The sequence below is a fragment of the Anopheles moucheti genome, chromosome 3 (assembly GCF_943734755.1).
Source record: "Anopheles moucheti chromosome 3, idAnoMoucSN_F20_07, whole genome shotgun sequence".
Classification (NCBI taxonomy): Eukaryota; Metazoa; Arthropoda; class Insecta; order Diptera; family Culicidae; genus Anopheles; species Anopheles moucheti.
This window is the reverse complement of record NC_069141.1, coordinates 37132186-37204274: the sequence shown is the minus strand read 5'-3', so window position 1 is coordinate 37204274 and position 72089 is coordinate 37132186. Positions and strand designations below refer to the sequence as shown.

Sequence of the window (72089 nt, the reverse complement as noted above, 5' to 3'; positions counted from 1 at the left end):
AAATATATGATACACTGATAAAAGACAAGCGGAAGAATATATCTCTTATCAATATTTTGAAGAAAAAATTGAAGTAGCAAACATTTTGTACCGAAAAAATAATTTATAATCTTCAGATATAAAGAGCTTCGAGGATGGACAAATGGAACTATTGTCCTAGCCCCTCGCTTTAAGTCATCTCTAAAAGTTTTATATCATAGTTTTATATCATTTTAATTAAGTTTAAGTTAAGTTAAGTTAAGTTAATAAGTTATGGGGTTTCTAAGTGCCATCTTGCAGTAATTCTAGACCAAATTGTATTTGATTACAACAATAAATGTGTTAACAAAATATCATATTAATTATTTTATCTGCTTATATTATACTATATTAAAATATATGAATCTGTGATTTTTAGACTGAAATATATGTTTACCATTAAAACCAGAATGCATGTGATGAACGTATGCTCGCTGTGTTTCGCTGTTCGTATACTAACTTGACACCCACTGACCATCTGCCGCACAGCATGTGTCGCAAACGTTTACCAAAAAAGACCGATTTTATCTTCAAACTCACTAAGAAAGCATTTCAAACATTTTAAATATTTCGGGGAGTGCCTTAATAGAGATTGTAAACTCATCTTCTCTCATTATCATCGGAATTGCGGTTTCTCAATGAATGTCGTGTCTAACATTTTGCCTTCTTCTTTTTAGAAAGCATCTACACCAACTGTAAAACCATTCCCCGTTGCAAACGGACCGATTCATTCATCCGAAAAACGTAAGCTTCCATTTATGGCCATCAATGGGCGATTGGAAGCGTAAAGCACCACGGCGCATTTCGCCTTTCGCTCATCCGTGATTCCCATTTGTCGAAGTGTGAATCTAATCGTTTGTCGATGCCCGTTATCGGAAGGAATGTGTTTCGCGCCGTGGTCAAGAAATTTAGTCATTTTTCGATCCCCTCGAAAATCCGTCCCAACAAAGCCGTACAGGTTCCGCTGTTGCTGTTCGGCCCCAAGCCTTCGGGCTTATACCGTAATGTGCGTGATTTTGTTTTCGTTTCTTTTAGGGACAATTTTCATGAATGGATCTGGCTGCTGGAACCGGTTGGGTGTGCGTTATTATTTATGAATGGATTAAAATATCCAAACAGAAAATGATCTCAACGATTTCTGGAGAATGATCAAGAATTCATAAACCGATCGACCCAAAACGGCCCCCAAAAGGCACGTTTGGACAACGGGAGTGTTTGCCCACCCCGAAGAGAAAGACCTCCTTTTACCGGCCGAAGGCTCCTACAACGCCCGATACAGCTCTGCTTCCTGCCACGCCGAAGATTTGCATGTTTCGTGCGTTCCTCTTCACTCGGCCCGCTTCGTGGCGTAGTGTTGATATTTTATTTTAATGTCATATTTTATAACAATTTTCATAATTTGGGGCTATTCGTTCGGGTAAAATATGTCTTCCGTTTTTGTCACGATTTGGGACCCCTGGGGTTTTGTGTTTGGCAAGGGGAAAACACGGCCAGAAGTAAAAGACTACAGCTTTGTCAAAAGGCAAACGGGTACAATGTTTCTCCCTTTTGGAAAAGAATTCACTTTTTTGCTATTTTATTTTTCTCACTCACGCTTACTGAAACAAAACAAAAACTGAAATAAAGCTGCAGTTTTGCTGTTTACCACCAAAACACCTTTAGCAGCGACTGTATTATGTACTAAATTCGTTGACTTCCATCCGAAACTTCCAACCGAGAGACAACTGCAGTTAAGTTATATTCTCGCACTATTTTTGGCACCTTCGCGCGCTCGGGTATGGAATCCATGTGAGGCCTCTTCTGACCTGGCCGGAATATCGTATTACGGCTCGATTATGATTATTAAATTATAATTCATGCACGTATCGTTCGCGGGTGTCGGGTTGAATTTCTTGCCTGCCTGATTCTTCAACTTGGTATCGTTTTGGTTGGCCGTTGGATTTGGAGGTTTGAAAAGGGGCACGCCAGGGTGTTGAATGAGACACCCCACCGGGTGGCAAATGTGAGTCGTTTGATTCATTTCTTCGTGCCTTAAACACGAATGTTTTTCATCCGGCAGATAAATCTTGTGCCCGGTGTTGTAAAACGGGGTTAGAGAAATTTTACCACCGAACAGCAAATTCCAGCATTGTCGAGTGTAGCAAGTAACGAGCGTATGTGAAATGAGCCAGGGAAGGTGATGTACTTCCATAAAAATGTGCCTCCATTGCTGGCCCATAAACATGCATGCTTTTATTTCGAGAAAATATTGTTGAGCTTGGAATAAATATACTACCGCACACAGACCGTTCGTTAATTCTTTACAGAATATCCTCCATCTCGGTTGGAAGCTAAATTAAACATCCACTCAAATCAAACCAAGCGGTAAGATTCATAATTCATGTGTCTGTTCAGCATCAACACCGGCTGGATGAGATTATTATGACCGTACCATTTCTTAACGCTTCGATTCGTCCCCAGATCGTCCAACTGTGCTTTCATACTTTAATTACTCATTCATCTTAATCTTCAAATAACATAACATTTCTCATCCCTCCGAAACAAACAGGTTCCATTTGGAATGCAATGGAAATGTATTGTGGATCTTCGTGTGCTCCGACGCATGCACTGGTCCATGTTCTAATTTGGCACAACTACCACTTGCATGCGGCAGAAGGACCCTCCAAGGTTCTCCATTAGCTTCATCTTAATCTGTCGTCTTTCACGAGTGTTGAATGAGAAATCTTCACCCCGAAAAAGGAGAAAATTGTCAAAACGAAAACATTTAGATAGGAATCTTACTCTGCCATTCTGAGGCAAACAAAGTCCTGCTCTACAGTCCTTTTCGACTCAACCTGTCTGCAGTGTGCTTGAAATATCGTTCCTTAGACAATCGAGCAACAGAGCCGCTGCTAGGGACGGAAAGCAATCGAAACAGGGGGAAAATCCTTCATCAGTTCCTTTGACGCTGACTTACGAATTTCCCGGTTGTTAATCTTCACTAATCTGTATAATTTATCTTTTGACTTTTATAACCGGAAAACTCGAGCACGAAGTGGTTACCTCAAAGTTACACCCGCACGGAGCGGACTCGAGCGGTGGGCAGGGACAATGGCAGGAAGTTTCGCCCGAAACAAAAGGACCACCTCGGACCAAGCACCATCCTCGCCACCAGTTCGCACTGAACTGGAACGGCAGATTGGCTTTCCACGGTAAACTTTTCGGCACATAAAATGTGCCCAACGATGAAAACATCGAACCGGAAAACACCAAGGGTGACTATCCGTTGCCAAAATGGACGACTATCCCTCGGAGCTCCATTCGAGCGACTTCTGGCTGTTAGGCGATACCCAGGAATACCACCATCTCCGCAGATACTTACACACACACATATATACTCGTGAAAGCCCGTTGGCCAAGAATTGTTGGTATACTCCACCATCTTCTAGCAGGAGGTCTGCTCTCCATTCCGCTTGGCTTCCCTGCATAGGTCACGATTCTTCCCTTTGCGCTACATCACGGGCGAGAAAAGTTTCGCAAACAATCCAAACGAACGAAACTTCTTCTCCCAAAAACGACCCCAAAGGCGAAGAATGACCGAGTGCCATGAGTAGGGAAGATTTCTCAAAATTAGATCCAGATAGCAACCGTCCGCCTGTTCCACCATTCGCCACAACGCATCTGCCCCTTACCGGTTGGTGCGGGTTTAGCATAAGTATGTGTTGGCGTGACGATAGTGTGCTAGTGGTGGCTTTCGATGAGAAGGTGTAAAGTTTTGTGTCTCCGCTATTTATCGGAAGGGCTGCCAAAAAATCCCCTCACCGCTCCCCCCCCCCCCCCCCCCACCTCTCCGGAACACTCACTACACATTACTCTTTTTCTAATAGACCGAGCTTCGGTACGAGTACGGTTTGGTAGGTGCCGGATAGAACGGTCTCCTACCGTAGCCGGCAATCAACGGCCCGATACCCGGAGTAACAAACTGCTCTGTGAAAGTGTTAACAATTATGAGAAACAGTGCCTTCTAAGCTGTTGATGGGAGTTGAGAAACTATGCTCGAGATCGAACGTTTTAAGCTTTTGCCACACCTGAGGTAGATAGGGAGTTTGTTAAATTTTGTAAATGCAGCCGTATCACATGTTAGTCAAATGTTTCCGCACTCATGCATAACGGGAGAGCATATTACATATAATTATAGCAAAATATTTATATTTATATATAGCAAAATTAGGCATTTTTAGCTAAATTAACAACTACATAATTCAATTAGATTTTATTCATAAAATAATTTGTTATTTCCATTAATGGAAATATTCAATCGTTTCGCCATCCCTATTTTAGATTGCCATGATTTTACAAATGGTGTGATGAAAAAAAAACATCGCAATTGTGGGCTCGTCCGGGATTTGAACCCGGGACCTCTCGCACCCTAAGCGAAAATCATACCCCTAGACCAACGAGCCCGTTGTAAATCCAACAGTATAGTAAGCGTTTTATCTCCATCTTCACGGCCTTGATTCTGCATGTACTTACAAATTTTATAAGATCAATTTTGATCAGAATTCTCTAATTCTTTAATTCTTTAATTAATTCTGAATTTTTGAAATTTTTTAAAACTGATCACCTGGGGACCACCCTAGGTGGTTTGTACAAAAGAACCACCGTGTAATTGTACAAATAATTGTGTTAATCATATTTTTTGCTAAATTTACGAATCAATTTTAGTAGACTATTCATATTTTGTTCCAGATCAATGCATCCGCACTTTTCACATGAATAATCTTGGTAAGCTTGATATAAATTAAGCACTCCCGTGTAAATGGTCCATTTTCTTCCTTCTGACCTACATAACCACCTGTTAAAAATGCTTTTCTGTTCGATTAACCATAGCTGTTTTCTTTAGTTAACAATACTACTATAATTAAACTATTGTATCACCTGCACTCACACAAAAGACGTGGCTTGCATTTACAACGCCAGATAATAGAACCTATGTCCTAGTTTTAATTATTTCTTTACTACGCATTTACAACTAACCCTTCGATCGTAAAATATTCCGTAACTAGGCCACCGATTGACTTAAACCCGTTCCAAAAAGATCAATCACCCAACATACACCCAATGGTTTTAACCAAAAACGAGTTCGGCATCAGCCCCATGCAGCTGAAGTTTAAAATAGCCATTTGGCGTCTGATGTTGCGGATGCTATCCCACAGAAGGTCCCTGAATGAAATCAAGATCCTTACGGCCAGAAAAGGGTCGCTCGGCTCACTTGGTCCCGAACGGAATGGCACCATAAATGTAATAATGATTTTATTTGTTTAGCTACCATTCTAATTAAAATTAGACGTTACCCGCCATGGTTCGGTTCGGTAAGTCATAAAATGTGTCCCGTTCCTACCGGCTAGGCATTCCTTTTCGCTGAACGACTTTCGATAGTTGCAAATGGGACAATCGCAAGGACAACCGTCCTGTCGCCACCGTGACGCATATGGACGCACACACACGCACACCGGCGGCATAAAATGTAAATGTGAATCCCAAATTTATGATGCTGCTCTCGTATGAGTTTGCATTGGAAAATTTATTATTCCGAAATCGTAAAATTGTTCACCACCGCCCGGCACTTGAGCTTCGGTAGGTTCTCATGACAGCTCGAAAGCCCCCGCTTTGAAGTCCGCTGCGCCGGTTTATCGGTTTATCCCGTGTCCAAATCTGCTCTCGACACGCCACGAGAACGATGGATGAAGCCCGCGACTAGACAAATGTCCGTGGCAAATTGAGCCAGCGTTATGCGCCCCGTACATCATGACGAAACGGCATCGACCACACTGTTGGTGGTATTATGGCGGGAATTTGTTTCCTTATTTCGTCGGTTTCAACGCATCGGGAGCGGGAAAAGTAGCCCAGTTAACACAAAGCCACCGTTCAGTTCTCAAACAGCATAAAACGTGCTAGTCGTCAAGTAGGCCAGAAGCCACATAGCTTGGAAATTTAATTAATTGGCTCACATTAAGAGCATTGCATGCGTTCGTTGGTTTGTTTTTTTTTCAGGGTGCCTCACGTTTCATTACGCCTCCAACAGGCTGTGGGATATAAAAAAGTAGAAAAAGGGTCGTAAGTCAATAACGATCACAAATGGTCGAATATTTATTCTACCCTGCTTGGGTGCCCTTAATCAGGTATCGTCCATGCGCATCTGCGTAATAGGCGATCATACTAGTCTAGTTTTCGAATCAACATGGCATGTATGATGGTGGACGTTCTGCTGAGTCGTTACGAAACCCGGGCTGACTAATGGTATTAATATTTCCAACTGTCAAAATATCTTTCAACCTTCTTGCACCCGCACGACGTCGAATTAAAGTTTTTAAACTCTCACCGCTGGAAGATTTCAATTAAAACTTGCCTGTTGTGGCGGACAATGTGGAGAAACGCTGAAAGCATCTGTAAAGTACATTAAACATTTTGTTTTGAAAAGCACCACAATTCAATTGCATAAACCAAATTCCATTCTGCTAATGAGATATCTAATAGTCGGCTAAATGTTATGTCCACGGACGCACCACACAATGTCAATGACCACCGAAAAAAAAATCATATTTACTTTATAGCTTTTCTCTTGCAAAAACAATGCATAGCACCATAACAAAAACCAAAGTAAGAGGAGATAACAGTTATAAAAAGTTTCCCTTCAAACAAATCACCAACCCACCCCTTTTTCCCAGTCCCGTCGCACCAACTCGGATAATTGGAAACAAATTTGTCGGTTACGTTCCGTCCTCCGGTTTGAACCCAACGGTGGCCACATGCGTCACCATATAAAAATGGACCATCATAATCGCCGGTGGGTGGAATCTGCTCCCTTTGCTACCATTAAGCCACACCCTCTCACACCGTTGGACACCCTTCCCAACAAGGGCCGGTGGGCGATCCAGACCGCAAAACAGTGACAGCGCAATGCAAACAGTGTCCCGCTCGCCTTTATGATGATCCTGTTAAAGTGATTATCATAAAAGTTATCATAATTCTATTATCTACGGAAGATTTGACTTTCCTTTTGCTTCCCCCTTATGGTATCCCTCTTTTCCCGAAGTCTTTTCCAGCATCCCCGCTGGCAGGAACACGGTTTTGCGCAATCTCAGCACATCGAGCCAATCGAACAACCTGACCGCGTCGAGGGGTGACTAGGATGAGGATGAAAAAAAAACAAGCTGTAAGATAGAAACGTGTCATCCGAGGGGACAACAATGTGATGAGAAATTACACCACCCTCTCGTTAAAAGAGATAATAAAAGCGACTGCCACGGCTTAAACCGAAGGATTCGTTCTGCGCTACCCTTCATTAGTCATATCGTTGGGAATTGTTTTACGGTTACTTCTGGGGCAGTGATTTTTATGGGAATATGGACAAATAGAAGTTTCTGCACTCACAGGAACACCACACACATACACACCGCAAAGTTTATCCACTGTCCGCACCGAATGGAGGGATGGTTGAGACCATTTGTTCGTCATTTCATAAATTTGGATTAGAAACATCATGCTGATGGACCATTACGGAAAGGTACGATCCGAAATCCATAGCGCATCCAGCCTAATCCTGTTAGAGTGTGTAATCGCTGGATGAGAATGTGATTTAAAAATTGATAAACCCTAATCTGTAATTTGAAACTGTCCGAACTTAGCTATTTATCATTAAAAACAAAACCCTGCGGCATATGTTCGTTTTCCATCAAACGTTTACAATGCACTTAATACAGCAAGTGACTACACAATATAACGCTTAAGGGAAATGATTTACTGTAACAATATCGATCGTACTGTTAATTATTTAAAAAAAAACAGAAAAAAAATGTATGAGAAGTTCAACATCCTAGCAGATTTGTGCGTTGATGTTTGTTGCATCCCTGCGCAAACTATTTATACCTATTAACCGTAAACAACCCCATTTTCTTTGAAGCTAGATGCTGAAGATGTATGGAAGAATCGTAAACTGCAGTTTATGAGTTCGTTTTCATCAAACAAGAACGCTTCACAACCACCCATGAGCTTCATTGAATGCGCAATTGGACGCGCCCTCCCCTGCGTTTGTGTTACCGTCGGTAAGCAAGTCGTTGAGCAGATCAAAGGCGGTATGCAAATAAATCTGGGCTATTTCATGGCAAAGAAAATAAACGAAGAATGATATAAAACCGATACTGTAAACTGGTGACGTTTGGTTTGCCGTTTATTTGTCGTGTTTTTTTCAGAATACTTGTTGCAGACAGAATATCTTTTCATTTGCTAAGTCAGATAAGGGAATAATAATTTTACTGATCAAAATATTCAGTTTGAGAGACTTACATTGCATAGTTTGGAGTGAGAGCAGTGATAGTAATAAATTCATATTAGAAATATATTTGAATATTACAGAGAAAGTTAAAATGGATTTGAACAGGTTCACGTTAAGGAAATGAAAAATAACTCAGATAAATGCTGTTATAATTCTTACATTTTTATTTATTTCACACATTGTCAGTCAAATGCATTTCTCCTTTTATTTAATTTTGCCATTCAATTTCTGTCTACTTGCTGTAAATTAGTGAGAACACACGATGTAAATGAGCCACCCTTTTGCTCACCTCGTTTATCCGTCAACGACAACCGGAATGGATCATTTTAACGATTCTGATGCTTTCGATGTTCATAAAAGTTTATTTGACGTACGGTCATTTTCGTTCAGCCACTTTTTTACCCTTTTGGCCATTTTTTATCATAATATATGACGTGGATGCAATTTTCCATTTTCTACGAATGCCATTAAACACATTATTACATTGATTTTTCCTGATTGTTAATATCAGTGTTAAAATCAATAAAATTTCATTAATAATTAGTAGTAACGGACAAGCGATAATGCAATTTTTTAAATTAAAAGTACTTAATAAATTTATCAGAATTTTTGTAAACCATGCGTTTTAAAACGATAAGCTTTTTTGTATTTCCAGTGATTTACGTCAGGAGGTAAATATTTTAAAACAACCCCAGAACTCAGCAGTTCTCTAAAACCAGAATATGAGATAGTCATAATGTTTTGAACAGACAAAAAGTTTTTGAGTATTTTAAAATCAATATCAGATACATTTCTCCTTCCATAACCTCTTTTAGGTCTAGCTATACATCAATACGAAGCCTACGAAAATATTCGAATCTATCAACAGCTCCAAAGTCGTATGTTAAGAAACCACATGGTGTGAACGATTTTTCCTCCCAAGCAGGAATTTGAGGTCGGTTCAAGTTTGACGAATGCATGAATTACATACTAACAGATACAAGGACTTAACCAATCACCGTGTATGAGAAGCGTGTCGAATTGAATAACGAACCAAATATGCTAAGAAATAAATAATTCGTGTAGTTTCGTTTGATCTTACGCTACTTCCAAAAAGTTGTACACCTTCTGCAGTTTCTTTCGTTGGACAAAAGATAGATAAAAGACAAAAGAAAGTAAGTTTCTTATTTTTTTTTTGTTTGAAAATACTATTTGAAACTCAATATAACATCTATACCATCTTGGAAAAAAACGTTACAAATGTGTAAGCTAATTTCAGCCAACAACATGCGTATCGAATCTATCGTTGCTGTTTTGCAAAAACTCTGTTTGAACTTGTTTGCTACTGGGACCCTCTCGTCACCATGTTTAATCCATCCTTAAAAAGGTCGTCTTACAAAGACAGATTTGTTAAAATTTAATAACATGCCTTCAAGATTATCGTTGACCTTTGATGGAAAACGTTCAAGAAATTCATAAACTATATTATTAATAAATTAAAACAATTATTGCCATTTGTACTTTTAAAACAATTTCAACATATCATACGTTTAAATTAAGTCACACGTGTACATGTACGTGTTGTAGAATAGAAATGTAAAAGTCGTGTTTAATCTAAAAAATGTATGTGATCAATCAAAATGAGTCGTATGTTAGATCTAATGTTGAATTATACACACAAGTATCTGTCTTACATGAGCAACCAATCCCAACACAGAATTCCAGTGGGCTGCAATGCACAGAGGAATTTTATTTCTTCTACAATCAATCAATTTCTCATAAAACACTATATTCTTATCCACTAGGCAAGCTAGGTCTTATCCATGGGCAAGCAGTTGTAAACTTTGTCAAAAGTTAAACAACCAAAAACATGCGAAGCTATTGCCAGCATTTTGAGAACACACACGAGGTAAGGGTTTTCGAGTCGGATTGTCCAGTGATGGAGTGTAAATCCGTTTCCACGAATTTCACCTTGCCCAACAAAGAAATCTCAGCGACAATTTGTCTACGCTAGGCCGATGCACCATTTGAATCTGAACAACCATCTTACCAAACAGGGTAGACAAACCGTCGCCTTGGCAACATCGGCTGGGACACCTACCCCCATCGTTGCAGTCTCACGCATCCCATGCACACCTTTTCGTTAGATGCATTCATGCGATAAAGACATCAGAGGCCCAGCGAGCCTATAGCTAGGGAATCTGCTGGGACCGTTGGAAGATCGATCAGTTTTGATTCGATTGCTTTCAATATATCGAGTGCAAAGTCATTCCGTCTCGGCGTCGAGTGTCGAGTATAAATGCGTTGAGAAATAAAACTATTATTGAATCACCGGACAAACCGCCAAGGGAGTTGGAAATAATCAACCCTGCTTTAGCTGCTGACTCTGACACATTCTCCAAAAAAAAATATGGTTGCCCACTTCGGCCTCCTCCTTCTGGGCCGGCACGCTGTCTTGCCGTATCAGTATCTATTTTCGAACATCCAAAAAAGAGAAAAAAAAACTGAATCTAACGCTTGTGGTTGGTGTGAAAATTAAAATTTAAATATATGCATTAAGATTAGTGCCCAACGCATGTCAATCATGTGTTGGCCGCGCGGGGCGTACCAAAAACGCAACCAGCAACGTTCCATCCATGGGAAGTTTCGGCTAAGGGGAAAAAAAATCTTACGTTGGAGAGGCACCATGTTTCGGGATTTTGCATTGGCCCGGTCCGGCCTGCAACACCTAGTAGATGATGTTCATGATGATGTGGCTAATTTTGTTTCCTTTTTGCCGTTGTTTGAGCGGGTTATGAATGAATTCGCGTTTTGCTGGTCGGGTAAGTGGAAATTCATTGATCAAATCAAAATCAGGTCAGGTGGTGTTAAATGTAACGATTAAACAATCGAGTCATCAAGCGATTGGTCAATGCTGACCGCACAAGAAGGGCAACATTTTCGAACACATTTGCAGCAAATTGATCCTATTTGATTTATGCCAAAAAGTTTTTAATTATTTTCAAGTAACATTTATAGAACTATCTGGAAAATTATTTATTACAATAAAACTTCAATTATCGACACTTATTTCGACAGCAATTTTAGAGATGAATTTGTTACAGCACGCACAACTTGTACATCAATTAATTTAATTATAAATTGTAATAATTCTTCGGTGTATAACGCTTCAAGCATTAAAATTTTATTTTTATATCACAATCAACAATTCTGACCACAACACACATTTTTTTTACAAATACTTTTAATACAGCCATCCAAAAGAAAAGCCTTTTTTGACACAGTTATAACGACCGACAAATGATAACCCATGCGATACTTACATCCTCTCGCACATACAAACGCGATGCCATAATGAGTGGTTCGAGTCACTCAAATAAGCTTAAATTACGAAACAAACCACTGCTGGTCTCGGCTTGCCTCTGACGCCGAAAACATTTGTGACAAGCAAGGTGATCTTGTAAACTGCGATTATTCCATTCCTGCCCCGTCCGATGGATTGCAAATTATGCACATTGGGATCTCGGCTCTCGTTGCTCTCTGCTCGCTATCATTATCTCCCGAACCTGATCCACAATCCGAAACGGTGCGATGAAAACATCATTAAGCCGGTAGCTAACTAACTACTGTGTTCGGTCAGAAGTTGTGGATTTGTTTTGGGCTCTTCACTTCCTGTACGAGACGGAGGAAGCTCCGCTGCTTCTCCACAGCACTGCGTAAGAAGCGGAGCTTCAGAGACCCTGTGGAAATGTCATGTCGCTCAAATCACCACCAAACCGCAACGGAAACCGTCTCCGTCTCTCCGTCCAGGTTGCTTCGTCCATTCCCTCTGAGTCAGCGGAATTGCGCTCATTTACATGATTTGGCCAACCCATTTGATTAATCCTCGCCGTTCTACTGAGTGAACCACTTGCCTCGACGAGCTGTTGGTTTGTTTCCCTGCCGAAGGATTCCTCCCAACCCTCGCCCAACCAACGATGGTTGATTAAAAATTTAAATTCTTGTCAAGAATCTTTTCAACTGTCAAGCAACAGCACCAGTGACTCGGGTGTACGGGCATCATTCGTTTTCGAATATTATCAAACCAACGGAACGTGCATGTGAATGGCAATGTGGCTGAGAGCAGGAATGAATCATTTCACGGTAGTCATACCCACATCAGCGACAGGATTCGATCCAGCAGCCGATCGAGAACCTGATCTTGATCGTTGAGCTAACGGCAGCTTCTGCGGAAATCGTTTCAAAACATCAACCACGAGCCCCCTCCTGCGACTGCGGATCGGAGATAGATTAGTGATAGATACAACCCGAAAAAAAGTGACTTAAACCCCCACTAAGATGAAACGAAATTCTCCCCCCGTTCCGAGACGATGCGGAGCTGCTCGTCGAAGTGGGGTCGAACTATTCAAGCGCTGACCGCACTGGTAGATTGTGATTAAGGCTCGCGCACGTCCACTACGAATTGATGGGTGATGTGTTGAAAATATTAAAAATATTCCTATCTTAGCTGTCCCCTTCGTCTCATACCCGTTCATCAAACCATCCCACCCGGGTTCACGCTAGCGCTGCATGTTTTGTATTTTCTTTACAGATCCCAAATATAACCCTCCCGTACGATCGTTTCAACACGTACGGGCAGACAAAAATTTGATGTGTGCGTCCTAAATGGACACGAACGCAGCCAAAAACTCAGTAGGGTTATGTCAATCTTTGCCGGTGCTCGTTGACGGACGGATGCTTGAAAGAAGGAGCGTTTTAACTTTTATCACTGTCAGTTAGCGACGGCAAAGGAATGCGATCGGGAACGCGAGTAGCAGAACTGTTTTCTAGGAATAAATCGACCTTCCCGGTGGTTGGGGTTGCAAATCGCTTTAAACCGCTTAAATATTCAACCATGAACGCATTCTTTTCGATGGATTGCTGTGGTTGGCATCGGCGATGGGTTTAATAACACTGTGGTAAAAATTTATCCCATTACATTCGAGTGCATGAAATATCATATGCAAAAGTACACTTTTTTAAATAGCTATATTTATTAAGTTAAAGTACCCAGCCTGTGTAAATTGGTTTTAGATGATAATTTAAGAGTGCTTTCAGTTGTCGGGCACATATCAGGATCCGATTTTGGCCGAGTATGTAGTGTTTTGTGAAGTGAAAAGTTTAGGTAAAACTGGTTTGTAAAATGGAGAATTAAAATCGGTTCGATATCGATTTAATTTGTGATAACATTATTTAAGACAACTTAACGAGTCATTAACCTCCATAGTAAAATGAAATTTGTAGAAAATAATGATAAAGTAAACTTTTTGTGCAAGAAAAATAGAATTTTTGTCGTTCACATGTCTAGAATTCTGAAAATGGTCAAATGAAAATATTGTCCGGATCTCCCCGTTTCGAGTTATTTCTAAAAGTACTACAAAGTTCAATCATATTCGGATTAAGTTATGCTACCCCCGGGATGGTAAGAGATGATAAGTACGGTACGCGCTAGGTTGTTGTAGATGTTACTTATCAGGATCTTCTAAGGTTCTTTAAAAAATATAAAGTAAAACTAAGATAATTTAGACACTGAATCGTTTAGATGTATTAATTATTAATCGTTTAGATGTATTAGTTTTTTTTGACGTCGCTCGCTTAGCAATATTCTTTTGTTTTAAAAATGCATACGTGTTTTAAAAGTGCATTTCAAAATGATACGTACTAAAACATAACGTACTTATACGGCCAGGCCGTTCTAACGAATAAAAAAAAAACATAACGTACTTCAAAAAGTCGTTACAATGGAATAAGCAAACAAAACTGAAAATAAAGCAGCAATATAGTCCATACAATAAACTGACAGACAACTTACATTTAAAATGATAATTCAAATTAATGAATACGTTTTATCAGTTAGAAACAATTTCATTTTCGAGAAAACTATTACATTATCCAAATCAATTAAAAACAACAAATTTACCTTCTTTTTAACTATTTTCAAACAATACTACAAGTGATATATAATTTATATTCATGCATTTACATTCATCGCATGTTATTCAAACTTTGATAAACTCACATCAAATAAACTTTTTGCTTCACAGTTTCTTTGCTACTGTTCAAAACGAAAGCTACCATTTTCTTTCCTCTCAAGACAGAAAGCTAAAGCTTTTTCCTACTCACACCTTCTGTGTATAATTAGCAGCATTCAACAATGATGCCGTTTGCTTCAGCCACGATCAAACGAATTCTCACGCCATCAAACGCACCTTACGCAAGGATCCCTGCACCATTCTATCACCCTTTCTTCTGCATGGTCGTCCCAAGTGATTCGAATTTGTTTGCATTCCCAGCTCTTGTAAAGCGGGCCGAAACGTTCGAAAGGTGCCAAACGCTTTCGATTAACTGTTCAGCTAAACCATTGACTCCGTTTCAAACATGACACGGGAGTCGAATCACGTCCCGCTACGGTTTCGGTAAGGTATCCGCAGAAAAGCTTACACCATTGGCTTTGGCTTTTGGCGAGAAAAAATAATTTCCCACAGTCATCAAACCTCTTTACGTGTGACCGACACGCCGGCCAATAAGCGCCATGCAGGTCAAACCATTGACTGGGCCGGGGGATCTGGCGATCCAAACATGCCTTCCCTAAAATTAAACAACAATAGATGGAAGGTTTTGGTAGGAGGAGATTTGGAGATGGCCTGAAACTGGATCAGCAATTATGATGCTTACGGGACACTAAGCCGTTCTACTGCTGAGTTTGTTTCATTTTGCTGTAGTTGGAAAGAAAGCAATACTTTATTAAAAGCTGCTTTAAAATAGCAAAATTGTGAAACGGATCCAGTACCCAGTATCAACCACATCTAGAGAAAGATGCATCGATGGCCCCAAGCTCATGTTTAATCTATTTCTGATTTCTTAATTAGCTGCCCTGTATGATTATCTATTACAATGAACCTCCCTCCTTCATTAAACCGTGGCAAACGTTTAACTTTCATGGTTCGTCGATAGACAGAGTACAAGCTGACGGAGAAGACGCAGAACGAAGATAAATCGTCTGCTTCATTTGCGCATGTTGCGAAAGGAAGCGCCAAATAGGCAAACCAAACAGCCATCAGCCCGAGCTCATCAGGGAGCAGCTGTCGACATTCGCGAGCTTGATAGTCAGCTTCCTTTTGGCAGTCAATCCAACACCGTCATAAAAAAAACGGAATCGTTCACCATATGGATTCAGCAAACGGCCACAATCCATTGTGAAACAACGTTTGGATTAAAACACTTTTTGGTTGATGCTTCCTTGGTGATGAAGAATGCTTTAATATCTGGCTAGGAGAATATTCAAATATAATGGGCTCAGTACAACTTGCACGAATGATGAGGAAAAGATGTTGCTAGAAACAACTCATTTTTCGCGATCATTTCACATCTTGCCGATCTTGCGTGTTCGTAAGCGCTTATTCTATCAAGTCTCCAGCGTTGAGGTTGGGAAAGGGCTAAACACAAGATAGTTTGAAATAAAAAAGACTTTGAAACAAAAAAAATAGCTTTGATAAAAAATGAAATAAAATATTCTAGTAGTTCTAATATGTTTTTACTTTATATTATTGTTTAATAAATAGAGTTAAAACATTCATTCAACATTAAAACAATAAACACTTATTAGAATTAAAAAAAATTGTGCTGCCCAGTGGCTTGATGGCAGCGGTCTTCACTTGTCTTCACACGAACGGACCGGCCCAAAATCTCATCCGAACCATTCTCCCGTAGCATGGACATGACTATTCAAGTACGTGGTAAAAAAAGTTGATATACGGGCCAGAGGCCATTTTAACCAAAAAAGTGTTAAAACATTCGCAATATCATGAAACATTTCAGCTTTCAATCTAATAAAACGTAACGTAACGTAACGACGAGACGTAACGTTGTAGTATTTAGAAATTTTACTGCCTTAAGTTTGTGTATTGTTTTAAATAATGATATATTTTTTAATTTAATTCTTATCTCTCATAAACCAAGAACATTTTCGGGTAAGATACAAATTCAACGTATGAAAAGGAATGTCCCGATATTTTGATTCTACCCAAAATAGCAAACATATCATAATATTTGGGCTCATCTCGCGGTCATCAATACGTCGCTTAAATACATGAAAGTGTAGCTACACGTTATGCAACACCCTGGCCGAGACACACATTTACCATATTTTCACACCCCTATTCATGTAGAGAAAAAATAACCCTTCAAGCTTCCGTGACCGATCGGATATCGGATTGGTGTGATGATTTTCGCACTTTCTCACTCCAATTGACACGTTGCCCGGTCAACAACGGGTAGCCTCGGGTGCGTGCCAAGCGTGCGTGTGTCACACCTTCCAAGCAGAATGGCTTCAACTCGCCCGTAAAGCTTCAACCACCCTCCCCCTCCCCAAAAAAAAAAGGGTTGCCCGAGTCGGGCTGATCCGCGTAGAATAGGATTTTCCCCCGCGGCTAGTGTGTTAAAGCGCAAAACAGCAACACACGCAACGCAACGCGATATACCGTGCGTGGAGATCCGCCGGAACCGTAAAATGCGTTTGCAGTCGGGTGTGGAATCCGGCGCTCGTAAAATCCGCTCTTGAGCAAAAAAAAAACGACCCTGCCCCGGGGGTTTAGATCGAGACCGGAAAAAAGGATTTTCCTCCTGATTTCCCTGCCGAACGGTTGCAGGAAGGCGTTTGCCAACAATTCGGTAGCTATTTAACGGGCGCGACAACGATTGTTATCACGAACGGGCACGATTGGACACGGAGAAGTGTTGGCGGCGAAATGGAAGGGTTAAACAGCAGCGAAACCTTCTCCTTCGACCGAGGGTGTCAAGTTGGCCCTGCGGATGCGACCTGATTTATCTAGCGGAACATCTTATTTTCAACCCCTTTGCTACCCATCTACCCAAGCGAATCTCATGGGATACGAAAGAAATCCTGATGTAGCTCAAGTCATATTATTCTTCAAACGCTTGGCGTTTATAAAGGATAGAATACAAAAAAGCGCTCTACTTTATGACAAAGTCAAAACAATCCAATCTCAACGCGGCTCGGCGTATAATAAATTCTACTCATTTTAAAACAACAAAACTCTTCTACCATGCTGTGTTTTATTTACAAAAACTTTTCTCGATCACTTTCTAGCCTTTTTTATATGTTCGGATGGCATACCTAATCTGCGTGACACATTTCTTCTTCACACAAATGAAATCACCCTATTTAGCAATTGCATGTCCCACGAACGAGTTGAACTCTGTTTTGATTTGTTTGGTTCCGGTTAATGTGATTTTGAAGTTAAATCGTTCCCAAGTGAAATAGAGACCCCCTTGCAGTAATCAGTCGTGTCGAAAGATATTTTTAATATGATAAACAATCTTTATCCTGTTCTTGGAAGGGATTTTTAAATGGTTACTCTCTGCACTCTGAAAGAATAAAAAAATTGTGGATAAAATTTGGAAACTGTTGTTTTTATCAAACAAAATATATCTTAAAATGCATTTTTCAACAAATACTTCATAGCAAATCCGACCAAAATATTTGATATCTAGTGAACTTTACGGGCTAGGTCGTTCGGTGTCATTCTCATGACATGACCAGTCCACATGAAATTGGCGTCATTGTGGCAGATCCTTCATTGACCTTCCACAAATCCGGTGCAAAATGTCCTTCCAGACATCTCGATCGCGACTTAGAGGAATTTATCAATTTTGAAACAAGTCCATAATTCAGACCTTTATGTGCTCACTACATAGCAATAAGTATTCAGCAAAACATATATTAATTAAAGGATGGCCTCAAATATTGGCGTTTGATATACCGACCAGAAAATATAATCTGATCTGTCCTGATCAATCAACCTTAAAACAGCGATAAGTGGTTGTTTCTCTTTCCTAAAAAATCTCGTAAAGGATTTTGCTGAAAACATTTAAACAAACAATAATCCTTGTCCTCTTCAACAACAAATTCCTGGAACACCGAGCATACCAACATGGGTTTTGATCCTTGCGTTTTCTTTAATGTACACATTCCTGCAAAGGCCACCGAGGTCACGTCAATGGCATCCTAATCGTGACAGGTCCGGTTTCAAAGCAAAGCAAATCATTTATCCCTTCCACTTTGGGCCCCTCCCTGCGCCATACCTGCCAAAGTCCTGCCAAAGGATGATCTCGGGATCCATTAAAACTGTCACATTATTTGGATAATGAAGCTGACAAAAAATGGCACCTGAAACTGGACAAAACGTTTGCTCCGACACTTGACAACTACACCGGTGCCGGGTGCACGGGACGGGAACAAACCACTCCTAAAGTGTCTATCGCTCCGGTTCGGGATCGGGGCCTTTTAATCTATATCAATTAATCCTAACGGACATGGATCGTTTTGTACCGTTGCTCAGTGCTCTTCCACTCGCCCACAGCTCCTTCTTCCGTACCTTCCAGTCCGAGAAAGCCAGCAGCAAACAGCGTTTTTGGTTCGGTTTAATCGAAACAACTCAAATCTCCACACCTGTCTGTCTCGTTGGCGGTCGACCTAAACAGGTCCCGCACTTGGCCGCTCGCACCACACCAAAGCACCCCCCCCCCCCCCCCCACCCCCCTATGGTCTGAATGTGAAGTTGAGCTTTGACGATGCACCGACCCAAACTTGACACTTGTGCAGCTTGTGTCTCCGTATCCGTTTCCACCATCCATAACCGGCCATCAAAAAAACAGAAACACTCAATATTTCGGGAGGGCCATTCTGTCAAACAAACTAGCCACTATTTAGTGCTGTATTTTTTATTTTGTTTCGAATTATAAAGCACTTTTTCCTCTTGCCCATGCATCAATGCGTGGTGGCATTTTGTCTTTTGTCTTTGATGTACATTTTTTAGCTAATACCTCCCACATGATGCCCGGTGAGAAAAAGACAGCAAAAACATTGTACAAGCAGCAACTCACAAAAAAAAAAAAACACACACATGATGTACCCTCAATTAACAGCCTCCATCAGCTTTGGCTGCGGCGTGATTGTTTGCGCGGAGTGGCAAAAATGCATCCCCAAAATAGCCACTTAAGCCCGACGTGTGCACTGTGTTCGCTCACGCTTACTCATTTCGCTCGTCGGACGTGTCAATTCGTTAAAAGCAGACGGGATGAAATGTCAATCGAATTAGGTTTGAATTTTGGGCGCAATGAAATGGAAACCCATTCTTCACCGCGCCCGCTGCGCCGTCGGAAGCGGGTATGGTGGATTAGTGGAGGTCAATGTTTGACTTTGATAGTTTATGAGTGCCGTAAAGGGAATCGGTATGCCGGAGCGTGATGGAAGCGTAGTCGAAAACGCTGCACCAACTTTGACGATTGCCATTTTGTCAAGAATTATTGACGGCGACAGAACTGGAAGCCGGAAGTCCAGCCAAGTGGATGGGTTTGATTGGTTTTGAAATAATTCCGACTTCGTGTTTCGGGCCGGATTCATTGCGTGTGTGCCGAACTAAGTTCGATGAGGGCTTTGTGAAATGTACGGTCCTGACATACCCACAATCTTGCAGTCATGTAAATTTGTATGGCAAAATTGCAGTCAGATACGAATAACAAATTATCGAGCAAATTAAAATTTACAGGATATAAAATTAAAATGATGAGCATGCAAGATTCGTGCTCGTGAAGAGCGAAATTTGAAGCTTTAAATCATGTAATTTCAGGAGAAAATTAAGGACAAGTTGTTTAATTGGCTGTGAGAAGAAATATAAAGAAATTATCTTTTTTTTTTATTTGTCATTGAATTATTCAATTCAAATCATTATTATTCTGATTTATAAAATACAAAACAATATTAATTAAGAATTTTATTTGGGAAAAAAATTATCTGTTTATCAGGACTAATAATCAAAATTTGGGGAGAAAATTTTGGACAAGCTCACGAATTGGCTGTAGAAAGAAATATACAGAAATGATCTATTTTATTTGTATTTTATATCATTAAATTGTTATCAAAACTGGTTTAAAAATTAAAGAAAAATGTCTATCAAAAATTATTATTTAGAAATAAAATAATTATGTATCAATAAATGAATATTTTTTTTTAAATTACTGCTTGATCCTCGTTGATCAAGCCTAATTACAAGCTGAAATTAAGTTATTCGCAATGTGCTCTTGGAGTAATGAGTGCCACAAAAAAGACAATTTAATTAGAGTTCTCAGAGGAGATCATACTACACACCTCATTTAGTACAATTAAATGGATATTCTGCATCTTTAAAATCCTGTATCTTTATCGGAAGACGTCCCATTCCTTCATGAAAGCTTCATCAACCACGCGGTTACGCTACCACCAATTTTAATTGAGTTCTCAAGTGAGTGAAAATGCATGCTATTTGCACAATTTCGCCCCACACAAAGCCAATTCCACACACAAAGTATTGTGCGGTCAATTGCGGCTGTTAAATGGTGGAGAAAAAATGATAAATTGACTCGCGGGCCCCACACCGGTCGCATTCCGTGCGAGTGCAATTGCATCGTTATTTGTTGGGGGTTTTATTTTTTTGTTGTTTGTACATTCTCTCACCATTTTACCGCGTGTCCATTTACGCGTCATCTTCATCAGTGCTGCAACGCGGTGCTAATGGCTCATCCGGGTCGCGTTTTCGTGTTGCGATTCGTGATTGCTGCAGGACATTACTCCGGGGTCCCGTCGCTTGGCGAAGGTGACAATTAACAATGCCCAATCCCATTTCGTGCTGGGTACGCATCGCGGTTGCCGGATGAAAGTGAATTTGTTCGTTGATTGCACCGTGACCATTCGCACCAGGCCGAGCACTTTTGCTGTGCCATGGTTTTTGGCGTTCTAAAAGAAAGCATTACCTTGCGTACGTGGGCCAGCACGTGCGGGTATGCAATAATGATGCGCCAACGCGCTGCAGCACTTGCAGCGACCGATGAGGTGGATGCAATTTCACGCCACCACCAGTAGTGACACAGTGTTAGTTTATTTTTTCGGTAAATTTAGTGTCTCATCAACTGTTACTCGTGCACGTGACACCTCAGTCACGACTAATCATCGGGGAAGATGTTCACTCCCATCGGGCCGTATAATCCCTTAAGACTGTTAAATTGAATTTCAACAAAACGTATCAGATACTCGCTGCCCGATCGAACGCGTATCGAATGATATTTATTGGACACGGCACAAGCCACATCAGCCCACAGCCGACGGAGAGTCGCCCCTTACGATTAATTTGCGAAAGGGCACATCTCCTCGCTCTGTATGTGTATGCAAGGGAAAACCCTTCGGGGATGCGCACTGATGCACCAGCTTTGGGTCGCGTGGCCAAGATGATACGCGTCATTTGATGCTCGTTTGCCGGTTCTATCTAGTGTGAGATACTCCGGGTGCGGTATATGCAATCCTGTCAGAAAACAAAACTGTACATCATCCTTGAAGAGTGAGAGCTGCGGAATACCTTAGAGGCTCGCAAAGAAAGACAGAATTCGGAAAAGGAATAGGAATCGCACAGAGAGTGCAGTAAAAAAAACCCTCACGAAGCACAACGTAAAAGCATGACGTACATTTTGGTCAAAGTTATGATTTATGGACGCTAGTAACAGACGTAGTAAATTATTCACTCAATCGATGATGAGGTTTCTTCATGCTATGCCTGATTTGTTTGACTTACGTTGTGGCATTCTGAGCAGAATTCCCCCCAGTAATCATTGTATCAATGTAGCCAAAGAACAAAGAGCTGAATGTTGTAAGTTAATAAACAAATTGATGCTGAGCTTGATAAATCAACTTACCCGTACTCAATGCTATTTGTTTCTTATACTTTACGTGTTACTTTTCACAGACTATTGCGCGTTTCGGTTACATCCCTTCGATTGGATTTTTTCTTCGTAATAATAGACAGGCCATATTAACTTGTTTTAACACTATTCCGGATAGTCAGTCCTTGCTACGAGTTTTGGCACAGTCCTGTCGTGTGGAACCGACACTGCTACCAGTCAAACCACTGAGTCGCATTTAATAAAATCAATATTATATTATATATTAAATATTAAAATATGTAATATATAATATAGGATATTAAAACAAAAAAATAACTAATTTATTCTTTATCTAACGGTTATTTTCACTAAATTATAACACAAAACGAAACTTGGTGTAATGAATGTCGTTATGTTTTTATTTACTCACTCAATTATTAAATCACAAATGCATCACCTTCTACAATACATGTTGCTTCAAATCAAACTGTGTCGATTTAGTTAACAAAATACAGAATTAAAAATAATTGCAGCATAATGAAACAAAAAGCTATTTTCTGGAATAATTTGCATTTGCTAAATACTCATACATTTATTAAAATGAATCGTCCGCACAGCTTCTGATGAAGCTATTCTTAAGGATTCAACGAAATGCTAACCGGTGGTTAAAATAAATAACAATACGTGAGACAGTTGTTTTTGTTTAACAGCTTAACAACACTGTGACATTACACGAACAACTATTTACAACTGCGTCTATTTACAGGGTGTGCTTTGCGCTTTCGCAAACAGTTGAGCTCTTTACGTCGAAGGCTAGTTTGGTGGTGTTCTGGAGGCTGTCGGTGGATGCTGAACATGCTGTGGGGGTATCTGATAGGGACTAAACCGATTCCCCAGCTGTCTCGATCGCATTTCGCCGGGCGTCGGTGATCCAGGGTTTGGCGAGGGGCTTGAAACTGGCGGTGCCGGAGGTGGAGTGTGAGGGCTCTGTCCTGCGGCAGCCGCCACGGCAAGGGACGCTTGTTGCTGCAGAAATCCGGGTGGAATTTGTGGTGGCCACTGGCCACCGGTTGCCTGCCACAGTCCGAGATTGAGTGCGCCAAGACTTGCCGGAGGTCGCTGGTACATCTGGGGCAGCAGTAACTCACTGTAAGGTGACCGGCCCCAGAGCTGCAGGTGCTGACGAGCTTTCTCAAAAAGTGCTGCCTGTGCGGAACCGTCCGGATCCTGACTGGACGCAAACTGTGCCATCGCCATCGGGTCTGGGAAGAGGCGCATCGGTGAGCGGAGATGTTGTTCTAGCAAGAGGGCATCCATTGGGTCCCTGAGAAATAAACGAAGTTATACGACATTCAGGATTAAGGATTATTTCGTAGGAAACTCTTTTGAATTAATTGGTTTTGTATTTCCCAATCCCTGTGCCAGCTAGCATGAGTTTGCTTTCCAATTCCACTCCAAAAGAAATTCGTCCATGCAACGATGTAACAAATTCTTCGCAAGTAATTTCAAGCTCTGACACACCCACAGCATACCAAGAATTGTACTCCTCATCATAATCATCATCATCATCATCATCATCATCTTTTTCCAGCTAATATCCTCTGGACCAGAGGTAGAGCAACATAGGCCTGCCACTGCAACCAACAAAGGACTTGTCCCGGCAACGATCAGTTATTAAATAACTATAAACTTCGCTTCATTTTCAATTTCACACGACCATAAACCAATTCACGTGATCGGTTTGACTACGACGATGAGGTGCTTTCGGAGCGATCAATTTCGTTCGTTCTTTGAGGCTCGCAAAAAAGGAGGCTTGAAGAAAGGGAACCTGCACTCACAATTCCGTCTGCCACCAGATATCAGGTGGGAAAAAATAGGTTGAATATCAGCGAAGGTACCAAGCGTTGCACCCAACCATCGTTTACTGACTATTTTTCTGGGCAAAGCCTTGGTAGATTGGCTTCTTGCAAGAGGAGAAGCATACCTCTTTCTTCCGGCAGCTCTCTTGGTTCTGATGCCAGCCGAAGATGAAACAGCACTGCCTCCGACCAGCGGCTCCATGAAGGCTCGCAACGATCGGCCGCAAGACCAAATCACTCCCGAATGCTTCCCACCTCGGTCCAAAACCGCGGTGGAACTTTGGCAGTCACGAAACAGGATCGTTTCCCTTCCGAGCAGCCTCACAGCGAGCGAGACGGTCCCCAAATCAATGGGAGCCGTTGAAAAGAGCGGCGAGAAAGGAAGGCGAACATGAAACGACACTCGAGCCGCGATCGCACGATCTGCCGCCCTGTAATTTTCGAATGCCGCTCTGGTGATGATATTAGCCTGAAGGGCTGTTCGCTCCTTTTTTGTTCGCCGGTCATCCACGCGGACCGTCCGTTCGCGCAGGGCCAATGTTTATGCTTGCTTCGCTCGCTTGCGGATAAGCACCCACGGCGAAGGACTTGCGAAAAGGAAGAGCGCAAGCACGCAAACGGAACCGACCGAGATCTGGTCCATCCGTCGGAGATTCCTTCACACCTCGCGTACAACAAATTAGAGCCTTCAATTATTAGCTGCTATCATCGGGTGTAATTATGAAAAATCTGACCAATTGTACCATTCTCGGGGGTTTTCCATTTTTTTTTGTTTCTCACCACATTGTCCCTCTCGTTTGCACTTGTTGCCTTCCATGGCTATACGTTAGGTTCTTAAATGTATACTGAAGAAGCTTTCAGTTTCGCAACAAACAGAACCAGCGCCAAATCGCCGCGTTCCAGATTGACAGGTCTTCAAAAATGAGTGGCCAAAAATCATAAAAATTCTTTAATTTCTCGCTTTATTGTACGAGATGCGCATCCAAAACGTCGATCGTTGCTCATTCTTTTCCAATCACTGACCCAACGTTGCAACCCCCTCATAATTTGCTTTCGGTGTCCATATCGAGATGCACTTTAACCGCTAATCATCTTCCGGTTTCACGCCTCACATTCTTCGCGACGATGCATTACAGCAAAAAAAAAGCACGGTGGCTGTTGCGGCATCCCACTGCAACTCCCGATCGGTGGATGGCCCTTTAATTAAGCCAAAAGGGTTTTGCCGATACCGCACCCAAACACCTCGAGCTTATTGTCCAAGTAAAGGTTCAATTTTTGACCAAACGAAGCTGAAGCATTCTTTTTGGGAAGTACTCTTAAACGGTATGGATATTTTGCTTTATTTTTTTCTGTCAGCTGTAGTAGCGTGATCTTATGCAACAGATCATTTGCTACGGAAAAGGTAGCGTAATGGGTAACCTACAACCAACCTACAAAAAGATATCAAGAACCTGCGAGATATTAATTTTTGAACTCATTTAATATCAAAGTAGTCATTCTCCATTTTCATCACCTTTTTTCGTAAAAGGCTATCACCGTAGCCAGTTGCACCCTATTTAATATTTATTATTTCTATATTTAATATTCTTTTCTTTCTGTATTCAATAATTCTAAATATGAATTCCAGCGACAACCCAAAAATCACGGTCGATGTGGTTTTTCACTATGTTTGACGAATGGCAGGTGAATAAAGCAAACCCCCCTTTATGACGACTGGACGAACACCATGGCACAGGATCAAACAACTGAAACATCAATCTTCCTGTCCAAAGCATGTGCTAACGGTTCCGGAGGCAATTTATTTTGATTCTCTCTTTTACAAAATTTCTCCAAACTGCAACACTCTAGCAGCCAACATTGCGTCTCACTGTCTGTCATTTTCAAATGCATCAACTGCACCCGATCCAAACCCTTCGAATGGGCTTGAAGATAGCCTCATCTGCCTGGGACGCTCCTTGTCACAGGCGGCTCAGACTTACGGGGCCTCCCTTTGGCACAAATGCGCTCTCCAACACATCGGTCGGCAGTCATAAATTATTATCGCCCGGCATGTTACGCTTTACGGCTCGAAGTTCATCAATTTCGTGTAAATTACTACGCAGCCCGCAGAACGCACTCGAGGTGGTTAATGCGAATGCCGTACGCCGGGAAGATCTTTCTTTGTGCCATTCTCGCGGTGTACCGCCATCGGCAACTACCTTTCGGTTTACTTTTTCGTCCGTTCTCCTCTGTACACCTCTCGAAAGGTGTTGTAAGGATTTTATCAATCATTACGCGCATCGAAGGGTTTTCCAAACGTTCGCCTTTAATTTTTGCCGCGTCCTTTGACGCAACAACAATCGGACGCCAGTATCCGTTCGCGGCTGCAAAGAGGCGGCAATCAACGCCCCAAAAATCCAACCAATGGAAGCGTCCTCCTTCTCCCAGAAAAGCTCCGCAAACGTTTAGTCCGGGGTACGGTGCGGGATGCGGGCACACCGGGAGGGGAAACGCCAAGCTTCGCGACGTCTTGCCCGGGGGCCAGCGCAGCACAGTTGTCAGAATAATTACGACCACTTTTAACAGTCATTTAGCCCCGTTTTGCCTTCCTTTGGTCGTTTTTTTTGTTTTTTTGTTTTTGCGCAACGCCTTCATGCAACGCGCGATTTGTGCTGCTCGAACGCTTTTACGAAGGTGCCGAATGTGCCGCTCTGTAATCAACACTTTAGTGAAACGAAAACGAAACCGTGCTGCAGGGCCTGGCGAGCGGCACACGGTGCGAAAACGGGCTGAGAAAAACGTCGTCATTTTATTTCTCATCTCAATCGCGCGAACGCACCGGGACCTTCCAGGGAGATTCCCCCAAGGCAAACTGGACGCGGACTGTAGCCAACTTGTCACACAGGGCACAGAAACAAAACCAAACCATCAACGAGCAAGTACAATTGAGCCAGCGGTAAAGAAGTGCATAATCGACTGAAAGGTTACGTAGAGAAAAGTTCAGCTTACGACGCGATATTTCTCAAAACCATTTCAACAATGTCACCATTACTGGAGCGATTGCTAAATAAACTTATTTATAAAAGGGATGTATCTTCCGCTGCATCAATACTTACATGCCACCGTAACTGAAATTATACAAGGGACAAGTGTTAAGAGATTTTCGTTTCTTGTTTTATGCGAACTTCTCCAGTACAGTAAATAATATGGTTTTGAAGGTGCCACATGAACAGGTTGTACAGGTGTGTCTTATTTGCATGACCGGAAGAGCCTTAGCATAGATCAGAAAAACTCAACTAAATCAAACAAACTTTAAATCAGCAACTCACAAGGTAAACATTAATTTAGCTGTATTAGACGGAGCCAACGCTTCTACTTACCTATCAAAGTCGGTCAGCCGCGAGGAGTCCCGAAATCCCTTGGCGAATGGATTGGAATCGATTTTTAGCTTCGTTATCAGCTGATTCTGATAGGCGGTTACTGCTGTGAATACAGTTTCGGGAAAGACGTACGTTTTGTGGTCCACCTCCTGTAGCTCCTTTGGTGTGTTGGGGATATTTTGTCCTGGTCCAAGACGCACAAGATGAACCCTTGGCTGATAACGGTGCATCGAGTTGAGTACAATCTGGAAAAGCATCATTCGTTGAAATTGAAAACAAATGCTAATTAAACTATTTATAAAATACATTTTAAAAAATATTGAAATATTTGTAATAGTCTATAGAATCTAAATTATTTTGTAGAAATAAAAGTCTATAAATAAATATTTTACTAATCCAATTCCGATTTCATATCCTTAAGAATGTTTTACGTTATGTGCTGACCTAATTTTTTCAATTAAAAATTAAAGCAATATGCTAAATGATCTCTCCTCTCTTCTTCCATTTCACCAACGCACTTTAAACAAACTTTAAGTAAACAATAATTTATAAATTCCTCGTGTACTAACGTTTTTTCCCCTTTTTAGTACCAGTTGAATCCTGAAAGTTTAATGCGTAGTAAACAACTCAACACAAGCACTAAGCTGATAAAAAAACAGCAACTTCACATTGAAGATACAACCGGGAAAATGATGGCTGCAGCAGTAGTGGAAATTATTTTGCAAGGCAGATAACTGCTCCGCTCGGATATTCCGCTCATCCAAACCTCCGTAAAATGGGTGTTTGCGCACTTGCGTGAAGAATGTGTTGTTGCCATTTCCTCGAAAGGAAATAAGGGTGAAATACAAAAAAAAAAGAAATACCTCCCCAACAGGCTAAAACGAGCTAGCACCGAATATCGTCATCGAGCACGTACTGCGCCAAAGAAGGAGAAACACGATCGACTACAGCATCCTTCCATCAGCCAGGGGCTACACCCACACAATCACCATAAGTGGACGGGCGCTAACACCATGAAAGGAAATATGATATTCCAGAGACGAAAGGGCCATGAATTTGACAACCGACAACTACCACCACCATCATCACGGCCTCACGCTCAAGAAAACGCTGGTTCTCCCCAGCAACGTCCACAGCGACGAGCGACGAGAATAAACCATTTATAAGGGGGAATGGCAATCCATAAATTATGATTTGATGAAATTGATATCGCCCCCACGAGATACGAGCGAGAGAAAATCGAGCTCCACCGCACCGCTCCACATCGCAACCAACCCATAATGGCCACCAATGGTGGTGGACATCGGGCAAAAATGGCGCTCAATGCTGGGCGAGTCCGTCGGTCGGTTTATGTTTCCCCTCGAGGGCACCCGGACAAACTGTTCCGATGGGTTAGCGGAATCGTTAAAGCAAATATCAATAATAAAGAGATAAACACAAAAAATCGATATTTTCCAACGACCTGTCGGGCGGAGAGTGGAATGCACCGGGAAGGAATCCTATTCCTGCTCACTTACAAGCATTCCAACTGGGAAAGGTGTTGAGGGAACATCATCACCTTGAAGTTGCAATACATACACGTGATAGTTAGCGAATTTTGTTTCCTGGTATATAATCGTACATCGTTCACGTAGTAAATAAGTTCTTTGGTGCAAACCATTCGGGAGGATTGTATATTGAGGCAAAGAAGTTATGGTAGCAAAAAACCCTCTTGAGGACACGAAAAATTCTTTATACTGTTTTACTTCTTCGCTAGTAAAAAGTCTCACTTCTACCTAGTCCGACTCCCAGAACCGAAGACACTTTAGACAATAAACCCAAACAGTACGACAGAACACTACGTGGAAATCCTTGGAGTATTTGTCTGGTACAGGCATTAAAGCTAAACCTCACACCATTTGGTCTCTTGCTCCAACCCGGTGGTTTGCGATGTTGGCAGCAGGGTATGTCGACTTCGGACCACCACGACAGCAGATAACCCACATAATTTATGAACGATGTTTTATAGAGACATTTCCCCGGTAATTAGTGTTACGAAGGCGCAACGTTACAGCGTTCCCACTCCCGCGAAACAGCTTCGATCTCGCCACATTGCGACAGACATCCCGAGTACACACGTGCAATCGACAAATCGACTGTAAACAATGCTCGGACTGTATGCGAGCTGCAAAATCTGCCCGTTTCGCCGGTGACAGTACTAATCAACATAATTTATCGACACGTTCTAGGCGCGTTCGGACGGGTGAATGGAAAGGTTTACATCGCTATTAAAACCAGCTGTGGCTCCAGAACACAACTCCGGGGCCGTATATACCAGTTGTGGATTTGTAATGCACCGTCCGCAAGCTTATTATGATCGAGAAGTTATCCATTCTGTGACTAATAGCTTGGGAAGCGATCAATCAATACACTGTGCCACGTTTGGTGAGCTATTCTATCGAACTTAGAACCAAGCAACGTACATTCAACGCATCTCGAGCCATCCCCAGGAAGAGCTCATCAGCTAAATTCCTGCTGGAAAATGGATTCACTTTTCCGAAGCACCCACACAAACGCACAGACCCACAGACACGCGCGCGCATTTTCCAGCTCTGCTGCAGAAAGCAGAAAAACTGCTCACCGAACGGGAAACCCATCACACTTCAACAGTTTCCAGCGTTGGACCAGCCTGGACCAGCCCGGGCAGGAAAGCGGGCTGAGCCCGGGCAGCGGGTCTGATGTTTCGTACCTAATTTATCAAGCTAACACCTCGCCACCATTGGAACACCGAGAGGTTGGCTCTTTCATGGTGTTGGCGTACACTTCACCACCGCCACTGCTGGATGGAGCCATTTTTATGCTAAGCACCATCAGATAGACTGAACGCCTCACCGGGACTGAAACAAGCACCTGGGAGGAGGAAAGCCGCACGAAGGGTAGAAGGAGTGAAGCACCACTACCGTATACTACCGTGTTGCCAGTGTTTGCTCGCTGGTTTGGTTGCTTTACACAACCGTACCGAAGACATGCGCGCTTTATCAGCTTTCCTAAATTTGCGTCCCCTCATCGCATTCCCCTATTCGCTACGTCACACCCCCGCCAGGACGGGTAAAAGGACGACGGTCCAGCACCAACACAAATCAACGGTGCGTGCTGTTAGTGGGAGCTTACTTACACCATCGCACACTACACCGGGCGCTTGTGTGAGTAGCATTTCCTTGCACGGGCCTGCAAGGCTCTGCTTTCAAAGACAGAGCGTGTGGTGGTTTCAGCAGCGCATGTTACCATGGCGACCGCTCCACCATCACAGAAAACTGGGGAGCGCAGGCGAACACGATGGGATTAACTGTCCACCAAAGCGACAACCTCTTGCAAGAGTGTTAGCGTTGGCTGTAGTGGTAGTAGTCGCTGCTTTGCCCACTTTAACACCCTGGAATTTGTGGGCCGCATCGGTACGGGAATGCACCCGGAGGACGACCGAGCACGGTGGAACTGCTAAACTCGACGACAAATCGATTCTTCTAACAGCTTTTCACAGATCGTCTCCTTGTTCGGTGGCCGGGTGCGCTTCGGTTCAGTGGCTTGGAACACCATGGCCGGGCAAGGAAAACGACGCTCCTGTCGCACCCTAGCTGTACTAGTCTGTATGCCATGATTAAGAAGACTAAATTTGGAGGTAAGGTAGTACATCAGCATGCCGGGGTAAAGAGCAAAACGAGAACTAGCAGATGCTTCTGATTAGGATCGGTACCCGCATCCTTTCCAGATAACACTTAACTCCATTCTTCGCTTGGCTCCAATTTGTGCCCTTTTTCCACCACTAACACGTATGCGAAACGTATGCGTACACGAGCAGCACACACTTACACCACCACGTCAGACCACAGGCCACAAGTCCGGGGATAGTGTTGGCGTGAAAAACTTGTCCGCATATAGAACGGTTCATTTTCAACATTCTTAATTACAAGTTTTATCTTATCGTCACGCCGGATGTTGCGAACGGTTGGAAGGGATGCTTCGCTCTTTTTTGAAATTCTGAGCACATCGATCGAACGCATACACGATATTTTACCCCTTTTTCGGATTCTAGCCAATGTTTCTATCCGTTTAAGTATGACCTCTCCTTCAGACTATAAAAAAGCGATAGAGCAAACGAGATGGCTTATTGAAATTAGATTATAGATCATATGTCTTTCGTATTGTCTTCTTGAACTAATCAATCGCGAATTTCAAATAACTTTAAAACATTGAATTTATGGAATTTATTTACAAAATTTAGCAGACAGATTAACCCTGCTAGTAGTGTCTTTAAATGTCTTCTGTCGATCAAGGTTGGTCGTGAAAGCCAAAATAATTGTATTGACTTTGTCCTTCTGGAATCATTCTTATCACATCTTATCCTGCAACTCAAAGAGCTAGTTATTCCAGCATTTTTACCTTCATTATCCTTCAAATCGTATTGGGAAAAAAAAGACCGGTGTTTTAGCCAGCTTTAGGATTTAGGAGTGCGGAGGCCCTGAGCAACAATAATTTTTGGGCCCCTAATAAAAAAGCTTTTATTATTAAATATATTTTACGTTTTATTTGAAAACGATGGAAAATACCTATAGTTCATTTTTTTACTTTATTTAATTCAAATATTCTATTTTGTTTAATGTTATTGATTTTATTTATTTTAGTTTAAATTTTTCTTCAAGTAAATAGAATAAAATTAGATTCTAGTATTTTTGGAGTTCATTTGCAACTGTATTTAATGTTTCAAATATTATACTTTTCTATAAGTATAAGCTAAATATTTTTGCAACTGACTTTGCTAATGGCGAATTTAATATATCTTGCTCTACAGTAGACTTTGTTTTATAAAATTATCTTGGATTGTACCCGAAGCTTGCTAACTTTTTGTTTAGCCCGCTTCCTGGATAAGGTAAATCCTCAACTCTCGGCCTGTCTCAGCTCGAGGTCCCTCGCAATTGCTTAATTTGCTTACCGTTAAATCCGCCACTGCCGAAGCGGTATATGAGTATTGAAATGAGATACAGAAACTAATGCATCTTCGAAAGTCCTGTCATGTATTTTGGGTGTAGAGTCACTTGTCGCCTCCACAATACTTTGTTTATTGTCTGCCTCTTTGAAGAACCATAAAGCAATAATTTTTATATCCAAGCCTCTGATTTCTAGTACTATTATGAGCGATTGACGATGCTGTGGTTGACCTGAGCATATTAGGAATTTCCTTCAGAGATTTTCATCCAATATACCGTGGTATGTGACGATGATCATTGTCATTTTTACAAGACATTGCAGTTCAGATTGATGATTAATTTGATAAAATCAATAATTATTGTGGCTTTTGGGAACACCAACAGGATTAATTTTCCTATATGAAATTCCAAGCTCATTATCGCCAAAAGAAACAACAAGATACCGAGTACTTACTCTTGCTATTACATAGAACTCAATGCAAACAAGCATTGTAATCTTTGTTGCCGTATTTTAAACACTTTAGTCCACAGCGATAAACAAAACCAAACCAGCTACAGCACGCGCACACCCATGGTGTGGTTTTTGGTTACGTGTGACAAACACATTCCAGTCGCCTTTCATTCTACCCACCCTTTGCACATATTGGGGTTCGCTTCAGCTCGTACAAGACGGAAAGTATGTCGATCCACTGGAATCGAAATTTTTAAAACACCAACACCAGAAACGCACCCAGCGCGGTGACCCACCACCACGCGCTCCGAAGCGCTACGGGCGGTCTCTTCGATTCCAAGCTCTCCACGGTGGCTCAACGGCACTACGATCAGCTCCTGTCCATCGGTCACCACAAGCACCCTTCTAACGGTTTCGCGCTAACACGCCAAACCGAAAACTGCACCGCGGGACCGCGGGAGCTTCGTATTTAAAAAGCGGATTGGATCGCTTAGCCACTACGGCTCTGGTCTGGGCATGGTCTCATATCGGATGACGAACGTTCTTGGGGTTTATCATGACATCGGAAAAGGTGGAAGAATTTCGATTTATTGCCTGATAAAATACGACCCACACATGGATTGACCCGTCCAGACACAGCTTGTACACAACTTCGAGGGATAAAATCTAGACCATGGCAGTGCGACTAGCTTATGAAATCATCGTTATAATGAAATATATATTCCAGGTATTTCAATTAGCAAAATTTAGGTAATTTTTTGAAGCATCAATTTCTTAATTCCTCAACTTCGCTAATCTTTAAGCTCTTTCTATCTGCATAACAGAAGGACCACATTCTGTTTACGTTAATAATCACGATACTTTATCGTTGAATAATTGAATAAGTAAATAGCGCTGTTGAGATATTTCCAGCGTTCATCAGCCGCCGTGGACGTCCCCAAAGAAGCGGGAGCACTGTTACGTACCAGTGTGTTTTCTTCATCGACACCCTACCCAATGACACACCAAAACCGGTCGATCTTTTACCGCAGTACGGGCCTGCCCTGGATCGCAAACCTGAGATTAATTAAGTGTTTCCGATAACGATCTGCAAATTATGCAACCGCTCGTGAACTGAGCCGCCCTCGAGTCGCCAACTCGACGCCTTTGCGAATTGTACAAGTTTATGTAGACACCGACGCTTACGCCCCCCACACCGCTTCCGGCATCTTCCCATCCAGGACACTCCGGTATCGCAGCGACAAACAAACCAGTCGATCAATTGCAGCGTTGCGGATGTACGCCTGTCAACGGGCTCAGGACCGGCTCCCAAATGGAGTCATAATTTTTGCCATCGATTGCAAAAGCACGATGGCGACGGAATTAGTTATGCTCTCGCGACTTCGCTGCAGCCCAGTACGGGACGGGTTGCCGTTAGAGGCTAATTTAAGACCCACCCGGCGGTAATCAGTGGTGCTGGTAATTAATGAGCCACAGCACGGCAGCCTCTTGGCCGTTGAAGGGTCTCCAAAGGGACGCGTGGCACCGCGAGGCGCCTCGATTCGATGCTCCCCGAAAGCCGAAGTGTCTCCCGAATGTTTTGCCATTAAGTATTCCAATCCCATTACGGGGCACGAAACGCCACTGGCGAAATTATTCAAATCAGCGCTATATTCGCCGGGGCGGTGTATGTACTTTTTTCTATCAAATCGAATCCCAACACCCATGAGGCTAACCTTTCAGCTTCGGTTATCGTTCTTTCGCGTCGATACACCAACCCGTCGCGCTGTTGCCGCTTCCGTCGACAAGCTCGCACGTGATAAGGTGTCAAAATATCACACTCAACTCTAGCCAAAACTCGCTGAAAGTCCAGTTACGTGACGGTATGGGAGCGCAAACGGCCCCCAAAATCTCCAATATGGCCACCGGGCCCTGTCAGGCCCGTTTGGCGGGCCTTGCGGGCATTAATAATTCATCCACCCATCGAAATAATAGTAAATTATGTAGATGGAGAACGAGCCCGAGTAGTGGTCGTAAAAATAACAGTGAGAAAATAACCAACCACGATACGCAAAAGGTGGCTTCGGGATGGATTTCTGGGCCAGTGCTTCCTCGTTTGCGTTTTTTTTTCTTGCTACCACCAGCCAAGGTGTAAAGGGAACGTGACCGCGACCAGACGGGCCGTGGTGGTGGAGAGGAGCAAAAAGGTGCGAATGTGTTAGGTCGACGAAATAATCACGAAATTAGGATTATGCAAATCGTATCCCGAACACCATTCAGCTTTTCCATCGCTTTCCCGCGTGTGTTTTGGACGGAAAAACGCTCCGAAACGAACGTTCACATTACATCGAAGGATTATTACCACCACCACCACCTTTGGCCGCTGTGCGGTGTGGAAGGAAGTGGCAAAAGAAAACCCACGCACTCACACCACGGACGGAAGGAAAGGTGTCAAATGGAAAAGTGTCATAAAGTGTGCGAGTTACGATCATTGACACTTTCTTTGCGATCCCATTTCTTTGCAGGACCCGGCGCAGAACGGTTCTCGAACACGGACCAACCAAAGAAAAGCCACCCCCGTACCCCCCGTAGTGGGCAAGCTGTCTCCGGATAAATGTGTGCTGGAAATGTATTAATTAAGTATAACTTATAGCCACCGAGCTTAATTGTCTCCATAATTTCCCACCACCACCACCACCATAAGGCTGCGAAGTAAAAAGTGAAGAAAAAAAACACGACGCTAAGCAGCCCGTGCTGGTGGGGTCACCCAATTGGTTGGCTGATGGCCACCAATGGCTTTTCTGTGGGGCCCTTTTTTCCTTTCATTCCACGTGCCATGGCGAGAGCAACACACTCCATCACACACACACTCACTCACACTACTTTGTGCGTGGTGAGGAGTGGGAAAAGTTATGATTATTGGAAAATTATGGAAATAAGATACGTCGAACCACACACACACGCACACACATAATCACACATCACGCTGGTGTTCCAAGTTGCTGCTGAAAAAGTGTTTTTTTTTGTTTCTACTGTGGTTGCCTTCTTCATATGGTTTTCCTCCGGAGAACGCCACGCACACAGCGAAGACGAGGTGTACTTTGGTATGGTGCTAAATGCAAGGTTTGTCATCTCGTCTTTTGCACATTGTTTTTGGACAATTGTTTAACAGTGTTTATAGTGAGATTAGGAAGTAAAAGGGATTATACTTTTTAAGTATTCTTCTGTTCCATTTCACAACACTTTGTGTTATGCTTTGCATGAGAGATTATTAGGAAGAGAGTTTAGAACAAAGATTTTGAGAACTTTATATCAAATTCTATCCCTCTTCTATCCCTTCCATGACCTTATTAAAACAACTCTTCTAACATTAACGTTTCTCTTCTCTTCTCTTCTCTACTCTTTTATTTGTTTCCTTTCCTTGTTAACTTTTTGTCTTTCCGGTTTAGTTGTACTCGTTTGTTCCTGCAGTTTTCTTAATTTCTTCTTTTCGTTGAAGGGTTTTATTTTAGGGCCACTTTAGATTTAGGTTTTTTTTATACCATTGTGCAGCACGCGAGGCAAACAATTTGATTAAATAAATAATAATAAAAAAATACTTAGTTAGGTTATTTTAGGTTATATTGTTTAGCACTGAGCAGACAAATACAAAAAAACAAATCTTCCAATTAGTTCCTACTCAATTGTTAGCCATCTGTGCCACTATTTCTTCAGACCACCTGGATCCCTCCATCTCTCAGCCATAACAAATAGGAACCATAATATATTGTTTTCTGTTATCGAACATCATCACAGCGCCATCGTGAAGCTAGTGGATCGAATTTCTTCCCCAAAAATATCCCAAATTTCCCCAAAAGTGTAGACGGTTTGAAAGCGGTGACCCTTCAGGGCGGGTTTGGTCGTGTAAGATTAACGCAAGCCTTACCAACCCCGCGTCACCGAATGGGTCGTTAGCGCAGCAGGCGCCAGATTGAGTTTTATATGCTACACGGAAAACCAAAAAACACGCTGGTTACATTTTTCCCTCCCCAAATCCGTAACGTAATACGATCGTAGGCACACGACAAACGACCAACCGGGGGTATCGATAGCTCTCGAATTACACTTACCTGACCATTCTTGTCCATCTCGTTGTTGGTGAGCTTGACTTTCTCGAACGAAATGACCTGTTTGCGGAGCGCGTCCGGCCCGACCGGTGTGTCCGGGTGTGCGTACAGCCGGGCGGGCGGTGGTGGGTCTGCTTTGCCGGCCACCAGCCAGGACGAACGGTGGTAGGCGTACCGGTAACGCCGGCTGTCCATTGGAATGATATCGAGCAGAACCACGTACCGATCGGAAGGAGTCGTCTGGCGCAATGGTCCTGAGAATGAAACGCGAACTGTTGGAAACATTCGGCTGAAAAGATAATGTTGAAAAATTGAGCTATGTTGGGCAAATATTCACAAAATCTCAAAACGAGACGTAATAGACGAGATCTCAACCTCTTTAAAAATGTTGCTTATGTTCTACAATATTTAATATCATTTTTCAAATGGGATTACATACATATCTGATGACATGATAATTGCCTAGACCCTTTTTATTATGCTTCAGACAATCTTTAGATGCAACTATCCCATTAGCTTAATGCGGTACGTTTTAAACGCTCTTACAAACCATGTTGCTCATAACTGGATAATATCTCACATCACGAGCACGAGAAGAGAAGCATTGACTGGAGCGAATGTATTCACCACCCAAAACCAGTAATAATCTTTCCCCACTTCTGCCACAAACCTTACCTTTGTTGAATTGAATAAAAGCGATCATTAAAGTGGCATCGTTAGCATAACTAATTACGTTTGCTAATGAAAAAAAGGCCGCTGGGCTGGGCCTTTCAAGTTTGGTTTTGTTTACTATTGCAGCCAATTTAATCGGAAACAATTTCAATTTCCACAAACTGCAGCATGCACACCGAAAGCAAACAAAATGGACCGCGTATTTTGGGAATAACCAGTTGGGAACTCTTGCACTGATGGAGCTATTGTGCAGCAGCGCAATATAACTGGCATTTCGTGCCCTTCACGAAATGTATGGGTGCGTGAAAACGATCCCCAGCATTGTATTGTGCATCACCCCGTTCCGGCTAAAGAGCGTCCATCTTTGACATCTGTCATTAGCACGAATGATCGATCTTGGAAAGGATCGCTCGCAACTGTCTGCTTATGATGGATTCTAAACGATGATGGTACCCTCATCAGTTAGCCGTAATTGTAACACACTTTTGTTGCTGGTTCTAATTTGATGTGAATGATCATCTTCCTCAACCCCGAGCGGTATTGAGGAAAACTTTTTGGTTTATGCTTTAAAATCAATTTAAAATGCATCTTACCTTCGTCATCTTTTCCGCATTTTAGTTATTTATTTTTTTTTTAAATTTAAATTGTTTAAATTATAAAAATTACACAATTTTATTTTGAAGAATTTAGCAATATTTCCGGACGGATCAAGACATATGAAGAAATTAATAAAAAGAATATGAATAAATGGAATTCCATTAAAAGATCTCACAAATTATGTAACTAAGCATAATATAAGCTAAATTGTCACGTAACATGCATCAATTTGAAATAATTCTTGTAGGGATAATACGTAACGAATGAAATGAATAAACTGAAACAGCGAAACGGTATTAGTCATCAAAAGAACAAAAACTAAAAAGCATGAATGGTCTATTGCACACTCGCGAAGGAAATTGAGCTATATCATAATATTTAAGTACAGCCTGATGGTGGTTCCACTCATCACCAGCCACAACAACCAGCCCGATCTAAAGCGCCACCGTAATGAGGCAAAAAAAAAGGTGGGAACAGAAATTAATAACATCTGTCATTACTTTGTATTGCGCTGGCCGTTGCAAACTGATGCAATAGTGCGGGAGAGTGTACACGGTGTCGGAGCAAAACAAAAAAAAAACTCCCATTGCGCCAGCAAAAACATCAACGACTCCCAAAGGTGACCAAAGAGGAATCATTCACTTTTTGCAGCTACCGATGACTTCTGCCGTAGAGGAACCATTTCACCTCGTGCCGGTGGGAAATGGACGACCGAAACAGCACAGGAAGTGCATTCGCGCGCGATTAATGTTGCACAGCTCGATCGGATCGCTCCACATCTCCACTGGTGGCAATGGACAAGAAGGAAAAAAAACCACGACACCAAGCGTTCGAAATTGAAACAGGCTCACTTTCCTTTCCCGTATGGATGAATGTTTTTTTTTCTCTCTGTTCTTCATTTCCTGCCACACTTCACCTGCCTTTTTCTTGAGACACTCGCACACAACGGGCCCCATTAGTCGTTTCATTGAGGAAAAGCATATGAATTAATGGTCACTACCTACCTAATGGAGTGTATGAAATGAGGTGGAAAATTGAAATCCCTTTATTTCGTTCGCCTTTCCCGCTGGCCCAATGCACCTCCACCCCCCCCCCCCCCCCTCCCTCCCCCCCTCTCCACCAATCTCGTTCTCTATTTAGACAGAACTATTTCCATTTTTCATACGCCTTTCTTTACACGGAGTCTGGTCGATTTAACGCCTTTTGGCTCGCTCTATCGAGCCATTCGGTGCGCCTGGTGCCTGGTCGTCGTCGTGCATTGTTAGGTTTCGGGTGCAGTGGAAAAGTGGTCCGGTTTCCCGCCAGCCGTACGACTATACGCCGGCACTGTAATCGATTCCGATTCACCTTTAAGTGAGTTTGTTTGTACGAAAGCTTAGCGTGAAGTTTTACTCGCTTACGGGTGAGTAATTTGTTAATAATTACCAAGCTTGTTTCCACCGGCTGGCTGGGGGCCCAGTGTACCGTCTATAAGCGGCAGATGAATTATGGTTTGCCATTTATTTTCTTTCGTTTTACGTCAAGCGCTACACTGCACGGAACAATTGGATTCTCTTGCGCACAGTTTCCCAAATAGACAATTCTGCTCGCAGCTACTGCTTCGGTAAGCCTGCTGCCAGTAGCGAAAGCTTCCAACGGTGGTCAGGTGTGTTGAGTTGCAAAAATAAAAAGATGGAAGCGATTAAAAATAGTTCAAACACTTGAGGACTTTTCAAACTTATCGATAGCTGAGTAACATTTAAACAAAATACGAAAAAACATCCAGAACAGGATAAAATTCAATGAAAAAAGCTAACGCAGCCCATGGAACCATTCATGAATTATGATGTGCAAAGAAAATTTATTTTGATGGCTTTTTATTTGACTTGTGTGCATCAATTTCGCCCGTAACGCCCACCCATGTGCGGCACCATCCTTTGGACCTCGTTCCCGCAACAGGGCAACCGCAAACGAGCGCAGCAATCAACACAAAGTCACATGCGATGCGAGAATAAACGCCATTCGGTCTGGATGGGTCACCCAGATCCATGCGGATTCCTGTTCACTGCCAGGGCCCTTAGCCTTGCTGTGGTTGCTGGAGTGGCTCAAAAGAACTCCTTGCCCGGTGCCGATGCGTTACCTTCTGTGTCAAAGCGTTTATAGTTTGCCACTCGGATGTTTACCTTTTCGCTAGTTTGTTCTCTTATCATTCTTTAATGCGTTCGGTCCTTTACACGTCCACTGAATGCACCATTTATTTTTGCACACACACACTCACCACCATTACCCGGTTTGATTGATGCCTCCAGATTAATCACGAACAGTGAAACGCATAAACAGATACTTTTGCCATTTGTTTGTGATGTTTTTATGTGTTGATGCAAGTATAAATCGTACACAGCCGCAGTGTGCGATTTCTGTTTGCTCTTCTCTTTCCCTGTATTTTTTCGCGTTTCCAGCCCATCTCTGTATGGGTATGTTCTGTTTTTTTTTCTCCACACCAATATTTGCTGAAAATCGTTCACATTTTCCCGAATGCAGCTTGCGGTTCGTGTACGGAATAACCAGCAAACCATCAAGCCACATTTTCCACACAGCGTGCGATGTGTGCGCGGCAGACCTCATGTTCGACGTCAGTTCCGCAGGTTCGCTGCAGTGTTGCAAAACATTTGCAGGCGCGAAAAATGATTGATGAGCGTTTGATACTGCCCTGCGGTAGAGAATCATCGGGCAAAGCATCATTTATTGGTTCTGCCGGGTGGTTGCTTTCGGGTGCTGCCCTTTTCTTGTTGTTGTTCGATTCGCTTGCGTTTCCATAACAATGTCTACACTCTGCTTTCCTCCCCCTGCTCAATGTCTAATGGGTAACGCCCGGTTTACAGAAGTAATCTAACCAAATGCCACTTGACAGTACAATGTGTTCGAATATCCTTGTGCAAACATGACAATTAAACATTTTTCTGCAAGCAAGATTTAAATTTTTGATTAGCACCACCATGAGCAACCCGTCAACAAGCTAAGAAAACGACCATCCTTAGCCATTTTCATGTAATCAACAATATCAGCGATGTTGTATCAGCTGTTACTGTTTCCAAAGCCCGATCGGACCAGCCACAAGTTGATTAAATTAATGCGATAATTTATGGCGCACATTGACCAGCTCGCTCACTGTTAACAAAAGGACCGCCTTTAAAATGAACTGTGCTGAGCTAATAAATTACAATGTCTCATAGAGCTAACCAAACTTCTCGGACTTTGTCGCCACTCATTTACGTTCAGGTTTATTTTTAGTAACGTGAATTTTAAGCGCCAGCTCTGAAGCAAACAATTTTTGGCTTAATTTATTTTAAAATATTCTTAAAAGAGATTCAATTATTTAAAAAACTGTAGATATTGAGTATGAAATTCTTATATAGATTTCAGTTAATTTTTGTTAATAAATATTTGTAAATATATTTGTAAAATAAATAAGTTAATAAAAATTTTCCATTTCAATTTGAAGGAAACTTCGAATATTTAAACCTAATCAAATCATTAAAAATAACAATTTTGTAGCAGTTCGATGCTAAACTATACTTTAGTTGTTTGAACTTGTCTACCATTCAAGCTCCATTAAATAAATGAACTATTTATTACAGTTGGTTTTTGAAAACAATTCCGCTAGCAAATGTCACTTCACAAGCAATCTTCTACAGCTAATCGAAACACAAAACAGAACATTCACACTGACCGATAAACGTAAAATTCATTCATTTGTTAATGAAACAGGTGTGTGCGCTCCGGTCCGCTTCTGCCCAAAAGAACCGCGCTGGGTCCTCGCATCGACGAAGGTTCCCGGAAAGGAAAAGCTCAACGCGCACCCAAACGCAATGCAAACAACAATGCGACCTGCTGCGCTGAAAGCGAAAATGAATTATGTTAAGGTCATGTCGGACAAGCAGTTTTTCAGCTGATTTTACGATCGTAGCCGGGCGGGTGTGTATATATATTTTTCTTTTACGATCCGTATTATGCTAATTAAGCTTAAAGCCCAGCCCGGTACGCCAAGAATGGATGTGGTAAAGGTGTCCGGCGTTCATAACTTTCTGCGGCTACTCGATGGTTCAACATAGTTCCTGTTTACTGGTCTTGTTTCCGGATCCATGTGAGAAATTCATCCAGCTTGGATCGGTTTTCCTCAGTGCGGCGAAACTGCCTGCCACTAAACTTGCGAGCAGGGTTCGTTGCACAGGAGCCGTGGAATGAATTGAAACATTTGGTATGCGTAAAAATGTGTAAATCATTCCCCGGCAGCACTTAAATCGCCCTTTTTTTAAGCCCTCGCGATTGGCCGGTCCGATAGGTTCCGCCTTTCCCGTGTGCGAACTGTCGTAAAGCTTTGGCCATGATCATCATGTGAACCAAATACACGGCGCTTAATTCATTGCATTCATATAAACTCTTAAGATATTCCTGATGAAACGTTGCCCTGGAATGAGGTGAAAAGTATGGCAAGAACCATTGATTAAAGCAAAATGACGAGAATATTGTTTCTGTTTTTAAATCCTTCATAACCGACCAGATCCTTCACGATGATCGTTGCGATCAGCAAGCACAGTAACGTTAATAATTAGCACCCTATTTTCAAGTCACCACTCACTGATGTAATTCGTTTTTTTATCTTTGGGCAAACGTAAAAAGTTTCTCGGGGGGTTGCTTATCAATTCCGAAGCATCATCACCGAAATTAGCAATCGTTGAAATTATGTAAATAAATATTGAAATAACGTAGCAAAAGTGCCTTCGGAACAATGACGCTAAAAAACGAAATATACTAAACCAATCACCTCCCTCAGCGTTATGTTTTATGCTGACATAAATTCAGCTGCACATGTTAGAGAACCTCGGGAACGTCTCACCGATAGGGTTGATGACTGTGAGTTAGCACTTTTTACACGCCATTACGACTGGTGTTACATTTTATTCATAGCCGTACCTTCCCTATCGTTTCTTGCAAGAGTTATCAAGTGCGAGGCAAAGAGCAAAGCTATTGTAGTAACGTAGAACAATAATGAAATATAACAATGCACCAAATGGTTAGTTCATCAGTTCTAAAACAATAAAAGAATCATAAGGCAAGGAACCATAATGACTCGTGCAAAACAAGCAACAAATGGAACAGTTTTTAAAACGAAAAGCTAAGCCAACCAACCACGAAGGCTTAAGAAACGAAATTCAATTTCACAACGAATGCGTCCATACCACATTCCAATTTCACCTGGAAGGAAACTTTTCTGGAAAACTTATTCCACCACCGATCCCACCGATGTACAGCGTTCCAAAGTTCGCTTTGTGTTTTTGCACTTCGTCCCCCGATGAGTGGCCACTTGATGGGTTTAGTTTTAATGAAAATGATACAACAATATTATTTTTTCCCGATCCGTTTGTTTGGTGAATACGTGCGGCACATTTGTAGGCCATAGTTTGTTTTGCCAACTCATCATGCCGATTATGTCCAACTTTATGCTGATGGATAATGCGGAGAAGCAAAGAAAAAAACGAGCTCCACTACCCGGGTTGTGAGAAAAACGAATCATATTCAACGTACTGTAAAGATCTCTATCTGCCAGTGGCACGTTTTCGAGTGCCGGCCGAAACATTTCCATTGCTTTCCGGTGAAAATGGTAAGACGAATGCTTTTCATCGCGTTGGAAATTAAAACAAAATTCCCGAACCGTCACTAGCCGCGACCGTTCACAGCGGTGGCTCGAGCGGAAAGCGATGACAAAACGAATCTTTTGCTATCAAAACAATATTTAAATTATTTGGCATTCCATGCAATCTATATTGAAGGCAAAAATGCATGTTTTGAACTTTTAAAATGCCTCAAATTCCCATAAACTTAAATGAGTGCTTACATAATTTACTTATTTATTACAAATTTTGATACCAAAATTAATTACAGTCCGAAGCACAGGCATACAAGCAAATACTTTCCGAAAATTTATCTAATATGAAACCGAACCGTGTTATTACATTTATATGTTTTATTTTTATTAAAAAATATTTTAAAACATGAATTGCATACTCAGTAAAGTAATTTAAAACAATTGAGGAAATACAAAGTTCAAAACAAAAGAAGGATGATATTTCATATTCCTTTTTTAGTTTTCAAAACAAACAAATTTGATATTCAAGTAGTCAAGTAGATAGAAGAGTTAAATTCAAGTCATTAACTTGATATATTAAGTACGAAAAACCTGGCGAAAATTGGATTTCGAAAATAAGGAAAACCAGTTTGCAAAAGTTCGTTTGATGAAATTGATATTAGCAAGAGAAATTCTTGTGCTCTTAATCCCCGAAAACATGAAAGACAATATATTACGATGGTGTTCACTATATTGTTCCTCTAGATCACCAAAACAATTAGTAGTTGATGGTCTTATAGTTATGGTGAATTATCCAAACTAATTGTCCAGATTATAAAAAAACTCAGGATTACAAGGAACATTTAAATAAAATCATAATTTTGGGACTTTGTATTATATAAAATTATCAGTTATTTACTTTAAACGCATATTCGAAACGTAGTATGAAATGTACTAAAAACTAATTAAATTCGAAACTGTATGGTTTAAAAACTTTATTGTATTTACTTATTTTGATGAACATATTTATGTACGAAAATAAATGGCAAACTCAACTTTTTTCAACATGAATCATAAATCTTGATTTTACAAAAAACGACTATATCCGATCCGATTCAATTAACATAACATTTACATTCGCAGCCGTTCATCAGACAAACGCTTCGCTGTAACCGGAAACCAATCCTCCAAATTAACCTCCGCGTCGCACCGTACGACCGATGCGGCGCGATCCCATCCAGCGCCACCGAAACATCGTTTAACAATTCATCAAATTCATCACCACGATGCGACTGATTTGATTTCAATAAAGATTCGAATCGAATAAGGCAAAAATAAAACCCGAGCTTCCCGAACTCCCCTGAGGTGGGACAATGAACACAACGCCCATCTTTCTCTCGCGCACGACCGTAATCTATGAGATCTCACAATGCACACACACATTCCGATCACCGGTGGAGTGGAAAACGATATGCTGCTGGTGACGGGGAAAACAATCGCAATTAATTAAGGGCTGATCAAAAAAACGCACACTGGGCTGAGGTGGGGACAAAAAAAAACACACACACACGCTGTACACGCTTCGGGATGGGCGATAAATCTCACGGTTCATCGCCCGACCAGTAACCAAACGGTCGCACACGAATCACATTTTACTGCGCTGATGAGGATGATGAAAATGGTGGCAAATAAAGCGCCGAATGGACACGAGATCTTTTTATCGAAACTGGTCAACAATGCGACGAATTAGATAAAAGCATTTGTGCTCGGACAGCATCCGGAATTGGATGATCCGCTAGATTGTTGGCAACTGTGGGACAGGCTTTTCCAATGGTTTTAAGCTACGCACCCTATTCCGCAATGCACACCAGCGGACTACTGGTGTATGAATGTTTCATTACATTTTAATTGGTGGCACACTAAAAAAAAGCTGATCGTGTGATACAAGATCACGGTTCACCTGCTTGCAGATGATCAGCTACAGCGAAAAAGGAAAGATTCTGGATGTGTAACTCACAAATGAAAAAAAAAACCTGGAAAAACGAGATACATATGGTTCCCTCTTTATACCAGCATCAGGATTTCCTGCAGCCCGTCCTCGCTTGCGCTCATCAACTGACGCGTCACGCGTTACGGTGGTGACCGTTTTGACAGTTTGACGTAGGCAATGAACCCCGAAAAAAACACAATGCCCGATCATCCATGGAGGGTGCAAATGTTTTGATTGACAGATTAGCGCGCTGGTAGCCGGAACAGCGGTGATACCGGCAATTGCCGCTGTCATGTCGGGTGTTCCCCGATGCCATCACGAGGACCACTTGCGGCCAACCACCAGAGTCTTCCGGTTTCGGTGCGAGATTGAAAACGGCAAAAATGCTCACCCAGAATAACACAAAAAAACACTCCCAAAACACAACCACAATTTCTTCCCTGGTCCGGGTTTCGCTCTGGTAGGGTGCCATTTTTCTCACCTTTCTAGGATTTCATGCACTTCACTGCACACTGTCATCCGCGCTGGGATGCGCGCACCATTGCCGTACGGCATTCAACAATGCCCGACGAATGCCAATTTCGCATGCCAATCGTGTCTTCCTCACCGTGCCATGCTCTATCGTTCGGCATCGATTGAACGATTGTTTGACATTTGGCTTAATCAATTTAATTTGCGACCCGCAAAATCGTACAACCCAAATCACCCGTGCACCGGTAGGTGTTCAATCAATTTTTTCGTTACCGTGACTAGCAGTTCGAACGGGGCGGGAAATATTTGCCCAAATAAAAAAGCCACACATCGGTGGGAAGTTTGCAGCCTGACGTGGCCACTGTGGTTTGTGGTGTTCCCCAAAAACGGCTAGTCAGATGTTTTGGTTCCTTTTGTTTGAACACGGAACGTGCATTTTATGACACAAATTGGGCACAGCTTGATGAACGAAAAATTGCACAATATTTGCGTGCAGTGGCTATCGATTCCTGTTCCATGTTATGTCTATCATGTTGGGTGTCGTTGGGCGTCAAGGCTCCAAAGGTGGATACTTTCCGTGCATATGACTTGTTTCGAGGTAGAAGTAATTTTCTCGACTTACCAAAAAGAATACAAAAATTCAGATAAACTTCGTTATCAGTTAAGCAGATAGCACATCATATCGTTCAATTTAAGGCAAAATGTCGCTTACAGCTATGCAGCTGTCTCTTTTCCAGCAATCAAATAACAGCCAGAATGAACATAAAATACGAGGCACTTTAAAATAATACACCAAACACTGGTAATCATTTAACGAACAACTCAAACACTCCCACCTCGGAACGAATCCGACACACACCGAAAAAATAACCTTCATGCCGTCCGTGAAATGTTCTGAAACTGTCATTCCAAGGATCATTAATTTCGGAAATTATGATTACCTAAGGTGGGTCAGCTTGACGCGACGCCCGATTCGCCACGCTTCAATGGCGCTAGGTGGAAAATGAATTCATTGTCGCTGTATTTCGTCGCCCAATGGCCCAGCAGATACATTAACCAATACTCCTACCCGAACTACCGTACCCGTGGCGAGCTGTATTGATTGAGCGGTAACTTGTGAAACGTAACCGAAAGTAAATGAAGTACAAAATACGGTTCCAAGTGCTGTAATAAAAATATAACACCGGGTCTCTGCCGGGCCCAGTACAGGCCGGGCGGGCGGACTGCAAGAACAATGGGAACGGGATGACGAGAACATAAACGAAAATTATGAAACAACCCTTTTTGCTGCCATGACGCTAATGATCGATTTGCATGTTACAATCGATCGGAAAGGTTCAGCGCCGTTTTTCGATGAGTATTGGATTTTTTCTACCCCTCCATCTATAGAGCGGGCTTTTTTCGTGATGGGTGGTGTATGCGTTCCCAGTAATGGCGATGGTCAACCCGGCACGGAGGAACCGGATACGCCTCAAACAGGACGCGGAAAGGTGCTTCCTTTTGCATGTGCGCTTGTCGCACACGACAATGAGGTGCTTATGTGTGAAAAGTAGATTGTATTGAGTTGTTATGTGCGGATTGTAGTGACGCACACGATGATGATGGACAATTTTTTTTTACGTAAGAAATGTTACTATTAGTGCAATAATAAAAAAGTGTATTTTTACATTCCTAACCATGTCTCTAAAATTTATAAAATGACTTCACTGTAGCACTCTAAAAATAGCATAAAATAAGTATAACTATATTTGATCTAATGACGTAATAACTCCAATATCCGTACTGATTTTGCATAATCAAATTGGACAAAGAAAAATAAATACGTGCAGTGCAAAGCGCCAATCAGTGTGATTTGCTTGAGAATCCCAAATTTCTCTATAGCAATTCGCAAACAATGAAAAAAAGACGCAACTATATTTTTAATTTAACAATTTTGCACATATTGCTTAAAATAATAATTGCAAATGGACTTGAAATTGTTTGAAGTATTACAGTTTTAAAAATAGAAAACTTTCATTTATTAACAAAGATTGTTATAACAATTCATTGCATTAACAATTGCAATAGATGTCAGAGAAAAATAACGTAATAGATTTCTGATATTTGGTATTCGTAAACGGCTTAAATAAACGATTAGATTAATATCCAATGGAATATTTTAGAGCTGTTCTAAATTACGAAAAATGCGCAATGACTGATTTAAAATCGTGCGACAAAAACCTAAAAAAATGATGGAATATTACGAAAGGCAAAATCTGCCTAAAACAGTATAAATTTGTATTGGTCTTTATTCCTAATATACACAAGTTGATTCTTTATCAAAAGTGCAAACAAATATTTCAATACAAATATTCAGTGCAACAGAGCGTCACCCATATTTGGGTATGCCCCTGAAAACATTTCACATCACGCATACTTGGATGAAGTGATTCAGTGTGTGTGTACACAGGTCCTCTAGACCAAATTAAATGAAAATGGCATTAATATGATTTTCGTTTATTATTTAATTTAAATATACTATACTATACTATACTATAATATACTATTTTATACGTTAAAAAAGAATGCTTCGATTCTGTTCAGTTCTTTTGTACCTCGTGTGTGTATATTTAATTTGAACAAGTGTGTTGCTAGAACATTATTCAAACCTTGTACTAACATGGAATCGATTTAAGAAGCTCCGATAAAATGGCTTCTTCTTTCCACGAATCTAGTTTAGTTGCACTAAAACGAATGCTTCGCTCATTATAGATTGAACGAAAAAAGTAATACCTTTTCGGAAGAACAAAAACATCTAACCCCATTAGACACAGGGTGCTGCTGGCCAACACTAGTCCACAACCTCCCATAACCGACCACCAACCACGGGAGTAACCGAACCAAAGTGTTGACCGGATCGTTAAAACCATCATCGAATGTTTGCCCGCACCGAACTGCAACGGCTCCAAAATATGCCCAATTAGTAGCTACGCACCCTCGCCCGGTCCAGCACACAGCAGGAGTCCGCAAAACCCCACGAACGAGTTTCGGGCGTTCGCGGTTTTGTGATTATTATTTTATTTTTTCTCAAACTTCACAACTGTGGCGCGTTACTCCATGATCACGTCATCGATGGGGCACGAAACGTACGCGTACAAATGTACACCTTGGCCACCAGAACGGGCACAGATTCATGCAGTCAAACACACACGCGCTTTTCAGCGGACGCCAAACCAAAACAGCAGCGAGGCGAAAAAATTAGCAGCAGTCAGCCACGGGTAAACAAAAAACCCCTTCCATCCCAACACCACGTCCGAGCGCCATAATCGTATTATTTATGATCGGTCGAAACATAAATCGTGCCTTACCGCCGTGAACACGTTTCGCCACCGCTCGTCGCGCGACTGCCATCGCCATCCATTGCCAGCATGTGTTTCTCGGTTGAAGCTTTGCTTTACGCCCGCACAGCATCCTTCAATTTGTTGCTACCTCGCATACGATAAGGCAAAGGGCGCGATCGCGATCATTTATTTATTTATTTGCTCACCCATACGCACCAACACGCAGCAAACAACAAACTCCAATCTTTTATCACCTCTGCTCCCTTCGGTATTGGGAATGAACGAGCGCAAAAATGTGCATAATGTGACACCCCAGCATAAATATCATCACTTTAAACTGGTGTAAAATGGTAAGATTTACGACGGTTAGCCTCGCACCGTTTGGGTCGAAGCCGCTCAGCCAAACGTTACTTCAATATCCTATTCCGCAGACCGCAGCCAGTCTGGAGAAGTAAAATTGCTTGAAAACATATTTACGAGACTTTAAACTCTTCCTGGGTGTAGTGGAAGAAAAATCGTAATCATTATAACTTTTCACCTAAAATACTTTAGAACAATGTTAGCGCCACCGATCGTAAGACTTCAACGCCCGTAAGGATACAGAATCAGGGCGACACAGCAGTAACGACCATGCAGTCGGTTGGTCCCCGACCCGGTTGCTGGTGTGTTGTTTGTGAAAGCTAAGCCGTGCCGGCGTTAGGTGGTATGGCGTCCGAGCGGTACAATTAACTGGCACCGAATAAATTTTACACCCCGAAAAACATGACCATTTGCTGTCGGACATTCAATTTTCCTCGCTTCCTTGACGTTGTGCGACCGGGCACGAACAGGGTGCTCATGCAAGGACCAAGTAAACCGATGGCCCCCGTATGGGATGACGGAAGAAAGCGAACTAAAATAAAGTCCCCCTAGAGGCATTGTGGTTGGAATTATAAATAATTTTAAGCTTATTTTTAAACCCAGTTGTGGTACATTTAACAAATAATTTGTTAAAACTATTTTACAATTTTTTGCATATTGTTCTTCTAAGTTTACAAATGTTATTACATTATTTATTTATTTGTTTTAATTTTCTTTTGAGCTTCGTGTTGAATCACACTCAAAACATAATCGTTTCAGCGAGCAAGTGTAATATTCTTGCACGGGTAATGCATGTTCATACGATAGCAATCTGCATAGGCTAGCAATTCTGTGTGGCCCAAGGATGTCCCTTTGTACACACACGTTCAGTTTGCGTTCCCTGGAGCGGTTCTTCGCTGTACACACTGGCGCGTCTCGTGAGCCAATCTGAAAGGTGTGTTAAATATGAAACAAATGCGCGCCCGATATCACATGCCGATAGGACGGCAAATTACCGAACTACCCGTAACAGAGACCCATGTCCGATAAACGCACGGTGGAACATGTGAGCTTGGACACCGATGGAAGGTGAGAATGAACGAGGTTAGAAACGCGTTTAACCGGGGGATAAGTCTTACAAAGTCGCATCGTCGTCGAAAGAGGGACCCGATGTCGATTATCGAAGCGGAAGCCCTGTTCGCCCGGAACCGGTTCCTCATGCTGCGGCTCATGTACGCACAGAAGCATGTAACGACCATGTTGCCTATCGGTTGCGCGATAAGATAAGATACTGTTCGAAGGTGTGGAACCGTTAGCTTCATTTATGTTTCCATACAGCGAAGATGGAGAAATGCCATGGAAAAAAAGCCTCTTCCTAGCTCGGCTAGCGGTGGCTATCGGATTAATTCATCGAGAATGCAAAAGAGGTGTTGAGAGGGTCTAAACTTCTGACGCGCGAAGGTTGATCCCACTTATCGCGCAAGATTTGCATAGTACTATTGATGGTGACTCGAACGATCCTGGTCACTGTGGGTGGTCATATCCGTTCGCCCAGAGGCTATACAAGAGGCTATATATTCTAGTTCTTCTGCAGAGTTTACAAGCAGCGATCGAGCTCTCGACCGCTATTGAGCGGGGAAAAGATGCAACATCTTCTGCCAGAACCAACCGCTTGCGGCTAGTGCTCCAGAACGAAACAAATTCGATCTTGTTCGCACACCGAAGAGCTGCAAAGAAGGTCACACGTTGTTTAGGAAAATTTATTACCATGTGTAGGTGGTGCCGTAACTGACTCCGATTCCGGCTCGAGCTGCTTCACTTGCCGAGGAAGAAAACTCATTTTTCTTCGGCACAAAACGGCACGGAGGTCAGTAGTGTCAGGTTTATACTTGACCACCAGCAGCACATTCAAAACGGCATTCCTTAATCTTCCGGCTACTCTTGTTACGGCATTCTTACCATAGCCGATCGTCATGGGAAGTTGCGTTGAAGGCGGACCGGAAAAGAGCTGAAGGTTCCAGTTTTTGGGCTTTGAGTCGCCTTCGGTTGCCCGCAGTTTTGTCTGGGAAAATACAATACAGCTTGTCGGGTTTAGTCGTGGTCACTTTAAATTATCAACGGTACCGCCGTGGCTATAGTTAGCCAACAAACGAACAAGATGATGAAAACTAGACGAAAGCGGGTCGCTTTCGCGATAGAAAATATTGCGTTAGATTCAGCAGCATCGAGTCGAGTATCTGAATTCTTATTTAAATTCACAACAGATATAAGATTGAAGGGTAATTTCCGGAGTCATTGATCTTCATTCAAATTATTCAAAAATCATTTTTTCATTTCTGCAAACTCTTTTGCTATTTGCAATATAAATAAAAAGAGTAAACAATTCTATCTGAAATTAGTTACACAATTCTTAAAGTACAATGTTATTTGTTTAATAATTGATTAATTTATTTTTTCCATATGAACTATAAAAGCAATGGGCTGTATACCGGATTAATTAACAGTTAGTGTTGTTAGTGTTTAAATAATCATAAAAATCAATTTTAAAAATCTAAATTTTAAAATCTTAAATTGCTCTTTGGTGTAGTTCAAATCATTTTTTTCCATCATATTTTTTTATTCAAAAATCATATTTTCAATTCTGCAAACTCTTTTGCTATTTGCAATATAAATAAAAAGTGTAAACAATTCTATCTGAAATTAGTTACACAATTCTTAAAGTACAATGTTATTTGTTTTATAATTGATTAATATATTCTCTTTCTTTCCATATGAACTATTGAAGCAATGCACCGTATATCGGGTTAATTAACAGTATTTAATTATTAACAAAAAAAAAAATAAAATTTTAAATTTTAAAATCTCAAATTGTTCTTTGGTGCAGTTTTAAAGTAATGTCTCTGCCAATGATTTATGGCAAAATAATGGCTAATATTATAAAATAATAAAATATGATCATTAGATCATTTCAACTTTGTATCTACATTGTTGCAACGGTAAGTAAAATGGTTCGTGTTTATTAGTAAATTACACACCAGTGTTTAAATTTTACAACAGCTGCCTCATTATTATAAAGCTCCAGCAGTAACATAAAACAGAATGTTTTTTTATGTGGTCAATTTAAGCATCGATCAAGAGCAGATCGATTGTACCGCACAGTTCCAAGTTTATTTCCTGTTTAACATTTATCATAACAAAACTGATTCTTATCAACCTTACATCCGAGTAAGCCATGCACAAATGCCATTAAGGAAACATTCAAGACCACGTTATCATTTTCGCTACCGATCGATTCGAGCCGGAAATTGGCTGATTAACACATCGGATAACATTTGATCGATCGGCGGCACATTTCTCATCTCCGTGTAATGATACGGACTACAAAAAAATGATCATTGCGGTTATCGCTACACCCGGCCACCGATGATCCATTGATCGATTTGCCATCTTGCTGGTTAATCTCGCGCCGTTACTGCAGTCTGCGACACGATCAAACAAACGACCATTCGGACGATAACAATTTGATCAATCGCTTAACTCGGGTTAAAACCGACGCAACAAATGCAAAAGTCGATCGAATGGCAGGTGATTGCGTGTCCTTCGAAAATGTTTGGCTCCGTTACATCTACTTCTAAACCCAACCTACAGCCACCTATTGCTCCTCTTTTTCGTTCAAAGAAACACCCGGCGCCTTCGGATCCGGATGCGTTACGGAGTCTTGTTTTATTTGCTCCGGGAAGCATTCAAATGCTTCAATTATTTATAGCTAACAGGGCACAGCCCGACCGGCCGGGTGGGAATGAGACACACTGGAGTGCAAATATTTACAGCCGATCCTTTTTTCTTGGCACCGATCCACAACAACAAAAAGCAGCGTGTAATAACTTCTGTCTTTCGATCTGCTGGCAGTCAACCGCAAGGCTTGCGCGAGTGCGGAACGTTCCATCTTCCATTGCACCTTTTTTTTTTTGGTCTCCATACTCACACACATCATGCCCGGGAAGTGTAAAATGCCCTCCAAAATGGCAATCGCAGCAATCGCAGCGGGATGAACGGCACTGCGAGACTGCACTGCGACCGCGTGAAGAAGCTGTTGCCACCGGAAGATAAATCAAACTAAATGACTGTTTATTTATTTAATGTACTGAAAGCCATTTTTGCGGTGCACATCACCGGTTGCGAGGTGAAGCCGGGGGATAAAACCCGAATGCTCAATCGACCGTTGGTCCGAATGGGAAACCGAAAACCACCTCAGACAGGGGGCACCGTAACGATCTGGTGACTGTACCCTTCCGATCCTCATTGCTTCCAAAGATGCTCTGCATTTCTTCATACCTTTCACGCTAGCCTGCCTTACCCTTCGAACGACTGCCAGCCGCGTAGTCCTTCCCACAGCCTCTGCTGTTTCCGACGACGGCGACGACCCCACTGCGGTAGGATATAAATTGTTTATGTGGTGTAATTTTGCGGTCCATTCATGATCGGAAATTTATCTTATGAAATCATAATCACGCCGGGTTATGTGGTACGTTCCTTTTTTTCTGCCTTCCCTCTTTCTTCCCTCTTTCATCTTGTGTCCCTGTGTCACCCTACGAAGAGCCAGCCACGATCGTTACGTTCGGTTGCAAAAGGGAAAAGGATGGCGAAAAATGTGTCACATCTTGTGCGATCGTACAAGCCCGCCTCCGGGCAGCCGGGTGGCTTCCATCGGGTTGGTGGTAATTTTCGCTCGCCAAACGATGAGGCGTTACGTGTGACTGTAGGTTGGCCGTCTAAAAATAAGGGTCTTAATTAGAAACTAGATGGCAATTTGCGCAAGAGCGTTGCACACGGCCGGTGATCATTTTCCAGCGCTCGATGCTCTTCGTCATTTGCGCAGACACTCGCACGGACGCAACCGTTAAGTACGCATTCCCTTCAGCGAAAAACCCTTGCCGAAAACCGGATTCACCGGAGACGCGACGTGGAGTCTCCATGACGTTTAACGATTTTTTGGATCAAATTTCCATTTTGCTGAATGTGGCCCCCACCGAATGGCCGGAAAGCAGCACAACACTCGGGTCAAAGTGGGTCGAATGCAATCAAATGAAGGTGTTTATTTCGTGACGGCGTTTAACGCCTAACGAAAGCAATCCGACCCGGTGTTGCGAGCATCTTCCTTTGTAGGCTCCCATCGAACAGGCACGAACAGACACAAACACTGCGCTTACACCGATCGTACGCGTCGATGAAATTAAGGAAATTAAACTAATAAAATTAACAGGAAACAACGAGTAAACCTGTCATCGAACTGATTATCGTCTCGGATGCCCGACCGGAGAAGGCAACGGAGCAACTGGACACCCTGGCCAAATGAAGTGTGGCACAAAGCAACAGCATCCAACACACATCTTCTCGTAAAGTACGGCGCAGTCCCAGATTCTTTCGGAGGCACATTTGCTCAACTCAAACCCAGCATCTTTTGCCATAGGAAATAAACAACAAACAAAAACAAAGAGAATCGAGAGAAGGATTGGTAGAAAAAGACGAAAAAAACCCTCCGACAGCAAACACTTTATCGCTTCTGATCATCAAAAAGCCAAACGTGATGGTAAGGAATGTACACCACGCCACCACGAGAGCGGCAGAAGCAGCCCGGTAAAGGTATGGATGGAGATGGAATTCTTTTATTATCTTGTTTTGTCACTTTCGAACGACACCCCGACTCCGATGATAATCTTCGGGAGGTTTGTTTTTTTTTTATTTTTAATTTGTAATTTGATACATAAATTTAATTTTAATTACATGCTGATCGACGGAACGGACGATTTCGATCGAAGCTTATCGGTTTCGGTTGGTTCCTACTGATTTGATTTTCCTTCACGGCGGGTTACTGGAAAGCATCAACGAGCTGAGAGGTGAACGATGTTTGGAGAATAGTTCACCGAATGACGAGATTTCTTTACTCTCGCTGCGTTCCACGTGAACAATCAAACAATTTATTTTATTCGTATATATTCAATTCAAAGTAGGTCATATTGTTGATTACTCCTCACAATTTATTAGAGAGTTATTGTCCTCACAAGTAATGAGATGCAATTTAATGTCAATCTGTTTACTCCAAAAGAACCAAATGATTAGCAAACTAAAGCTTGTAAATTGTTTAATGTCAGCTAAACTCATCTTCTTTGCAGTACAGAATTCCATTCTATTCATTAAGAACATTACGTTGGGAACTACCTCAAAACCATTATAAAAGCAAATGAATCAATAAATCCCCGTTCAATCTGCCAGAGGATCATGTTGGTTATGCTAGCAATGATCGTTCGGACAGCTTGTAAAATCATCTTCTGCGTGGTACCAATCATTTCTCCTTTTAAATAGCACAATGAGTCATGAGTAGGATTGTAATGAGACACATAAGGTCTGCTAAACGAATCGTACAAAAGCATAACGGGGTGGATTAAACCGAACCAAAAACCAATAAAATCCAACGTGTTAAACTCATAAAATGGGCACTGCACACCGACAGTGCTCTAAAAATCAGCGCTCCGTGTGCTAAGCTGCTCGAGTGGCCACTGCGCCCAATGCGCCAAACCGGATGGACACATCCGCCAGGGCGTCCGGCGAGAGTGAGATGGGAAAAGAAAACGAAATAAAGCAGCAGAACATTCGTGCGCGAATCTAAAAACTGGGCAACGATCTATTGACGTTAAATCTTGGCCTTTTTATGCTTATTGATTTATTCCGCACTCGGTGTCGATGTTTTTCTCATGCTAGCACAACATCACAACGAACATGATCTCTGCCTTTTTTACCTCGTTTCCTCCTCCGCACACCGCGTCCCGAGATCTGTCGAGTAGCGTGGTGTACTAGCGCTCGCAAAACAGCAGGCCCAGCAGCAGACACTCGTTGACAGGACATGGTCCACTTTAAACGTTCATCCACACACACGAACCACCGGCCAAAACGGTGATGAAGAAGGGGCCCGTAAATTATGATTTTATTTGAAGAAATTGAAACGAACCCCGCGTAAATGTAAAGGAATTTCTATAGCCCCCGGGGCCACTCGGTTCGTGACGGTAACCCCGGGATCGGTTTCGGTGTGTGGTCGCGCCGAACACCGTTGTCGGATCACTCCCCCACGGCGAGGACGATATGGACCAGGTTTTCCCGTGCAGGTCGGGTGTCCCCCTGGCCCCGCGTTCGGAGTGGACAGCCCCGGGCCCGAAAAAGGTGACCGAAGGTGCTGCGCATCCGCAACTGACAATAAACCAGTTTACAAAAAAAAAAACCCCATGCATGACAGGTTCCGATGGCAGCTTCCTCTGTGTACCACGGAACACCCATTCGCTTGCCATTGACATCGTGAAAATTTATCACTTTCATCGGGTGGATTAGCGATTTTATTGCTTTATTGCGGCGACGAAAAGTTATAAAACACATATGGGCTGGAGGTAGACCCCAGCCAAGGCCAAGGTTTTGCCAGTGTTGGCCTTCTTCGCCAGCATCGGAACCATCATAATGCCCGGATCAAATCGAACCTGATTATGATCCGTGATCTCCCGTACCGTATCGATGGTTCGTTGTTTTTCACACCTCCTAACAACCCGGATCACCGGTTGTTCTGGTTCTCGGGCGGAACACCGGTAACGAGCTTACACAACCCGGGGGTGTAAACATGTCGCTTGTTTGCCAGCCCGTCCGGGCGGAGGATGGGACTGAAGGTTGCAACGGGACATCGTGACAAGCCGGTACCGTGTGCTATGAATGGGGTAATAACGTGGTTCGGGATCGTTGCCGTTGCGCTGCTATTCTCCACCGGTTCGACCGGGAACCTGATGTGAGCTCGTAAAGCAATAAAACATCGCGCATGCAAAGCCGGTTGAGAAAATTCGAACCTTGGCGTGAGAAGTGGCCAATCGAGCAGGAAGGGATTACACGCGGCAGATCGAACGATCGATCGTTGACGGATATGGTTGGGGTCGTTTGGTGAGAAAAGAGCGATCTTCTACGCTATTCTTCTATGCTAAAGTATGTACCATGACTGTTTGACCTTGTACCTGAGGTGATAAAACCAGTACAATGCGCTCGTTACGATGGAAGTTCATGATCTCTTTCGAGCAACGTATAGCATAAAGCAAATCTTTCTTTCCTTATACATTTAGCACACTGCATCAAGTCATCTTCAATGCTTCAAATAATACTTCAAACATTTTCAAATAAATAATGGCTCTATCAACATTGATCATGCATGCAGTAATCCAAAGCAACCAAGACACTCCATGGTCACCATGGCAACTTCAGTAAATAAAAATGACAAGCCAAACTAAGCTGCACCAGCAGTAGTACACCGCTCTACCAACAGCTAACATAATCAACGTCCTACATGGTACGGCTATCAAACTCAACCATCTGCGAACTCAACTCCGGCCAACCTCGACACGTGTCATCGGTATATGCCTTAGCGCGTATACCTCGTGTAGGCCGCCATCCAGCGCAAACCGATCCTAGGCGCTGGGTGTTTGCTAATTGCCCACCGATTACAAACTCATTTGCCCGCAATTACTAGGCCTGTGTTGCCGCACATGCACACCGGGTCAGGGCGCACCGTGCCATCCAGTAGCATACGACGCCATACGCTTATTTTGTTCAACAGCCATTTTTACGCTGTTGACAGATGTGTGCTGCGGTCGGGAGACAACGTCAAAAGGCTGCCGCCATAGTACACCGGTAGTGATTGACGCAGCTGTCATAGGCAACAACCGATTGACAGCGCCCTCTGGGTCACTGCTGTGACATCGCGAAACTGTCAGAGGTGTGTACGAGGAAGTAACTACTAGTAGACAGTAGAGGTACGTAGGTGATCTTCAACTTACCGTCCAGTTTTAGTGATGATCATCTCAGTACCAAGATCGTGGAATTTGTCCCAGAGCTCCTTCGTTTCTAGGTGGCATTGTACAGGCCGCAGTTCGTCGCAGTTGCACGTTCCAACAATCGTTGATTTTGACTAAGAAAAAGGTATCGCATGGAAAGAAGATATTAAAGATATTACAAGATCACCTGAAGATGACCAGTATTTACCTGTGCTGGTTCTGGAGTAAGCCTTTCCTCGTCGGAAGGACTGCCAGTAGTACGTGCTGGTGATGTCGTTTCCTTTCGAGATTTGGTTGCCCGGTGCTTGGATGTGCCGTGGTTAGAGCTGGCTGCCACCTCCGAATCACTGCACTGCTCCACATCCACATCTATATCGTCATCAGCTTCGGGGAACCGATCAACGGATAGAGGACCTAAAGTAAACATAACTTAACGTTCAATTCCAGTTTTCAACAACGCTCATCGTAACGCTACCTAGAAATTGTTTGCTATCAATAAATCAAGCCCATTCAGTTCGTTTTGGATCAGCCACAGCTATCTACACCTTTGAAACTCCCACCTACTAAACGTGTGCCCTCAACGCATTAGTAAACGGAGGCTAATTAAATTTGCATCTAAATTAACCGTGAAACAAGCGTTTGCTCGTGCGCTTGTGTTCTTTTTGTAACATTCATTCGCTTTCCAATCGCTTGTTGTATCTATTCTAATGAGCCGCAAGCTCGTTGTTCCCGTGCTCCCGTTAACTAAATCGCACACTTTTTAAACATTCTTTCCAACTTCTTACTTCTTTCCATCTGCGCATCTTCAGAATCGCCGTGAAAGCCTTCTCTCTTCCGAACGAAGGAAGTACGATAAGGTTCGAATTGCGCGTTCGATGCCAGAACACTTGTGCAAGGCCGGAACCACAGCAGTAAATCATAACGCCATCCTCAATGATTTATGTGCTTCTCTAGGCTTCCCGAGATACTGAAAGCGGGGAAAAAACGGGATGCTTTTGGAGAAAAAAAAACCTTTAAAGCTCACCAAACTTTGCTTTTCAAAAATAACTTTTTTGGTGTTTGTCTCTGGGAAAGATATTCAATGCGTTTTTTACGCGATTTTTTTTTCATCAAATTTAACACAGCAGTACGCAAAGTCTGTAAAAAGTAGAATAAATTTGAATAATATTTCTCGCCTCTGAAGTTGGTTGCGTTACATTGGTACATAAACTAGGGCATCCTTTTTACATGTCTTCAACAAATTGTACACACTGCTCTCTGTTACACGACTTTAACGACGTAGAAAATTCTCTTTTATTTCTTCTATCGCATCTAAGATGGAACGAGGAGTTCAATCGTAAACTTCCTGCTAATAAATAGACCCTTGTATATAATTTTAGCAAGATAAACGATTCATTTAAACAAAGCGCAGCTAATGAGATGGTTAAACTACCTTTTTTTGGTTTCGTTACTCAACCACCACTAATATCATACATTGCTACGTATTCTTATTGTCCTTTACCTCGTGCTGTATCAAGTGTGAAGAAGTTAACCTCTTCAACTCCTTACGAAACCACCAATCGAACAGCGTCAGCTGTAGGAGAAGAGACATCCTTGCCATGGTAAGAAAGTGTACATTCTCCCTAAATCCTGATTTTTTTCCATTCCCAAACCCTTCATAAAAAACCCTCCACATCACCGGAGAGGCCTACGTGTTTGTTGTTTAACTGTATGCCCCCTCGTTTTTGAAGCGCTACGAAGACCTCTCGGAAAAGGATGCTTCACCATTATCGCTTCCTTAAAACGCTTGGTTTTCCATTGCCTCATTTCTCGCGGTCCAACCAACCGCAAACTGATCGAATGGGAAATGACCCTTTAATTATACAATTTATCAAAATTAGACACAAAATCATAAAGGACGGAATGACACGCACGCACCGTTTAAAGGCCCCCGATAGCTGATGGTTGCTGATCGATTGAGCCGCAGGTCCTTTTTGGGATGGTATGGCGGGGCAGTGGTGAAGGATGCAGTGCGCGGTAGTAACACATGGATAATGATAAAATAATAACCTCCTTGATAGATAATAACAGTGCTGCCAGCGGATCTGCCGCCTCTCTTGCACACGCTTGTGAGGTATCAATCGTATCGTGCTCAGGACAAAACGTATGGGTATGTGAGTATTGTTTTTTTTAGTTCAAGCTATTTTTAACGCTTTCCCTCCCTGCAGACCACACTAGCGACAACAGATGGACATGTTCCGCCACAGCCCAACCGAGGGTAAACCCCCGAATCTGATGAAACTCGTTGACCGAAGGGCATGTACGGGGTATCGAGCCACGGTACCAATATGCCAAATATCGCGCTAGCCCAAAACCAAAACGAGCTGTCATTCAATCAACACAGCCACTATGACGACTGGTGCCAGCCCTGGTGTGGCCGCGGGAGCGTTATTCCAATTTCCAATTTAGCGATTGCTCGATTTTCGCCACCATTTTCGCAGCATCGCCCTCCATGGGGTGACGCGGACGGCTGAACCGGTTTGGATTTTGCTGATGTGACCGAAACCGTAATTACCATACGATCAACTCGCGTGTACCACAGTTACCGCAAAGCTCGCTCGCTTCCTCAAGCCTTCGTTGCCACCGAAACCGAAACGGAACGGCAGCAAAAACGTGTAATAGAAAATTATTAGACAAGTCGACAGGTTCGGTGCTGCTGTTTGGCTGGTTTTGGTGGTTGCAATTAATCGACCAGCGTCGAGCTGACAATAACTCCGATGTGTTTATGTTGATTTTTCTGCCTCCTCCCCCCGGGGCAGTAATTTGCCCCCCTCCCCCCCCCCCTCCCCTCTCCCCTTTTCCTTTCCGTGACGTTGTTTTGGGTTTTATAAAACACGATTTAAATAACGCGTAAATGTGAGGGAGATTTAATGCATCTCACCTCAAACCCCAACGAAATAAGGTACAGCTTTGATTACCTGATTGGATGTTTGCTGATGATTATTTTAATGCGCGTATCGAAACCGCGTTTGTTTATCTCGGGAGCGTTATTAAAGGCAGCAAAAAGTTTAACAGTGTTGTTGATTCGTTCGACACAGAATTAAACATTTGATTCCGACGACGACATGAAAAATAAAACGAAAACAACTAATCCAAACAAAAATAAAATAAATAAAATAAAATAAAATCATTTGGTGCATTTTTAACTATTCATAATAAAAGATGATTTGGAACGAATGGGTCGAAATTACTTCAAAAAGATCTATTTTTCTTAAAAAACTCGAAGTCTAAATATTTTGCTTTAGCCGATGATTTTGCGATGAGCTCCTCTGCTAACCTTCCAGGACCAATTACTAGGAACCTTAATCAAGGCATTAAAAAATATGTCGCTTACTGCTAAACTTGAAAGTTAAAAATAAACGACGATAAAACGGAGGTAATATATTTCACACGTTGCACTAGTTCAAATAAAATACCGAATAGGAACTCAAAACTCAACTTGAGAAACCAATTGCTGCTATATAAAGCCGTAATAAGACCGATTATTCTTTATGCCAGCCCGGTCTGGTCCAAATGTGCAAAATCCCACTTTGTAAGGCTGCAAATATTCCAAAACAAATGTTTGAAACGCATTTTAAACCTACCACCATGTTCATAGTACAAAAGATATTCATAGGAAAACAAACTTACAATTTATATCTTAGTACCTCAAAATAACAGACAACAAATACGTTGCAAAATGTAATACGCACCCAAATAGAGATAGCAATATAGATATAAGGCTATAAGGACAAAAAAGGATACCAGGGTTTTCTAGAATTTTTCCCAACGGTGTAATGTCCATTCTATTTAACATCAAGATATTATTCCAAATGCCACCGAGCAAACTAGCTTAAACATTATTGTGTTAAGGTTTCAAAAAAGAATACCAGTATCAATCCAAATTATGAAATGTCAAGCTACATTTGAATTATTGAACAATAAAAACAACAACAAATTTAAAAAAAAAACTGAAAATATATAACACATTATCAATAAAAAAGGCTCAAAATCAAAAGAGTGCAAATTGCATCACTCTTTCCATTTTCCCTCTATCCCTCGGCCACGTTCAATCGCGAATCCTATTTCGGATGCGCACATTATCGCTCCTTCACTATGAACTTACGCTCTTTCACTATGTGCGCCAAGCACTACAAGCACTATCAACCCTAATTACTGTCTGACGCACTAATGAAGGCGATAATCTATTTTAAATTAATTTATGCATTTGTTGCACCGAACCATCAGCACGCACCCAAACCAGATGCCCCGGCCTGCATCCAGCGCGCGCGCGGCATACACATGCAACCACATACACGAGCGCCATTTTTGCGTGTCTACCGCTTCGCATCTAAATTATCCTGTCCGCCTCCCGCTGCAACCGACCCATCCGGCAAAAACCACCGATGTGCGTCGATGTGGAGCATGAGAGCTTCTTATCTGCACCCAATGAAAGGTTGTTGTCTTAGCTAATGGAAATGGAAATCCGCCGTGCAGCAGTTTGGCGCTCCGTTCCCCAATCTTTCTCCACCAGAGTGCAGAAAGCTTTTGCGTAAACCAAATTCCAACCACTAAAGCAGTTGACGCGCAGTAAGTAGCTGGCGCACGGGCGAACATGATCGGTTATTAATCTCTGCGACACATTTCCCGACCCAGAGGATCACGACAACGACAACGACGACGACGACGACGAATGGCGCAACGGCAGGCGCACATTTTATCCCACGCGTGACATCAACGCGTCATCGCAGAATTCAATCCAACGCGGCAAACGCAATTTCGGGACGACGAAAACAGAACGACCGAATCGTCACGGATGGTGGCCGGAAATTTATGACAACTAACGGATTAACTCCGGGCTTCTGTCGTAAATTATCAACGGCAAAACACAAGGGACCGTCCCAGGCACACATACACACACACATGCACATACCAATCAAATGAAGTTTTCGGGTGAGAAGCGAAACGATGAAAACTGGTACTGGCTTTCTTGAGTGACTACTGCCGAAATGTGGCCGTACGACCGGCGCGAAGGAAATGACGATCGCAGCAGCGCTTTGAAACCGGGTGGAAGATTGACTCACGTTTCACAATTTCTTGCGGCCGCACGCATCTAAGCGTCGCGTTAGCTGGAGTTAAACGGTTTTGGAAGGCACGATGAAAAAGTCATCCCAATATAAGGCCACCTCCCAACAAAAAAACAGACGCCGCGACATCGATCGCATCTGGTGATGAATAGTTGATAGATATTTTTCTGCATAATTTGCCAAACATAAACGCACAACTCGCTCGGCAATATATTCGCTCGCCCACGTACCCCCAAAGATACGGGGGGCCGGGTTTTGTATTTCTCACTCTCTCTCGCTCGCTATCGGGTCTCGGTTTCGTAAAAGGGTAGCTTTTATGTGCCTCGGCACAGGCAAAATCCGTCATCAATCGAAACGGATGGTTTATTGCGTTCGGGGTGTGGGCAGAAGCTTGTTAACAGAGAATACAATTTTATTATTCTGAAACGGGTTGCGAAGAGGTTCGTTCGGGACTGCTGGTCAGTAGTTGGGTACGTATTTATTTAATGCGCAAAGAACAAAGTTGTATTAATGGCTCCGAGCAACTTTGTAGCTGCTAGGTATGATTTTGGTGCGTAATTGGATACAGCACAATTTGGTTTTGATTTTATTCTAACTCTACATTCGCAACAGATTTTAAAACTATTTTTCAAAAGAGGTTTGAGTTTAAAGGTATTTAAGTTTTAATGTTTCAATATTTTTGTTTTTTATTTAATTTTATTTAAAGGCGTGCTTTAGCATGCATTAAGCAAGGTGGTAAAAGTGTGTAATGTTCTAATCCATTTTCTCGAATCTTAAGGATTCAGAACTTTCTGTTTCACATTTCAAATCAATAAACATTTTAATTTTTAAGCCATAGCACAAATAGCTATCGCATTCAAACGCGCAGGAAACCGATTGAGCTGAAAGAATCATTAGAAACTCTTTACTCTATTTATTAAAACTTGCCAAGAACATTAATATTTACTCGTTTTTTTTATTGTATGGATCAATACTTGATTTTTAGACAAATGTTTGGCCAAATTTCGTTATTCCTCGTCAATTTTTAATTATCTAAACTATGTTATGTTATGCTAAACTATCTCATGTTCATATTTTTATATGTCAATGTTTGTTTTAAAATATTTAGTGAATAATTTAAACTTTAGATTTGATAGCTTGGTATTGAAAGGCAAGTTTGACGTAAAGGCAATATTTGCGTTTTATTCTTAAATTACTACTTTAAGATGGTAACAATTATTACTCAATTATTCGAATAAGAATAACTCCAAAATTGATCATCATTCGAATTTCTAAGTGAATATCTTCCCTTTTTTTACTTTTTGAAGGATCCACGATTCAACACGAGAATTCAATAATGTGTTATCGTCGTGTGCATTTTGATGTTAGTTTACTTGTTAAAGCAATGTAGGGCGAACAAGTTTAATCATCATTAAAAGTAAACTAAATAAGTATAATAACAAATTTTATGTACATTTTGGCACAAGTTTAAAACAAAGTTTATGCAAATCTTTAACAAGTATTCAAGGTCTCCCAACCAAAATACCTTTCACAGAAGCAAATAAAAACACTCACAAATCAACCCCGTCAACTAAAAGTGGCCATTCGTTGCGGAGCCACAGGCCTTTCCATCGCAGACCCCATCGCTGACCGACCGGCTGATGGTGATGAGAAACATGAGCAGCTCATTTTCACCCAGTTTCTGCTGTCGCCATTATGCAGCCAGCCGCCAGTGCTGACCGTAAATCATGATCTCATTCAATCGCAAAAAAAAACCGTACATCCACATTCACGTAGCACAGCCGCTACAGATCACATCCCGCTTTATGACACTTTATGTGGTGAGCTGAAGATTTCTACCGCGCTTTTTTGCACCGGTGCGAATGGTTCTCAACGGTAGCAGTCCGCTTTTCGCCCGAACCGTGATGGCTTCACTTCTTTCCGCCAAGAAAGGGCTGTGGATAAAATATATTACTCCGGTGCTCGATAGGAAACCGCAAACAACACACGTTCACAAAACGCTTAGAGGTCGCTTTCCATCGAGCGCACTAAAGTGCTTGTGTGCTTATGCTCATATTTATTCCACGATGCCTAAAACTTCCCATCTGCCTGAACTTCACCTTAATGTTGTGCCGAGGTAGCTCTCATCGTTTCCGTACACAGTGCTGTAATTCATTCGCTTTTTTACATTCATTATCTCTTCCCTCTAAGCAGGAAGCTTTCTTAAGCTTATTCCATCTTAGAATCATAACTCATCCGTGTAGTTAAATAGTGCGATTTTTTGTCTTCACAATTTTGTCTGATCTATATATAACAATAACGTTTCTCACGTACTGTGAGGTTCGAAACAATTCTACTCAAGTTGAACATTAAGTAAACTGTTTCCAATTGTTTATTGTAGAGGATTTTGGTGGTTAGTTTTTCGAAAACTCTCATGAGAACCCCCTGTAATGATATTTGCTGACAATTTTCTCAACAGATGCTCATCAAACCGTTAAACTGACGGAATACCAAATAATTATACGTATCCACTGCTCGTCGCAACAAAATACCTCCCCCCAGCGAGTCGTGACAATGTGCTATCTCGCGCATGTGATCTGGGTAATTCTATGCGATAGTTGTATCGATTGCTACTACAAAACTCCTGTGCTTAGTGGCAAACATATCATTAGACAGAAATTGTTGCTTCCCATTAAGATTTTTTTACTTCGATATAAACGCATTAGGATGAGCATTATTTGTACCGATTAGCTGTGCGGTAATGTGAGTGAGAACAAAACGAGCTAACGCAGCTTGTAATCGTATGTAAAATCAAAACGGAGTCACAGTGTGCATCGTTGCTTATATAAATAATGCTGTTTGTTTTGAGCATTTCGACACAATTTAATAAGAAGTAATAATTCGTTTTTATACGTGTTTACTGGATACTGAAAAGGTTTCCTAATATTTATCATATCGTTGTTGTTTTGTTATCATTAGGTCCATCCAGAATTGCATCTGCTATGGAGCGAACTAAGCGACCGCAGAGAACCAAGTTTCAAGGATCCCCTGGCATGAATGCTAACTGAAGAACCTGGCTGGTTCAACTTAAGAACCTGGTTCAAGAAGAACCGCTTTGGAACCTGTCACCAGCAGCAATCGCGAAGAAAGTAAACATTATCATTATATGGTGTATATCACAAAGTTGTCATACGAAATACCCATATAGCGACAAACACCACTACTAACGGGACACCCAACTTCCATTCTGCTTAGGGCCCTATCAAGGAGTTTAATCCGGTTTTGGTTCATTCATACAATTATATCATGTGTTGGTTCAGCTTAAACGGTTCTAAATTATTAATTAAACTGAAAAGCATCAGTATAAATAATTAACAATAATGCATATTTATGTAGGAAAACCTAAATATTGTCAAATTATACATCATTGCATATTTATTTAACATTTCAACATGTCTCAAATATTTTAGATACTTCGTAAATGGACTAAAATACTACAGAAGTAACAGAAATTTATGTCAAACACTGGCGAACAATAGTGTTGCTCATTCCGTCCGTTGCTACAATTGCATTTCAATGCTATGAACATAACAGTTTGCCCCACTTTGGAACTCCCTATTGTCCGCATTTTGGTGTCGAGTTTTGTGATGACTGTTTGAATTTTATTCCAAACGCACAATGTATCACGTGCACTTGTTTAATGATTGTAAGATGACTAGCATTAAACAAACAAACTCTTCACGGTGGACGATTGTGTGATGGAGCAGCAATTCAGGTACGTTTTATTATACATTTATTCATTCTTGATGTTAGGTTAACAAACATGATCTCTATTTATTGTATACGGTATTCTTGTACTAAAACAAATAATAAAATAAATACAGTCCTTACAAATTGCAATATGAGACCAAAAACCGATATTTTTAACTTTAGAAAAGTAAAACATCAGGTCGGGGCCTGTTAGCATTCCTTCAAAAATATAGGATATATAGTTTATCAGTTTTATTGTGACTTTTGAATATCTATTCTACAGCTAAATCCCCAAATGTAGGTACACAGTATAATAAACTTCAATTCAATGATTCTAGAGTTCATATAAATTTAATTAAACCGCGGTGGTTCCATACAGATGAGATACACATAAGACCTACATTTTCGCTTAAGATGCAATATTCTGTGATAATCGTGAAAGATATTTTAATATTATTTAGTTTTCATTTATAGTGGAGTTTGCTAGGACTGTCACTCTTGAAGTAAGGATAACAAATTCCGGGTTGCTTAGTGAAAATAAATCTAAATCAGCAATACTATGAAGGGTACATCCTTTTAATTGCCAAAGTCTTTATAATTCAAAACAGCACTTGAAAACTTATAGTTCGATACATTACATTAAATATTTCAGACTCTTGTTTTGAACCCAATTTTATGAGGATTTTCATTCAAACAATTCATGATAACAACAGAGGTATTCTTCTTCCATCAGGCTCTACACATTGCTCGAATCAACGTACAGCATTGATTAGAGCACTGTTTTCACGTGTTCACAGCTTATGCTCACAGTGCGCTGTTGTTTACAAAGTGTTACATCGACGGTTGTTTGTACCTTGGTGGAAAACATTCGTTCAATAAAGCAGCAAACGTGAAATCAAACAGAATTAACCTTGCTGTTTGGAAAACAACAGAGAAACCCTTATTGCTAAATTGCGTCTATTTTAACCCCAAAATAATCGAACTTATAGAAATTATTCCAATTCCACTCACTGCTGCTCCGCTCCGATGGTTCCCGACTCGAACTGTTTCCACCACGGGCCATGATGGCGGCGATAGAAAAATCTGTCCCGCTGCTTCCCGTTTTCGATGCAACCAGTGCTGCAGCTGCGGCTGCCGCTGCAACTGTGGCCGCCCTCGCACCGCCGCAGTGTGTTTGCGTTCCTAATAACATTTTGTGTTTTGTTTTTCACTCCTTTTCGACACAATTCTTCACTATTCACTAGCACCACTCTACACGTCGACAAGGGAACCTTCTTTTTTATTTATTTCAAAACAACCGAAAGCTCATACACGACGGTATGCGACGTTTTCCACTTTCCCTAAATTGCAACCGAAAGAGACCGGTGTGCATTCAGTGCAGAACGATGAACCCCCGTCGATGAAAATGGACCAGCACAGGCGCAGCCACGGTACAAATAGTTTCAACACATCCGCGAGCCATTTCCCGGAGTTTTTGGGTAAAATTAATGGAGCTTTTTCGATGGAGCGAACACTATCGAACGATAATCTGTCAAACCTGATTTCATTAATTTATTTCGTGTTTATTTGCACTCCCGCGGTATACACTTGTGCGCGCCGGAAGATAAAACGAACCTCCTGATGCGGATTTCCCTGTGCCTAACAATTCACATTTTCCCGACAAAAAACACACCCTTGAGCGTACGCAAACGACAGCGACGACGAAAAATAACACACGCGCCTTTTCGCGTTTTCGCAACCGGGGTTTTCGCGCTATGGAGGGTTTGCGTACGTGCGCTTACGTGCGCCGGTAGCAAGCAAACTGCAAGGGAGAATGCATATCATGGCCGCCATTCGGGTCGCAAACGCGCGCGCTGCTCTTTCGCCACCAAGAGCAGTAAAACAACAGGGAAAAAAACAACTTCATACAAACAATTTCTAGTGGGATTTTTTTTTTCTTCTCTGTCGAAGCTCACCAGAAATGTTGCTCCATCGCAGATGTGCATATCGATGGTAGTGGTGGTGGTGGTTCCAATACGCAGCTACCCCATCTAAAGGGGAGCACATCAAAGTAGCGTAGGAAGAAAGCCGTCTTCACGCACACTGTGGCATGGCAAGAACAAACGAAGGAAATACAATGTTTTCTTGATTTTCCTATCTTACTCAATGTAAACATGCATATATTTCATAAAATTCAACCAAAACATTTCCCTCTCATAACTCCACCTACTTTGCGAACCGTTCGCTCACTTGCATTCTCACGATGAGTTCGGCTCTCGGAGAAATGAGATTAATCTCATCTCACCACTCACTTCCTCACTTCCGGCGAAGGTGAGTGCCTTCGGTGAGTTTGACACCCCAAGAGATTTTCCATTTTTCTGCTTTTCTTTGCTCTCAATCAACAGTTTATGTAAAATTATTTAATAATATTCGATTACTGTAATTTGTTTTAATCTGAGTCTTGACATTTTACTCATTTATTATATATTCCATTTCTGCACGTTTTTTTTAATTTGATCTGTTTTATAGAGTTTATCTCGTTTTTCATTGTTCTTAATTATTCTAATATCTCTTGGAATTCACTATCCAATTTTTCTATTTATTCCAATACTTCTATTTATAAATATCAACTCGTCTTTGATTTTGTCGTGTCACAGTTTATTATTTCTCATCCCATTCCATAACGTTGCGAAGGTTATGAAACACATTTTTCACCACCATTTTCCAAACGACTCAACGTCTGCAAACCATTCTTCGTCTAACACCCCATTATTTCGTCGAAACGTTTGTCGACTGTTGCGGGAATTTGGGAACCATTTTTAATGTGTCTTCGCGTCTCGTAAAATTAACATTCACATTTCGCGGGCGTTACTACTGCGGCGGAAGACAATTGCGCCATTTATGCGCTGAAGGATTCTGTAAACTGGTGTCTTCGCTCATTTACTGCCGGTACGTGCACAAAATTCCCTACCGAAGCGCCTCGATCGACATTTTACACTTTTTAACGACCCGCTAGCGCTGAGGTGAACTGGCGCCTGGCTAGATGGTGCTAAGAAGAACGAGAAAAAAAAGATACCACTTAGACGAAGCGTGTAGAGGTGGGAATATTAATGATCACATTTTTGCGAAAATGAAAACCATACACTCGCGCACACATGCACGCAGTGAAAAAAAAATAACATGGCTCCAGTCGGTTGTCACTTTGCTGAAACTCATTTCGAGGTGCGAAGATGAGGAGGCATTTAACAAGCGTCCTTTTACAGTGCTTGGCTTTCCGAAAGCTGATTTCTTCATTCGTTAAGTATTTCTCCAGCAGCACGGCTTGGCAGCTGACACAGCCCCAGCACCGGCGCGCCAACAGGTCGAACTGGCAAGTGGCGAAAGAAGTAGAACATTATAACGCGTGGAACTACGAGGACGAAACGACGCCGCGATGGTTTGCGGAACGGTAGAGACCATTGGCAAATAAACACCAAAGTGAACAAGCTTTCTGGATAAAATCGAGCCACATCAAGCGAAACGATGTGATGGCGCAACGGTGCGAAACATTTCGATTGGCGCTCTCCGCTGGTAGACTCAGTTTCGGGGAGCTTTCGAGCACGTTTACTTTAGTTAGAGTTACCGAAAATTCAATCTCTTACCGTTTTTTTGGAAATGGGAAAGAAGAGAAATTATTATTTTTTAGGTCGATTTTTAAATAACCCAAGGAAGAAGAACTTGAAACTTAAAGAACCTTTTTGTGGTTCATTGCTCATACACGCATTTTATAAAATTTACGAATATGAAGGTAAAACAACGGATATAGGTAGTTAAGTGTAACGGAACTTAAACTTATAACTTCAGCTAAGTATTTCAAACATTTTGCCATTTTTGCTTGGTATATGCCAATAACGACAGAAAATTCACATTTCGCGGAATCATTGCATATGTTGAAATAACAACACACTACAATAATTAATTAAGGATTCATGTATTAGCAATAATATAGATATAGATTATTTATTTGGAAAAGTATGCGGCGAAGAAGTTATGGTACAATATTAAATATGAATAATAGAAATTGTAACACTTATAAATAAATAAACAGTTAATCAAATGCATAAACGAATGAATCAAATGAAGTTAATAAACAAACAACTAAATAAAAATTAGAGATTCATCATTTTAATAAAAAAGATGTAAAAGGTAATACAGTTCTTAAAAAACGAATAAATCAATCAATAAAAAGAAATAAATCTATAAAAAAAGGTAATGACGATATTCCATCGGTAAACGATTATTGGAAAAAATAAAATGGTTTTTTTAGTGACAGTAAATAACTACTAAAGAAACTAGTGCAGTTGAGAAAATTGGATCTCTCACAAAATATTTCAACAGACAACTTGATGGAAACAAAGAGAGATGTTTCGTTCCTCATAGATAATGCAACGATTTAAAATAATTCTACGAGCTATATTCTCCTCGCGTATTTTGTCCACATTTTATCAAACGGAACGTTTGTGTACTTTCGGTGTAATTTGATACTGTTTCGAGCGAACTTTCCAGCACTGTGTAAATAACCCAATTGCAACATTGATTTTCCTGCAAAACATCCAACAACATCTGAGCGCTTTGGAAACAAAGTTCCTCACACCGCGCACAACCATCCCAAT

The 72089-nt window shown here is 41.8% G+C and overlaps 1 protein-coding gene and 1 non-coding gene across 2 annotated transcripts; both read right to left on the bottom strand.

Annotated features, from left to right (window-relative positions):
- Positions 1-4388: 4388 nt before the first annotated feature.
- Positions 4389-4460, bottom strand: Trnap-agg (transfer RNA proline (anticodon AGG)). Its single transcript has one exon. It is a non-coding gene; the product is annotated as a tRNA-Pro (tRNA).
- Positions 4461-22873: 18413 nt separating this feature from the next.
- Positions 22874-68650, bottom strand: LOC128302399 (T-box protein H15-like). Its single transcript, XM_053039218.1, has 7 exons — positions 68470-68650; positions 58833-59038; positions 58628-58758; positions 36779-37064; positions 27279-27523; positions 27015-27026; positions 22874-23384 (listed from the first exon to the last, which is right to left on the bottom strand). Exons 1-7 carry the CDS (start codon positions 68648-68650, stop codon positions 22874-22876), a joined length of 1572 nt encoding a protein of 523 aa, XP_052895178.1.
- Between the last annotated feature and the right edge of the window lie 3439 nt (positions 68651-72089).

What these genes read in the sequence shown, in the direction of transcription:
- LOC128302399 (XM_053039218.1), bottom strand. Translation starts at nt 68,650, where the DNA reads ATGTTATTAGGAACGCAAACACACTGCGGCGGTGCGAGGGCGGCCACA. An exon ending in TTACTCCAGAACCAGCACAG is followed by an intron (nt 58,759 to 58,832) that starts GTAAATACTGGT and finishes CCTTTTTCTTAG; the next exon opens with TCAAAATCAACGATTGTTGG. An exon ending in ATCATCACTAAAACTGGACG is followed by an intron (nt 37,065 to 58,627) that starts GTAAGTTGAAGA and finishes TTATCTTTTCAG; the next exon opens with CCGAATGTTTCCAACAGTTC.